Raw genomic sequence first — 65,666 nt, forward strand, 5'->3', positions numbered from 1 at the left:
CACAATTTCGTCCACCAAGTTTTTGGCGCCGTTGCCGGGGATTGTTCGAGTATGGACAACTGACGGTTCATCTTGTTGCTCAGATTAGGTAATTTTCTTTTCAAAAATCTTTTTCAAAATTTTTCTTTGATTTTTCGTGTTTTTAAACTTTATTTTCGAAAAATAATAATAAAAATTCAAAAAAATTAGAAAATCATAAAAATCAAAAGTATTTTGTGTTTCTTGTTTGAGTCTTGTGTTAAATTTTAAGTTTGGTGTCAATTGCATGCTTTTAAAAATTTTTCTTGCATTTTTCGAAAATCTCATGCATTCATAGTGTTCTTCATGATCTTCAAGTTGTTCTTGACAAGTCTTCTTGTTTGATCTTGATGATTTCTTGTTTTGTGTCTTTTGTTGTTTTTCTTGTGCATTTTTGCATTCATATTTTCCATGCATTAAAGATTTCTAAGTTTGGTGTCTTGCATATTTTCTTTGCATCAAAAATTTTTTCAAAATTGTGTTCTTGATGTTCATCATGATCTTCAAAGTGTTCTTGGTGTTCATCTTGACATTCATAGCATTCTTGCATGCATTCATTGTTTTGATCTAAAAATTTCATGCATTGAATATTTTTGTTGTTTTTCTCTTTCATAATTAAAAATTCAAAAATCAAAAAAATATCTTTTCCTAGTTTCCCTCCAATTTTTCGAAATTTTGGGTTGACTTGGTCAAAAATTTTCAAAATTAGTTGTTTCTTACAAGTCAAGTCAAAATTTCAATTTTAAAAAATCTTATCTTTTCAAAATCTTTTTCAAAATCATATCCTTCTCAAAATTTTTTATTTATTTTCAAAAATTTCAAAAATATTTTTCAAAATATTTTCAAAATCTTTTTCTTATCTTTATATGTAATTTTCGAAAATTCACTAATAATTAATGTGATTGGTTCAAAAATTTGAAGTTTGTTACTTTCTTGTTAAGAAAGGTTCAATCTTTAAGTTCTAGAATCTTATCTTGTAGTTTCTTGTTAGTGAAGCAAGTAAATTCAAAATTTTTAAATTAAATCTTTTTATCTTTTATTTTATCTTTTCCAAAAAAAAAAATTTTTTATCTTTTTCAAAATTTGATTTTAAAATATCTTATCTAACTTGCTATCTTCTTATCTTTTTCAATTTTGATTTCAAATCTTTTTCAATTGACTAACTAACTTTTTGTTTGTTTCTTATCTTTTTCAAAACCACCTGACTACTTTTCCCTCTTCTATTTTCGAAAATATCTCTTTCTTTTTCAAAAATTCTTTTTAATTAATTAATTGTTTCATGTTTTAATTTTAATTACATTTTATCTCTAATTTTCGAAAATCACTAACCCTTTTTCAAAAATTATTTTCGAATTTTCTTTTTTCTTTTCTTATTCTATTTAATTGTTTAATTACTAACACTTCTCTCCACCTCTCTTCCTCCAAAAATCCGAATCCCCCTCTTTATTCTTCTACCCCCTTCTTTTTCTACTAACATAAAGGAATCTCTATACTGTGACATAGAGGACTCCTCTTTCTTTTCTTGTTTTCTTCTCTTTCATATGAGCAGGAACAAGGATAAAGGCACTCTTGTTGAAATTGATCCAGAACCTGAAAGGACTCTGAAGAGAAAATTAAGAGAAGCTAAAATACAACAATCCAGAAACAACCTTTCAGAAACATTAGCACAAGAGGTGATGGCCGAAAATAATAATAATGATGCAAGGAGAATGCTTGGTGACTTCACTAAGCCAACGTCCAAATTTGATGGAAGAAGCATCTCCATTCCTGCCATTGGAGCCAATAACTTTGAGCTTAAGCCTCAACTAGTTGCTTTAATGCAACAAAACTGCAAGTTTTATGGACTTCCATCTGAAGATCCCTATCAGTTTTTAACTGAATTCTTGCAGATCTGTGAGACTGTAAAGACGAATGGAGTTGATCCTGAAGTCTACAGACTCATGCTTTTCCCTTTTGCTGTAAGAGACAGAGCTAGAGTGTGGTTGGATTCTCAACCCAAGGATAGCCTGGACTCATGGGATAAGCTTGTCACTGCATTTTTAGATAAGTTCTTTCCTCCTCAAAAGCTGAGCAAGCTGAGAGTGGATGTTCAAACCTTCAAACAAAAGATGGTGAATCCCTCTATGAAGCTTGGGAAAGATACAAGCAGCTGACTAAAAGATGTCCATCTGACATGTTTTCAGAATGGACCATATTAGATATATTCTATTATGGTCTCTCTGAATTTTCGAAAATGTCATTGGACCATTCTGCAGGTGGATCTATTCACCTGAAGAAAACGCCTGAAGAGGCTCAAGAACTCATTGACATGGTTGCAAACAACCAGTTTATGTACACCTCTGAGAGGAATTCCGTGAGTAATGGGGTACCTCAGAAGAAAGGAGTTCTTGAAATTGATGCTCTGAATGCCATATTGGCTCAGAACAAAGTGTTGACTCAACAGGTCAACATGATCTCTCAGAATCTGAATGGATTGCAACATGCATCCAACAGTAATAGAGAGGCAGCTTCTGAAGAAGCTTATGATCCTGAAAACCCTGCCATGGCAGAGGTTAATTACTTAGGTGAACCTTATGGAAACACCTATAACTCATCATGGAGAAATCATCCAAATTTCTCATGGAAGGATCAACAAAAACCTCAACAAGGTTTTAACAATGGTGGACGTACTAGGCTGAATAATAGTAAGCCATATCCATCATCTTCTCAGCAACAGACAGAGAATTCTGAACAAAATACTTCTAATTTAGCCAATATAGTCTCTGATCTGTCAAAGGCCACTTTCAGTTTCATGAATGAAACCAGATCCTCCATTAGAAATTTGGAGGCACAAGTGGGCCAGCTGAGTAAGAAAGTTATTGAAACTCCTCCCAGTACTCTCCCAAGCAATACTGAAGAAAATCCAAAAGGAGAGTGCAAGGCCATTGATGTGATCAAAATGGCCAAATGCACAAAGGAGGAGGAGGACGAAAATCCTAGTGAGGAAGACCTCCTGGGACGTCCCTCAAGCATGAAGGAGTTTCCTATTAAGGATCCAGAGGAATCTGAGGCTCATCTAGAGACCATAGAGATCCCATTAAATCTCCTTCTGCCATTCATGATCCCTGAAGAATATTCATCCTCTGAAGAGGATGAAGATGTGACTGGAGAGCAAGCTGCTCTATATTTGGGAGCTATCATGAAGCTGAATGCCAAGCTGTTTGGTAATGAGACTTGGGAAAGTAAACCTCCCTTGCTCATTAGTGAACTAGATACTTGGATTCAGAAAACTCTACCTCAAAAGAAACAAGATCCTGGCAAGTTCTTAATACCTTGTACCATTGGCACCATGAGCTTTGAAAAAGCTCTATGTGACCTGGGGTCAGGGATAAATCTTATGCCACTCTCTGTAATGGAGAAGATGGGGATCATTGAGGTACAACCTGCCTTGTTCTCATTACAATTGGCAGATAAGTCAGTGAGGCAAGCATATGGATTAGTAGAGGACGTACTAGTGAAGGTTGAAGGCCTTTACATCCCTACTGACTTCATAATCCTAGATACTAGGAAGGAAGGTGATGAATGCATCATCCTAGGAAGACCTTTCCTAGCCACAGCAGGAGCTGTGATAGATGTCAACAGAGGTGAATTAGTCCTTCAATTGAATGGAGAATACCTTGTGTTTCAGGCACATGGCAATCCCTCTGTGACAAAAGAGAGTAAGCAAGAAGAGCTTCTCTCAGTTCAAGGTCAAGAAGAACCCACACAGTCAAACTCTAAGTTTGGTGTTGTGAGGCCACAACCAAACTCTAAGTTTGGTGTCCAAACCCCATATCCAAACTCTAAGTTTGGTGTTGGGAATACCACACTTAAGTTGACCTGATCATCTTGTGGCTCCATGAGAGCCACTGTCAAGCTATTGACATTAAAGAAGCGCTTGTTGGGAGGCAACCCAATTTTATTTATCTAATTTTATTTTATTTTGTTTCTTTGCTATTTTTATGTTTTATTAGGTACATGATCATGAGGAGTCACGAAAAAAATCAAAAAAATTAAAAACAGAGTCAAAAACAGAAGAAAAAATTTTTCACCCTGGAGGACGCACGGGCTGGCGTTCAACGCCCAGAAGGAGCATCTTTCTGGCGTTCAACGCCAGAACAGAGCACCATTCTGGCGCTGAACGCCCAAAACAAGCAACAACCTGGCGTTTAACGCCAGGATGCGCACACAGAGGACAATCTGGCGCTGAACGCCAGAAACAAGCATGAAACTGGCGTTCAACGCCAGAAACATGCATAACATGGGCGTTTAACGCCCAGAACGTGCATCAAGGGGCGTTTGAACGCCAGAATGATGCATGAAGGCATGTTACATGCCTATAGGGTGAAGGAATGGTATTTCTTTTCACCTCAGGATCTGTGGACCCCACAGGATCCCCACCTAACATATTCACACCTTACCTTCTAATCCAAATCTCATTCCCAATGTCACCCTTCCCAAAAACATTCATCAATCACCTCAATTCTTCTTCCCAATTATCTCATTCACCATTCACATCAACCTCCTCTTCCCATACACCCCACCTACCTCCATAAAAATTCAAATTCAATTTCCCACCCTTTCCCACCCAAAATGGCCGAACCTATACCCTCCCCCCTCCCTATAAATACCCTTCCATTCTTCATCATTTTCACACAACACAAACACCTTCTTCTCTCATATAGCCGAACCCTCTCTTCTCCCTCTCTACCATCTTTTCTTCTTCTTCTTCTACTCTTCTTTTCTTTTTGCTTGGGGACAAGCAAATTTTAAGTTTGGTGTGGTAAAAAGCCTAAGCTTTTTTATTTTTCATTCACCATCAATGGCACCTAAGACCGGAGTTTCCTCAAAGAAAGAAAAAGGGAAAGCAAAAGCTTCTTCCTCCGAGTCATGGGAGAAGGAGAGATTCATCTCCAAGAGCCATCAAGACCACTTCTATGATGTTGTGGCAAAGAAGAAAGTGATCCCTGAGGTCCCTTTCAAGCTCAAGAAAAATGAGTATCCGGAGATCCGACATGAAATTCAAAGAAGAGGTTGGGAAGTCTTAGCCAACCCCATGCAACAAGTCGGAATTCTCATGGTTCAAGAGTTCTATGCCAATGCATGGATTACTAGGAACCATGACCAAAGTATGAACCCAAGCCCAAAGAATTATCTCACAATGGTTAGGGGGAAATACTTGGATTTTAGTCCGGAGAATGTGAGGTTGGCGTTTCATTTGCCTATGATGCAAGGTGATGAACACCCCTACACAAGAAGGGTCAACTTTAACCAAAGGTTGGACCAAGTCCTAATGGATATTTGTGTGGAAGGCGCCCAATGGAGAGTAGACTCCAAAGGCAAGCCAGTCCAACTAAGAAGACTGGACCTCAAGCCTGTAGCTAGAGGATGGTTGGAGTTCATTCAAAGATCCATCATCTCTACAAGCAACCGATCTGAAGTTACTGTGGATCGGGCCATCATGGTTCATAGCATCATGATTGGTGAAGAAGTAGAGGTTCATGAAGTCATCTCCAATGAACTCTACAAAATAGCTGACAAGCCTTCATACATGGCACGGTTAGCCTTCCCCCACCTTATATGCCATCTATGTTACTCAGCTGGAGTTATCATAGAAGGAGATGTCTCCATTGAAGAAGACAAGCCCATTACCAAGAAAAAGATGGAGCAAACAAGGGAAGCTCCTCACGGCCTCCAAGAAGAACATGAGGAAGTGCATCATCAGCAAATGCCTCAAGGAATGCACTTTCCTACCAACAACTATTGGGAGCAACTCAACACCTCCTTAGAGGATTTGAGTCATAATGTTGAACAACTAAGGGTGGAACATCATGAGCACTCCATCATTCTCCAAGAAATAAGAGAAGATCAAAGAGCAATGAGGGAGGAGCAACAAAGGCAAGGAAGGGACATAGAAGAGTTGAAGAACATCATTGGTCCTTCAAGAAGAAGACGCCACTAAGGTGGATTCATTCCTTGTTCTTTATTTCTTTCTGTTTTCGGTTTTTAATTATTGTGTTTATCTATGTTTTGTGTCTTTATTTCATGATCATTAGTATGTAACCATGCCTTAAAGCTATGAATAAAATCCATTAGTCCTTCACCTCTCTTAAAAGAAAAATGTTTTAATTCAAAAGAACAAGAAGTACATAATTTTCGAAATTATTATTGAATTTAGTTTAATTATTTTGATGTGGTGACAATGCTTTTGTTTTCTGAATGAATGAATGAACAGTGCATATGTCTTTGGATCTTGTTGTTTATGAGTGTTAAAATTGTTGGTTCTTGAAAGAATGATGAACAAAGAGAAATGTTATTGATGATCTGAAAAATTCATGGAATTGATTCTTGAAGCAAGAAAAAGCAGTGAAAAAGAAAGCTTGCGAAAAAAAAAAGAAAGAAAAAAATGGCGAAAAAAAAAAAAAGAAGGAGCAGTAGAAAAAGCCAATAGCCCTTAAAACCAAAAGGCAAGGGTAAAAAGGATCCAAGGCTTTGAGCATCAATGGATAGGAGGGCCCAAGGAAATTAAATCCAGGCCCAAGGAAATTAAATCCAGGCCTAAGCGGCTAAACCAAGCTGTCCCTAACCATGTGCTTGTGTCATGAAGGTCCAAGTGAAAAGCTTGAGACTGAGTGGTTAAAGTCGTGATCCAAGGCAAAAGAGTGTGCTTAAGAGCTCTGGACACCACTAACTGGGGACTTTAGCAAAGCTAAGTCACAATCTGAAAAGGTTCACCCAGTTATGTGTCTGTGGCATTTGTGTATCCGGTGGTAATACTGGAAGACAAAGTGCTTAGGGCCACAGCCAAGACTCATAAGTAGCTGTGTTCAAGAATCAACATGCTTAACTAGGAAAGTCAATAACACTATCCGAAATTCTAAGCTCCTAGAGAAGCCAATCATTCATAAACTTCAAAGGAAAAAGTGAGATGCCAAAACTGTTCAGAAGCAAAAAGCTACAAGTCCCGCTCATGCAATTAAATTAATATTCATTGATATTTTGGACTTTATAGTATATTCTCTTCTTTTTATCCTATTTGATTTTCAGTTGCTTGGGGACAAGCAACAATTTAAGTTTGGTGTTGTGATGAGCGGATAATTTATACGCTTTTTGGCATTGTTTTTATATAGTTTTTAGTAAGTTTGAGCTACTTTTAGGGATGTTTTCATTAGTTTTTATGTTAAATTCACATTTCTGGACTTTACTATGAGTTTGTGTGTTTTTCTGTGATTTCAGGTAAATTCTGACTGAAATTGAGGGATTTGAGCAAAACTCTGAAAAAGGCTGACAAAAGGACTGCTGATGCTGTTGGAATCTGACCTCCCTGCACTCGAAATGGATTTTCTGGAGCTACAGACCTCCAATTGGCACGCTCTCAACGGCGTTGGAAAGTAGACATCCAGGGCTTTCCAGCAATATATAATAGTCCATACTTTATTCGAAGAATGACGACGTAACTTGGCGTTAAACGCCAAGTTCATGCTGCTGTCTGGAGTTAAACGCCAGAAAAACGTCATGATCCGGAGTTGAACGCCCAAAACACGTCATAACTCAAAGTTCAACGCCAAGAAATGCCTTAGCTCGTGGATTGATCAAAGCTCAGCCCAAGCACACACCAAGTGGGCCCCGGAAGTGGATTTATGCATCAATTACTTACTCATGTAAACCCTAGTAGCTAGTCTAGTATATATAGGACCTCTTACTATTGTATTAGACATCTTTGGTCTCAGTTTTGTTTTATTCTTCATCTTAGGAGATCATTGATCACGTTTAGGGGGCTGGCCATTCGGCCATGCCTGGACCTCTTTTACTTATGTATTTTCAACGGTGGAGTTTCTGCACACCATAGATTAAGGGTGTGGAGCTCTGCTGTACCTCAAAGATTAATGAAGTTCTATTTTCTTTTATTCAATTCCTCTCTTATTCTTATTCCAAGATATTCATTCGTACCCAAGAACATGATGAATGTGATGAGCTAATAACTCTCATCATCATTCTCACTTATGAGCGCGCGTGATTGACAACCACTTCCGTTCTACATGCAACAAAGCTTGAATGTGTATCTCTGAGATTCCCCAACAGAATCTTCGTGGTATAAGCTAGATGGATGGCGGCATTCATCTGGATCCGGAAAGTCCAACCTTGTCTGTGGTGTTCCGAGTAGGATCCTGAGAATCCGGAAAGTCTCACCTTATCTGTGGTATTCCGAGTAGGATCCCGTTCATGAATGACTGTGACGTGCTTCAAACTTTAACCTGCTGGGCGTTAGTGACAAACGCAAAAGAGGGATTCTATTCCAGTAGGAGCGGGAACCAACCGGTGATTGGCCGTACTGTGACAGAGTGCGTGCATTAGCTTTCACTGCGAGGATGGGATGTAGCTATCAACCATGGGTGATGCCTCCAGACTGGTTAGCTGTGCGAGTGACAGCCGTACAGGTTATTTCCCCGAGAGGAATGAAAGTAGCCACAGCTGATAGTGAACCCCTATACAAAGCTTGCCATGGAGAGGAGTAAGAAGGATTGAGTAGAAGCAATGGGATAGCAGGCGTCCGAGAGCTCTACAGCATCTCCATTCCGCTTATCTGAAATTCCTACCAATGAATCTGCATAAGTATCTCTATCCCTTTTATTATTCCTTTTTATTAGAACAATCCAATTATCACTATTACAAATGTTCAATCCGCCTAACTGAGATTTGCAAGGTGACCATAGCTTGCTTCATACCAACAATCTCTGTGGATTCGACCCTTACTCACGTAAGGTTATTACTTGGACGACCCAGTACACTTGCTGGTTAGTTGAACGGAGTTGTGAAGAAAATAAACAGTGCCATAAGAGTATACATCCTTTATAAACAAATAACAAGTGATCACAATTTCATCCACCAATATAACATGCCGCTAGCATTAGAGGTGGATATACGAGTAGTCTGGTCCATTTAGTTCAGATCACTGAGGGTTAAATATTAATAGATTGAGTCGGATTAGTTCGATATATATATATATATATATATATATATATATATATATATATATATATATATATTAGATTGTTTTGAAAATGTTATGAAAAAAGTATAAGATATTTATTTATCAGTAAGTGATGATGGATTCAGCAACAATGATGATGCGATTTATGAGATTTTTTGTAAAGAAGTCGAAAAGAAGAAGATTTTGGGTGAGGATGAATGAGTTTCTCTTACATAGCTATAGAGTATGAATTGAAGCTGTGAATCACTGATTCTGTGATGTGAGGCAAATTTTAATTCTTAAAAAGTGTTTATATGTATATATTCGGAGCGGGTACACCCTAAACTCGACCATGTATTGTTTTAAGCAAAATCTGCTCTGATTCGGATCAAGTTATTATCCTCCCTAATCGAGTATAGACGGGTCGGGTACCCGCGTATTCGGGTACTGCCAAGTCTAACAATGTATTGACGCTTCATTTATTAAGGGTTTACCGTTAGCCAATAGATTGCTACACACAAGACAAATTTTAAACTCCTAATAATCGTTTAAATAAACGAGTGAGATGATCACTCAACAAATTCAAATTGATTAAGACAAATACTAATTATTTTTAATATTTTAATATTAAAAATCTTAAGAGTTTAATTTTAATTATAATTTTATAAAATATTTATAATAATTATTATTATATATATTTTATTTAATCTTTTAATAAAATTTTTATAGAATTTTATATATTATGTCGTACCTGTACGGGAATATATATTAATTATATATACTTAAAGTAGGCTAATGGATTGCCCATTAAACCGTGAATTCAATATGTTTAACCTATGAGTTAAATTGTGCCAATTAAAAAATTCATTAAAACTAAAGATAAAAAAAAATTATAGATTTAAGTGGTATCAATCGCAGATTAAATGAATTGACCTATAATCTGTGTACCAGGCCTACACATTGACTGTTTTAATAACACAAAATGTAAAACTGGTCAGAGTTTAGGAATGAATTTTTTGGATTCGCCTCCTCTAAAATTATATTGTCACTTTAAAAAAAAATACATTGTTAATTACTTTTAGATTAATAGTAGAGTTAATAAATAATAAATGTTACAAATTTAAAAATAATTAAAATATCACTTCAATATTTTACTAATATTGTCATTTTAAATTTTTTTTTTATTTTTTATATAAAATCATAAATCAATTGGAGAAAATATGAAACATGTCTTATTATAAAAGTGTGGATATCTTGTAAACACATCTTTTATGAGTTGAGTAGTTTTGTCAATTCATTAATTCATTAACAACAACAGTAATGCTATGGTGCTGAAGAAAAAAAGTTTCAGCAGGTACTGAAACTAGATGGCATAATAAAAAAGCTTACGCGTGTATCTATTGCCTCCAAGGCCCCAACAAATCCTACAATGTACCCAGAGATTGATGAAAGAAGATAATTAATTAGATGTTATTTGATTTTGTTAATGATGATGATTAAGTTGTTGGATTTTTTTGGAAATCCAATAAATATTTGGTATGTAATGTATTGCAGGTCCAAGAAAAATTGGATGTTGTAATAAAAAAATTGTACAGCCTGATAAAATAAATAACAATAATAATAACACAATAGTTATAAATAATTTATTGGTACCAAATACGATTCCTACATTTACTCTTATTATTGGGTTTGATAAAAAATCATCCACAGCTATCTCAAAATGTAAGAGTTTACCACCTTACAAAGAACAATAATAATGCGTGGCGAGGCTTTGTACCGATGGCCTATTTGTTGGCCTCCTATAACCACATTCCAATTTCGATTTTCAGCTGTAGTTGGGTGTGATAGAACCTAAATTGTGTGTGTAAGTGTGGTGTGCGTGAGTGGATAATGCTTAGAATTGGGAGTTATCCAATTCATCGACAAAAAAAAAAAAACAATAATAATGCATCTTCGTTATTTATACAATATTTAGGGTTAATTGCATGTGATACAAGTTAAATATTTTAGATCATGTATGTAGCCTTTAGATTTTAAAAAATATGCAAAATTATTTTTTTGTTTATTTTTTTAAATTTGAAAATAGCTAGACCTTTTAATTAATTTTTTAAAACGTTTATTTTAATTAAAAGAGTAAAGTATCATTTATGTCCCCAACGTTTGGGATAAGTCTCAAATCTATCCCTAACGTTTTAAACGTCCTATTTGTATCCCAAACGTTTCTAAATGTAGTCAATGTTGTCCTACCGTTAAAATGGCAAATATTTCGTTAACGGCGTAGCCTACGTGGACGTTATGTGACATGATGTCAGAGCATATGTTGTTACCGTTATTGAATTAAAAAAATAATAAATGTGAAGCAGAGGGTCCTCTTCGAAACCCTAATCCCCAAATCTTTGCTTCTTGTTGCTGTTGCGCTGCCTCTGAAGGGCGATTCCGTATCAGATTTTGAAATATCAAAACTATATTTTTTTTCCGCTTTTCAGTATTGAATCATTCAACTTTTCATTACTAGGAAGCTTTTTAAGTAAAGAACAAACATATGGAGGACACTTTTTAAGTTCGGCCAAATCGATCTCTGCCTTGAAATCGAGTTCTTCTTCTAAAGACTCCATAGTCACATAAGAAACTTTCTCTTTTCGAGTAAAATGTTTACTCTTTAATTTCAGCTCATTCCTATGTTTATCCTTTTCTTTTTTCATAAGTTCGACCTGACGAACCTTTTCAGCCCAATGGGCTAAATCAAGAATATGCACATTAAGCAACTTTCGACGCATATAAAATCCTAGTGCCATAACTGCTATTTTCACCACTTCACTCTCAGGTAACAAAACATAGTATCTACTTCTAGAATTTTTGAAACGTATCATATAATCATCAATGGTTTCACCATCCTCACGTTTCAAAGCAACTAGATCAGTAACTGTCACATTCAATTTTCCTCGATAAAATTAGGCGTGAAAAGCAGTTTCTAACTGATTCCATGTCCTTATCGAATTTGGTCTAAGATTCAAAAACCAAATAAACGCATTCTTCGTTAACGAAGAAGGAAAAAACTTCATTTTCAAAATTTCATAATTGGCTAAATTTCCAATCTCAGCCAAATATCGAGCAACATGTTCAGTGGTCGATTCTCCCACTTCTCCTGCAAATTTTGTGATTATCTTTGGATTTTTCACCCCTCTTAGCACTTCAACCATTTGAACAACTTGAGGGAAAGCAGACAAAAAATGAGGTCGATTCATAAAACCGACATTTAAACCAACTCGATTGAGTACTTCTTCCACAATTCTGGTGACTTGATAACGTTCACCACCATGATTAGCACGTAACCTCGCTAGAAATTCATCAGCATCTTGACCACGGGGAACTACATGAAGATTTTCTCTATTTAAAATATTATTTTCATTTTGAAACATATTTTTAAATCCTTCATTATTTCCCCTGGCATTATGCCTTTCACCTTCCTCATAATCCACTATTCAAGCAATACGTTCGACTTGTCTAGCAAGACGTTCGAATTTCGATTCGTAATCAGCTATCATAAGATTTAGAATTGTGGTCATTTGTTGAGTTAACAAATTGACTAAGTCATGATGACTTTTCTCTACAAGTTGTCGATATGCCGCCATAGAATTAGCAACATTCGAAGTAGAGCCCACATTATAATAACGAGAATACTCGGAATGTTATTGATGGTTTTGAGAATTATTCCCTCCATTTACACTCCCAAATCGAACAGGAGGAACAAAATTACCCACCGGTGGAGTGTAACCGGAAGGAAGGCCATAAGGAGGCCAACCGGTAGTTATTGGAGGTGGTGGCAAATTACCACGTGGACGAATATTACGTCCAACATTTTCAGTTTGCACAGTGGTAACTGCTATGCTTTCACTTTCAATCACACCTTCCGAACGTGAAGTCACGTCTGCTCGTTGCACAATTTCTGGTATGCTATCATTGGTGGATGAACCACCATTCACATTTGACAACTCATCATCCATGTGAATGATCTTTCTAGTTCTCAATCGCATACACCAAATGATATAAAATTTTTTTGACACACTTCAATTTAAAACTGTCCCACTGGACGTGCCAATTTATTTTGTCGATTTTTAGCAAATCGATGGTGGTTCGATATCTAATATTCTGGGAGCGAAACCTACTCCTCTTTTGCAGGTACCAGTTTTCTATAAGTGCATCAAAGTGTCTTCGATTAGACGAGTATTGAAATAACAAGTAAATAAAAATTCGTAAAAAGATAAAAGAAGTTAAAAACAATATATTCGAAAAAGAAATTGGTTGAAATCGAAAAAGTTGCGTTGAAATTTAAAGAAAGCAATAAAAGTGCCTTTAATTGGGTCAAAGGGCTTTTGGCATGAAAATTAAAAGACATTGAAATGTAAATTGGATTCGAAATTTAAGCATTGCTTGAAACATAAACTAGCTTGAAAGATAAAGTTTACAAGAAATTTAAATGAAAAATAAAAACATGTAGAAGGAACCCTACAGATAATTGACTCGAGGTAGACTCAGAAAGTCTTTGGGATGTGAGAGTGCGTGAGTTATTTCTGAAGCAAAATTCCAACCCTTATTCCCTAAAACTTTTTAGTATTTATAGTCTATTTCTGTAACCGATTATTAATTACATAGCACTATCTTGTATGCGTACTCTCAGGTAACCGTTCCCGCTCTTTTGCCAATAAACGTTACCTATAAATTCCTCACATGATGAAAGCCTTCAACTTCTCCACTTACGTAACCGCTCGATCCACTATTTGAATAACTATTCGATTTCTCATTCGAATACCTGTTCGACTAGACTCGTTCGATTTAATAAGGCGTCCAAAATCAAGTCTGTGTCGAGTAACTCCCAACTAATGCCTACATGTGTATCTTTTCGACATCTGCTTCCATCTGAATCGACTTTGTTACTACTTCAAATTAACTCACTTTTAATCGAAAATATTTTTCGACTAACAGAAGTAAAATAGTGATAAGAGTCTTTTCTATAACATATAAATAAGTCAAATAATATAAATTTGAGTATTTGTAAATTAAAATTTGCTATCATTAATATTATTATTATGACACTTCATAAATGTTAATTGTTTTAATTAGTGTTTTATATTTTTATTGAATAATAAAATTGTTTTAATTAGTGTTTTATATTTTTATTGAATAATAATAATTAATAAATTTATTAATTATGGAGGTAATAATTTTAATTATTTTCTATATAATTTGTGAGATAACAAAGATAATAATAAATAAATTTTTTATTTTATAGTTAGGTCTATAATAATCTATATAAGTCTTCAAATAAAAAATTATATCATAAAAGATTTTATAGAATAATATAATGATATAATATAATATAATTAAACCTAATTCTAACAATGTATTATATATATATATATATATATATATATATATATATAGAGGTAGAATTTTTGATTAAATATAGAAAACAGAATCAATTTTTTGTCGATTTAATTCTGAGAAATGACATTCAAACAAAAAAATTAACATATAAATACAAAAGTAGTACATTGACACTTAAACAAAGTTTAACTCATATAATTTCTATTTCAAAAAATATTTCTTTTCGTGCAATAAAATTTTACATTCTTTTATATAAGTTAAAAAAATAAAATTATAAAAAATTAGAATAAATTCAAATATTTGTAATAATTCTTTTTAATATTATTAAATATTAATTGACTTCGCAACTTATAATTTAATTTCTAAAATTAAAAAATCTACCAAAAGATATAATATATACGTTATTTGTTTTATAACATATATAAAATATATTAAAGTATAATAATTTTTTAATAAACATAGTTAATGATAAAGAAATAACAGGATATTTTTTCTTATAAAATAATTTAGTAATCATACTAAATTTATTAATTAAAGGATAATATCAATAGAGGTTATTAATCAAATTTATTATTAATATTAATTAGAAGATAATATTAGTAAATACTTTTAAATGAATAGAGACGACTAAAAATAATTTTTAAATTAGAAAAATTACAACATACAAAAAAGACTATGTGGCAATCGAATAATAGATGATATGTTAATTTCTATTTACAGAAAAAATTATGTATCAACGAATAATAATAAAAAAGAAGGAAATACTGTCTAATATAGGATATAATAAAAATAAACATTAATAAATTAAAAACATAACGAAAAAATGACTTAATTTTTTAAATATAAAATCTGAAAAAAAAATTCATAGAAATCAACCGTTTTTGGTTTATAATTTTTTATATTTTTTAAATTAAATACGATTGAAAAAATAAATAAAAATAATAACATTTATCCATAACTAATTCGTAAATTTTCATCTTTATTTTATCGCACACAACAAAAACAACGTATTAATTTTTTTTTCTTTTTAGATATAACAATGTATTCATTTTTAATTATATTTAAGGGTTTATCCATAAACCCATTTTTTTTAGAACTAATAAAAACAGATTGTTGATCCATCTTTCGAACAATTGATGGCCCGTTATAGTTTTTGCAGCAACAATTGCCCAATCAACCAAATTATATGCCCAATAAAAGTGGTGACCCACACAAAACATAAGCCCATATTCATCCCTTCAAGCCAACAAGGAAGCCTCAAGGCTTACAACTAAAGATGGAAAAAAGTAAGACAGTCTGTCAAGTCTTGCAGTTTAATCTGTATTTGATCTGATTTAGCCTAACATATTATAAAATAGGGACAAATTTAAGTTTTTGTAAAAATTTTAATATGTTAATAGGCTAAATTCAAATTCACTAATTAATCTTATTAGCCTATCAAATTTGTTTGAACCTGTTAAAATAGAATTAAATATATAAATAATTTTTTATTATTAATAAAATTATAGAATATTTTAAATTTATTATATTTTATTATAAATATTTTTGTATATTTTAAATACTTTAAAAGATTAAAAATTCTTATAAATATTAAATATGATATATTACATATAAATATTTTTATAAAAAAATAAATTTTTAAATAATATTTTAATTTTTATAAAAAAAGATTATCAGGCTTTTTAATAGATTCCAAATCAGCTTGAATAATAGGTAAAGTCTAGTACTTTATAAAGAGCCTATAGTAGACTACAAGGCTACAAACCATGTTCATGCCAATTAACTATATGACAGGTCTAGTCTATTAAGAGTAAAGTCTGACTTGGCCTGTTTCTATCCCTACTTACAACAAACGAACCAGTCGTCGGCAAGTTACTGTCTTCCACGAAAGGTAGAAAAAATCGAAATTTTATGTGAAATCAAAAAAAGTAAATTAAGTACGTAAAATGTAAACCCTTAACAAGATTTAAATCGTGAAATCGTCAGACCTAGTAAAAATTTTATAAAATCGATTGATTCACTAAAAATAGTAATATTTAATAATTTTAAGAGTTAAATTGAGATTCAAGATTAAAACAAAATAATTATTTAACTTAATTTAATGAACATACAGATTATTGCCCTATTATGGACAAAATCTAACAATAAAATTACAGAAGAAATAATTTTCAATAAATTATGAGCTTCTTTAAGCCCACACAAGAACCTAATTTCGGAGTAGGTAGCTAGTTCATTAATTTGTGACATACACCTAATTAACCATATAAACTAAACTTTTCCCACAAACCAATTATAAATTATTTAACAACAGATCATGAATTGAATGTTGTACAGTCTCTTCTAATCTCTCCATCATTACCAGTCTTGACACCCACCCTTCCAAGCTTCCTCATGGCCGCAACAAAGGCCACAAAGAACTCATTCTGGTTATTCGCAAACTCAACAACTGTAGCCTGCGACGCCGGGTCCGTAAACAGAGTCTGGTCTGATTCCAACAGCCCTTGGCCGGAAACCAAGTTTTTGTAATACAAGTTGTCGAAAGTGAAGGATGTTTGGGGATCCAGAGCTATGACCACGCTTGGGTTAACGCTTTGTTGAGGGCAATCTGATTTAAGTTGTTGTGCATAGTTTGGATCAAGGGTGGGGTCCACGTGGGACGAGGATTGGAACGAGTACAAACGGTTTGAGAATTGGTTGCAGTGTGAGAAGCCAACGGTGTGTGCTCCTGAGAGCGCAATCATGTCGGTTTGGGTGAGGTTGTGTTTTGAGAACATTTTGTTTAGTTGGTTAAGGTTGAAACTTGCTTTCGGAAGGTTAGAGTCCACACTTGATGCCTTGGAAACAAGTCCATCTCTGCGTCCAAGTTCTACTCTGTATGAAGGCCCACCAAGCTGCAACAATTTCATGCATAAGAAATCTAAGATCTCTAATAAATAATAATTTTGACCTGGTAAAAATTTAGGTTCAATTATTTTTTGTGTGAATTTGATAATTAAAATATTTTTAGATAATTTGATATATTTAATTAAATTATTATTTAATAATTTTAGACTAATTTTATAATACTTATCATTTGATAATTAATTTTTTTTGACTTATTTTTTAGGAGAATACTCACTAGAATTATTTTTATGTGAAATTATTAATTAAAAATTATTAGATAATTAAATATTTTTAATTAAATTATTATTTAATTATTAATTTTATATAAAAATAATGGTACCTAAGTTTTCACTTATCTTTTGTACTAAATTTTAAATATTTAAAATTTATTGAATTTTATATTTTTAAAAGTGAAAATTCAGTTGCAGTTAATTTTACGTGAAGTTGATAGTTAAACGTCGTTATATAATTTAACTGATTTAAATTAAATTTTCATCTAACGACACTCAATTATCAACTTCATGTAAAGTTGACTGCACATGAATTTTTACCTAATTTTCAACTATGAACTTTGTAAGATAGTGAGTTTTGATTACCAAGCCTATAACATCTCTGGTAGCGAGTGCCAAAATATCTGCGCAAGAAACAACGCCGGGACATGAGGCTTCAACGGCGGCTTTAGCCTTAATAACTGTATCAAAGCCATCTCCTGCCAGTGAGAGATTTTCTGAGGCATCCTTTTCTGCATCCCCATTTGGCGACGCTATCATCACTGACGCATCACAACCCTGTCCATAAATAATCAATTCAATTTTGCCACCAATTGAGAGAGATTCACTCAAATTAAGTACTTCAATTTTTTTCGATTATCTAGTTACTTATATAATTCAATGGCAGTATAGTATAGAGCATGTTTGAAAGAAAATAAAATTAGAAAAATAAAAGACCTTTCTTTAAGATTAAAATGAGAAAGAATAAGGTAAATTCAGAATATAAAAATTAATTTGGATTTCATGGGAAAACTAAAATATGTATAGTTGAAATGTTAGTAACAAAAAATAAAACAAATTAAATATTAATAATATTTTAAAATAAAACCAAATCTATCTCTAACTTATTATTTTATTAGACATATTAATTTTATAAAAGATTAAACGAATTAGTGTATGTTATTATTTAACATATAACATAATAGTCTCTAAGAATTTATAAATTTATCAAATCAGTTTTTTTTATATTTACGAATAATTTAATGTGAAAATTGATTTATCTAATAAAATAAAAAATTTAAAGACTAATTTAGTAATTAAAATTTATTAGGAACTAAAATATCTAATTGAAAATTTATTAAGAATTGATTTGAGGTATTATTATATATTCACTATACAAATTAAATAAACGATTATTGGATTGGTTTCTTTTTTTTTTTTCTTCACGTTTCCAAAAACAACCTCATAGTTGGCCAAAAGTTAATAACACGTATTTCTACTTTTTTTAATACCTCTTATAGTCAACGAGTTTTAAATCTAGTAGTCTAGGTTGGAACCTGGGAAGTATCTATAGCATATCATTTAACATATGACAAGCTTAAATATTTAAACCTTTTGTGACTGCGGCTTAAATTATTTATAAAATTGTTGTGTAAATATACATTATAACTGATAATTAGTAATTACACATAAATAAGGGAATTAACTGTCTATTATATATTAGAGAAAGTGGATTTATTATTTATTAAAAAAAAGAAAAGTGAGAAGACACCAAATACGCTATTGCAACGATATATATAGAGGATAAGAATAAGGCAAGAGAAGAATAAATCTCCACCAACCATAGAAGTCAACAAAAACGAAACTATTTTAAATGTTCAACGTTAATAAATAAACAAAAAACAGAGCAAGCTAAGAAACTGCTGTTAATTTCATTTCATGATAAAAAATTATATGAGGGGATGGATAAAATGGTGGAAATTCAGCTATCAATTTTACGTGAAGTCGACTGCATCTGGTTTACATCTTATTATATATCCTTTTAGTGGCATATAAAGAGGGGAAAAAAGAATAAGGTACCTGAACAAAGCAGTCATGGAAGAACAAACGCAGAGTTGCTTGTCCTGTTGTGATAGTTTGATGAAACTTAGTGGTAACTGCCTGTGTCACAATTGATTCAACGTTTGGACAAGTTTGACCATAAAAATACTCCACTAATTTCCCTTCTCCTTTAGACACACTAATCATGAACATAGCCACTAACACAACCCATATCTTCTTCATCTTCTCAGTCTCTCTCTGGAATAATTAGTAATGTTAATAATTATAATTAATGCGTATATGTTGTGTACTTGTGTTATTATGTATTCACAACACTCCTATTTATATCTATGGAGTATAGCAATAAGCTAAGGTAGATAATTGATGTCACTTGTATTAAAAAAAAAAAAAGAAAGTAACATTAAAAAAAGGAGACTAGCTTAGGACAAATTTGATTAATACTCGGTTATTACATTCAAACCATGTGTGCCACACACACAGATCAGAGAACTTAGCTGGAAGCTACCCTAGTACAAGCCTAAGGTCATTATAACTTGCAAAATTAAAATAAAATGTTGCTCTTCAAAGTTTACACACTCTAACATAGTTTTATTATCTATAGGGTAAGTTTCAAGTTTGTACATATTAATGGGTCACAAAATTGGAAGTTGAGAGAGGGATTATTCAGATTCATGGCATTGGATGCTGCTTGGAAAATGCACTCACATTTAGAAATACATCCTATTTTAAATTATATATTTTGGTATGGAGAGAAGGAAAATAATGTTAATATAAGATACTAAGATTCTCTTTGTCTAAAATAGGAAATAGTATTTCAAATTTTGAATAAACATTTTTAATGATTTAAAAGTTTTTTTTATTAGGTTAATAAGTCAAATTAATTATTCTTGATTCTTGAAAGACGAGATTTTTTAAAATTTGTTAAAAGAATTTATCAATCAAATTGGTCTTTTAAATAATATAAATTAATTATGTTTGTCTTTCATTTACTCTATTAACGATTTCTATCAACGATTCATGTGTAAAATGTTAATTGATAACATACATAACATCTAACATGTCTAATTAGACAATAATTTAATATGTTTATGAAAATCTATCCATTTAGATGTTAGGTTATATTGGGAATAAGGTTTATGTAATTGGAATAAAAAATTAAATTAATATATTTTCATAAATATATTTTGTTAATATTTAATTAGACATGTCAGGTATCATGTATGTTGTCAATAACATTTTACAATATTAATTGTTGACGAAAATTGTTAATAAATTAATTAAAGGATAAATATGGTTAATTTTTTAATTTTGATAGACTAATTTAATTGAAAAAATTTTTTAAAAACGAATTTAAAAAATATCTTTTATTTCAAAGATTAATTTAACTATATATTAATATTTTTTTTTTCAATCTGATCTACCGTAAATTTTAATTGAATGGAAATATTGATTTTTTTTCTCATTCTTATTTGGTCTTCTAATAATCTTGCAATTATGTATTTGAGCAGTAGACTTTCTATTTTTACTAAAAGTATTGGCCCTCTTACCATTTCCAATTTTATATATCTTCTCAATAAAAGTTTATCATTTATGTTACTTAGCTTGTATAGCTAAGTTTACGTTACATAAGCCTGATGGTTATGTTAAATTGTTCCTTCTTTAATAATTATTATCAATATAGATAGAGTACAGGTTTTATATACGACCAATAAATTTTAATCAGGTCATCAAATATATAATATTCGTTTTAAAAATATTTTGAATATATATTAGAAGTTGGATACAATATTTATTTGTTAATAAATTTTTGGATACAATAATGACCATTGAGCCTTTTCCTATTAGTAGAGGAGAAGTGATTTTAAGTTTTTCAAAAAAGAGGCCAGGATCCGGGTTCAAGCTAGTTTAATTTGGGAGGAGCAAGCTCCTTGACTCTTAGGATGAATCAAAACACAACAAAGTGACAAAATTAAAATTCATCCATCACCTCATCACTCGTTCGATTAAATAAGTGTTGGGAGTTCGAATACTACTTTGTATATGTAATAATTTAATGACCAATAATAAACTTTTAAATGAATTTTCAATATGCGATAGATTAATTATAAATTTGTCGAGTTAGTAGAAAAAAGAAAAGTATAAGTAGACAATAAAAATGCTAAACAATGTGAACAATGGATATATGGGATGTTCATTTCACTATGTGGATAAGTATTCTAATATTAAAATTTAAGTAAGTAAGTGTAATATGTTTTTATTTTATTAATGGTTGCTCATGTTAAAAAAGATTATTAATTACCTAGCATAACCAAAAAAAATGTAATAATAATGATGAGAGATGGTTAAGATCTACGCTTGTTTACATAAGAAGTCCCTGTGACAAAATTTTGACTTTCTTTGTTAATTTGTTTTGGAAGTAGTTTAGAATATGATAGCATTAGCATGCACATACAACAATGTTGATTGTTGAGTGCCGCTAGTCAAATTGATTCTCTTGTCTTGCATTCAATTTTCCAATTTGGCCAAAAGATGCTGCTAATGCGTGCTGGCAATAAGATAACAATTGGACCCAATAGGAATGTTCAAAAGCGTGGAAGTAATAGAGATGGCTGCTTCAAATTGTTAATAAGCGTAAAAAATAACCACAATAATCCATTTATCTTGACTGAATCAACGTGAAGATTGTTTGACAGAGATTGGTATATCTTACAAGTTACAAGGTAGATGTGTGTAAATACTTGTAAAAGAAATGTAAAATATAATCATTTATAGGATTAAGTATTATTTTAATTTTTATGATTGTGAGTGAAAATCAAAATTATTGTTAACGTTATGTACATAAGTGGATATACTATGTATAATATGAGTATATAAATTTTACTAATTTATGTATGTACATGTGTGTGTGCCGAACTTTTGATAGAATATATCAAAATTTTGGCGAATTGATCAATTGTTAGGTTTGGCGAAAAGTTGTTTTGGCCCGTTGAAATTTCTATTACTTTTTTAATTATACTTCACAATGATATGTGATTATAAACTTATAAAACGAAATGACAAGTGTGGTGTTATTTTTAAATTGGTAAAACTTTTTCAAAGCTTAGCTAATATATCCATTTTTCACCACTTCAAGGAACGAAATATGATTATTATAACTTAAAACAAAAAAAAAAAAGATGACAAATAGAATGCCATTTTTAAATTGGTTAAACGTTTTCAAATGTTAACTAAAGTATCATTCTCTTAATTATTAACTAATTAAATCATACTACTTAACACCAGATAATTAATATTACTCTACTTATTAGATATGTATGTGTATTATTAAAATATCATGCATACTTAATTAACTTCATTGACCAATAGTGGAGTTTAAATTGAAATGGCTAGTTGTGAAAAAAAAAAAGATTGAGTCGTGCTTAAGTATAATTTAATTTGAATAGACTTAAAATAGCTTATCAAAATTTTTAAATTTGTGAACAACGGGAATAGTTATTAGTTCAAAAAATATTATTATATACTTAGATCACAACTGATCTAAGAACTATTAGATATTATTATTTTAAGTTTTTCATGTTAAACTAGACTCATATCATAACACAGTAATATAAAAATATTAGATATTCTTAACACTTCTCATATAATGACTCAGATCAACTAAAATGATCTAAAACCCTCAGATATTCTTACATTAATTCTTTTTAGGTTAAATTTGATTTAATAGATGATATTACAAAGAATAAGAGTTGTGTGCAAATACACTTTACAAATTAAATTATGAGATTTTGAATCAAGTATACAAACTCAAATTGTGCTTAGGCAGATCTGATTTATAATTAATTACTTAATTAATGAAATATTCTTGGACTTTAGGCAATCAACAAACCATTAGTAGTGAAATAATAAAATTTTAAGATTATATTATATATGATTTGTTAATCATCAAAATTTTCTCCTAAATATAAAAGCTACCATAAAAAGTCTAGAGAAAATTAGTGCCAAGGATCATTAAGAGGCTTTAATTAACAAAAAGGACTAATTATATTAAGATTATTAAAAAAAATTAAATAAAAATTATTTTAAAGACTAATAAATAAAATTTAAAATGATAAAATTATCCTATTATTTTCTTCTCCTCTTACTATTTTTTACTCGTATTTTCTTCTCTTTCATCGTCACTGTTATCGATGTACATTCTCTTCCTTTTTTTCAGCATATTTTTTTTGTTTTTGTAGACTTCATCTTTTTGTACACAGATACCTTTGCCACACAGATATCTTTGTCATTGTTGGACACTTTCGACGAGTTCTTTTCCGTTCCTTAATTCTATAAATCCATTTTCTCAGATAAATCATATAACTTTTGCCAAAATTACTAATTTCTTCTTTATGTTATGAATTTGATGGATTCTGAATTTTATCACTTGTTTGAATTTAATAGAGGTAACTAGGTTTACTAGTTTGTCTATAATGAATAGAGATAATTTCACCAAAGACTCGTATATGTTCCATTTTAATTTTATTTTGTTATTGTAAAAAATAACTAATTTGCTTTGTTGAATACATTATCTGTTCATTTTGGTTACTAATTGAAACAGACACTTGACTCGAAGCCAAAGCAGAATTCAGCAAAAAGTGTTGCAAAAGATCCTTATGTCCAGTGTTATGTTAAAAAAATTTAACTTTCAATTTCATATTCTGTATTTTACCTTTTTTGTCGATAATTTCTTACCCAAATTAAAAAATAGCGTTGACTCATGAAGTTTGCATAGCTTTTTACTTTGTTTGATATGAATAGTGAATTGTAACTCATACTTTTGTTTTCAAAATTCAAGAAATGGAAAACCTTTTAACATAAGAAAATTTTCAAATTATTTTATGCAGTCTAACAGATATTTTCATGCACTAGATAATCATAGCTACTTCAACTACAATTCAAGTTTAATTTATAATTAATAAAAATTTTTGGATAATATTAGGAATAATAAGTATTCAAACCAAGATTTAAGGTCAGTAATATTATTTGTGAAACTTAGTAATAGATTATGTTTTGATGGTATAAAAGTTGCATTATTGGTGATAACATTCTCTTTTATATTTTTAGATGTAATCTCACTATGAGCAAAATATATACTAACTACATAACTAGCTCAAGAATTTAAAGCAAAGCTCTTGGTCTTAAATGTGAATGAATTAGTGGCTATGATTTAAAGTTAACTACTTAACAAAAAATGCTATTAACTTTGGTCGTAGGTAGTGTTTTCTTTAATTTTAATTAATGAAATTCTAAAATTTAATTGCTATGGGTATTTTATTAATAATGATATGATTAGTTTACTTTTCAAATTATGCATATCTATATGTAGTGTCAAGATATGCCAATAACAACATCAATGCCATATTTTTTGTAATGAATTTCAAAACTTTTTAAGTAGCTGAGTTTGAGCAAGATGATACTAAGCCAAAAAAAAAAAATGATATTGAACATGAAAAATCTGAGTCTGACCAAGGTGATGTCAATGCCATATCCTTATTTTTCACATTTCATTTGATGAGCAATTACAATCAATAGCCTATATATAGTATTTTGCATCACAACTATATCTACAGACATGAAAAAACCTAGTTTACGGGTGTTATAGTGTTTGACACTATATCATAAATACAAAAAAATCAAGAAATTGATTGCTTCGGTTGAATTAAGTAACTTCGGTCGCTTCTTGGACATTAACTTTTAGTTGTTTTAACCATGTGTAGAGTATGTAATATTTGACAGTATACATATATCATTAGTTAAAATAAACAATCCTATAAATTAAAAAGATATTGAACAACTTTTTGTGATAAACCAATAATTGATGTTACATACAAAGAATAAAAGAAGCAATTTTTTTGCGGAAAATAAACAAATAAAAAATATGAGTAAGAAGATTTACTAATGGTGAATTAAATATTAGGAGATTCACTAACAACAAATTATTGTTACAAACGAAAGTGTGTAAATAAGAATTTGAATATAATAGAAAATCAAAGAAAATATGTTTACAAGAAATAAATAAATAAATAAATAAATCACTTAAAAATATATTTGACTTCCTAAACAAAGATTTGGTCTTTCTCTCTAAATATTATAAAAATAATTTTTTTAATAATTTTGGAATTAATAATTTTTTTAATAATTAAATCTCCGATCCCAGATGGACTTTTAACTTATAATAAAATTTTCTAAAATCTATATAATAATGGATGTAGTACGTTATCTATGTCCACATATCTATATTAGGAGTTTATTTTTCTGCATGAGATTATTATTCACACATGAAATTTGTTTTTTCCATCCTTCATTGTGACTATTTTTTTCAAGAAGAATTTCAACCTACCAAAAGTATGATGGAAGTTCAGAACATAACATTCAAACAAATTAAAACAAAATAAATAATAAATTTTATACAAAACTCCTTTCTGGCCACCAATATAGCTTTAAGTCTGAATATCCATAATCATTTATGTGATCAGCACATGCATGTAAATCACTCTCTCACCAACAGAATAGTAATTAATAAGGTTTATAGCAAAAAAAAAGGAATATAAAGGCTATATATTCTATTGCTCATCATCAAATGATTGAATTATCATATATATATATATATATATATATATATATATATATATATATATATATATATATATATATATATATTATATAACAGAATGCATAGCTCATTAAATCTAATAGATCCTAAAAGAATAAAAAATAACTAACAAAAAAAATCATCATGTTCTAAAAGGATCCTAATAACTAATATTAACAAACAATGAAATTTTCGATAAGTGGATTCTTGATTCAGGAGCATCTCACTATATGTGCCCAAATAAAAAGTGGTTTACTACCTATCAAAACATAAATGATGACGCAGTTTTAATGGACAATGATCATATATGTAAAACTGTGGGATTAGGTACTATGAGAATCAAGATGCATGATGGAATAGTAAGAATCTTAAAGGATGTAAGACATATTCTAGATTTGCCAAAAAAATCTTATTTCCACAGGTTTGTTAGAGAAAAATAGTTGTAAAATAGTTACGAAAAATTGGGTACTAAAAGTTATTTGTGGTTCTTTGGTAGTGATGAAGGGAGTTCATCACAGTAATCTTTAGGGTTAAGTATTGTTTTCCTCCCTAATGTCTTGGGTCAAAATCAAAATCGTCCCCAACCTTTTTTCGTTATTAAAATCATCCTCAACGTTCAAAAAGACTTTAAAATCATTCTTTCTCGAATTTTTGGACCAAAATATCCTCATCGCTTTCTGCTTTTGCATCTTGCTTCTGCTTTTTTGCTTTCCTGCTTTCTTGCTTCTGCTTTCTTGCTTTCTGTTTCTGCTTTTTGGTTTGGTGTTGTTTAGTGTTGTTGCTGTTGTTTGGTATTCTTGGTGTTGGTATTGGTGTTGGTACTGGTGGTGGTACTAGTGGTAATGTTGGTGGCAGTGGAGGTGGTGGCCGTGAGGAAGGTGAAGAGGAGAATGATGATGATGAGGGTATTTTGGTCCAAAAATTCGGAAAAGGATGATTTTAAAGCATTTTTGAACGTTAAGGATGATTTTAATAACGAAAAAAGGTCGGAAACAATTTTGATTTTGACCCAAGATGTTAGGGATGAAAACAATACTTAACCCTAATCTTTATTATCTTTTAGAGACAACAGTCACAGGTGAGTTAGCAGTTGAAATCGGTGGAAGTAGAAATCAAACAAATTGCACAAGAATATGGCACATGCGGCTTGGACATATGTCAGAGAAAGGTCTATCATTGCTTTGTGGACAAGGTTTGCTGAAGAATATGAAGAAACCACAAATAAAATTTTGTGAGCATTACGTGTATGGAAAGGTACACAGGGTGAAATTTTCTACAAGCAAGCACAAAAACAGAGGGTTGTTAGACTACGTGCATACTGATGTTTGGGGCCTGTCTAAAATTACTTCCAAGGATGGTTCCAGGTATTTTGTTACTTTTGTTGATGATTATTCCAGGTATGTTTGGGTTTACTTCCTCAAGCATAAGAATGAGGTATTCGACACTTTTAAGTGATGAAGAGCAATGGTTGAAAATTGAACAGGTAGAAAGCTGAAAACTCTACGATCAGATAATGGCACAGAGTACATAGATGGGGGCTTTCAAATATTTCTATGATCGAAAAGGCATTGTGAGACACTGGACAGTTAGAGAAATACCACAACAGAATGGAGTTGCTGAATGACTGAATCGTACGCTACTTGAGAAGGCACGGTGTATGCGCTCTAATTATAGGTTAGGCAGAGAGTGGTGGGCGGAGTCGGTTGCTACAGCTTGCTACATAGTGAACCGATCCCCACATTCTTCTCTAGATGGAGACACACCTTATAAGGTGTGGTTAGGAGAACATGCAAATTACGAGAAACTCAGAGTTTTGGATGCACAACCTATTATCATGTCAATGATAATAAGCTTAATGATAGAGCTAAAAAGGCAATCTTTTTGGGGTATCCAAGAGGGGTTCAAAGGGTATTGTCTTTGGAGTGTAAATAATTCTAAGTTTGTAATTAGCAGGGATATCACCTTTGATGAACGATCTATGGTAGCTTTGTCTAAAGATATGATGCCAGATGATGGTGATGTTGGAAAAACTTCAAATACTCAAGTGGTGGAGATAGAGTCTAAATACTAACAAATAGATCCTAATAATCTTCAGGTGGAGCATCTTAATGCTACTCGAGATGATGCAGAGGATGAACTTGATCATGAGGAGATTCAGCAAAAAAATGCACATGCATTACAACAGCAGCAGCAGGATTCTTTGGCATCCACTAGGCCAAAGAGGAATTATAAATTCGTTTAGAAGTTCGGGTTAGACAAGCCTCTAAGACATTATGGGCAATTAAACTTGGTAGATTATGCACTCTCGGTGGAGGATGATGAGCCGGTCACCTTCAAACTTGCTATCAAAGACAAAGATAGAGAAAGTTGGTTGTCGCCATGGAAGAAGAGATGCAATATCTCCATAAGAACAAGACATGGGAGGTGGTCCCGTTGTCCGTGGAAAAGACTGCAATTAGTTGTAAATGGATGTATAAAAGAAAAGAAGATCATATTAAGTCAGATGGTACAAGATTCAAAGCTAGGTTAGCAGCAAAGGGATTTACACAAAAAGAAGGTGTTGATTACAACGAGATATTTTCTCCTGTGGTGAAGCACACTTCCATAAGGGTACTTTTGAGTCTTGTTGCTCAAGATGATCTTGAGTTGGAACAGCTAGATATAAAGACAGCTTTCTTGCATGGTTACTTAGAGAAAGAAATTTACATGTATCAACGTGAGGGTTTCAAGGTTGAGGGTAAAGAAAATCAGGTATGTTGCTTAAAGAAATCGCTATATGGATTGACACAATCTCCTCGAGAGTGGTATAAGCGATTTGACTCCTTTATGTTAAAACAAGGTTTTTCTAGAAGTAATTATGATTGTTGTGTATACATTCATAACCTTTCTGGAAGTGATTATATCTATCTTCTATTGTATGTGAATGACATACTTATTGCTTCTAAGAGTAAGGTGGAGATAGATAGGTTAAAGGTTCAACTTAGTAAAGAATTTGAAACAAAAGATTTGGGTGTTGCACGAAAAATATTAGGCATGAAAATTAAAAGAGAGATATCAAGCCGAAAATTTTTCTTGAGCCAGAGAGGGTACGTTGTGCGTGTTATTGAAAGGTTCAAAATGAAAAATGCTAAGCCAGTAGTAACACCGTTGGCTCCATATTTCAAGCTCTCTGGTAAATAATCTCCCACAACAGCAGAAGATAAGGCTTACATGGAAAATGTACCTTATGCTAGTGTAGTCGGTAGCCTAATGTATGCTATGGTGTGTACATGCCCAGATATTTCATAGGCAGTCAGTATTGTTTGTAGGTTCATGGCAAATCCAGGTAAGGCACACTGGAAAGCAGTCAAGTGAATATTAAAGTACTTGAAGGGTACCATTGACATAGGTTTATGCTTTAGTGAAAAATCATGTCAAATCAGCGGCTTTGTTGATTCTGATAATGTTGGTGATCTAGACAGAAGATGTTCTACAACCGGTTATGTATATAAAATACAAGGTGCTCCAGTTAGTTGGCGATCGATGTTATAAACTACAGTGGTACTATCTACTACAGAGGTTGAGTACATGGCAATAGCATTAGGGGTGAAAGAAGCATTGTGGTTAAGGGGTCTTCTAGATGATTTGGGATTTTAGCAAGATTATGTGAATCTGAGTTGTGATAGTCAAAGTGCAATTCATTTGGCTAAAAATTAGGTTCATCATGCTCGTACCAAGCATATTGATGTAAGATATCATTTCGTGCGTGATGTTATAGAGAAAGGCAACATTTCTCTTGTAAAAGTACACACAAATAAAAATTTTGCAGACATGATGACTAAAGTAGTGTCAGGAAGCAAGTTCCAACACTGTTTGAAATTGCTCAATGTTGTTCCATGTTAGGCATGGGGATACGAATTTCATACTTTGATCGTCTAAAATTTGAGTAGATTTCAAATTGTGACCGAGGTGGAGAATTGTGAGAATAAAAGAAGGATAAGAATAATTTTAGGAAGTAAAATAAATGAGTTTTAATAGGAGAGAACTCAAAATGTTTAGTAAGGAATTTTTTGTCGGAGAATTTTATTCTTATTCGTTGAAGTTATAGCATAGAGATACTATATATACGTCTCTAGAATTGTAATTGAAGTCAATAACAATAACAATATCCTTATTCACATCATCTTATAGAGTTAGAAGAAATCTTTCATATTGTTTTTTTTTCTTTACAAAATATATAGCGAGTAGTAGTGTTCAATTTCATATTACTTTGTATCTATTAGAAGTTAAAATTCTGTTGTAAACTCAACATACAGTACTCATGCAAGGACTGTAATACTTAAGTTAACATGGATCACAAGAGAAACTAAGTTAGACAGGGACAGAGTTAGACTAATTATTTAAGAAGGCTATGTTTAATGATTTACTAAAAATATTTTATATTATCATTTCTAATGATAAAATTTTAAAAAAATTAAATATATAATCTCAATAAAATATTTATACAAAAATATAAATATATGTATTTAATATTCAATTAAATAAAAGACATCCTACTAACCTTGTTTTTGTTGACATGTATAAACAATACTCATTTATTACACATTTTTTTCTACAAAATAACAAAATAATTTTATAAGTAAAAAGAATACATATTATGAATGAAGTAAGGCAATAATATATAAAAAATTTAATTACTCTATTAGTCCCTATAATTTTCGAAAAATATTTTTTATCCTTTTTATCCTTTTTTTATCCTTTTTATTTTAAACCAAACCACATTCATTCTTGAACGCGTAAAGGTATAATTTATTTTAATTAAAATTTTAAAAATATTTTAGAGTATATTATTATTTAAAAAATAATATGAAATTTTGTGGTAGAAATAAAGAAATAATCTCTTAATAATTGTGTATTGAAAAAAATTATTATTCAACTAATCTAAATTAGAAAAATCCATCTTTCAATTGTCTCAATAATTGTTTTAGATTGAAAAAAAATTTATTTAGATATATTACACTTAAATAAAAAAATTTATCAAGCAATTGTTTTAAAAAAAATAAATTCTTTATTTTAAACTTAACATTTTTATGATTGAGTTACTATTTTATGCATAGTAAATTTAATAATTATTAATTTTGACAATTTGAATTTATTTTGATATGTCTTCATCAGAGTTGTAACACCTTAACTATCAAAACTCACACTTCCGGCTGCGCGACTCTGATAGATCGGACATTACGACGACTCTTATACTATTTAATACTAAAATATGAGCCTGTTTAAAATTTTAAACCGCAATACCGCTCCAAAATACTCTTGTTATGTAACGTACATCCATACATACAATACAACTTACAAAAACCCACAAACAGTACCCCCCCCCCCCCACACACACATATAATTTTATAAGCATTAATCAATACAATTCCTATCCCTCTTACAGAATGTATAAAGATAAAGGTGAGGGAACCACACGCACACATATATATAATTTTACAAGCATTAACCAATACAATTCCCATCCCTCTTATAGAATGTATAAAGATAAAGGCGATGGAGCAATAAGCAATAAACTAAAGCAATACAAAACATCACGACAATAATTAGATAAACTCTTCGTGATGTCTGCGTCTATATCCTGAAAAGAAAAATTTGTAGGGGAGTGCATTAACCAATACAATTCCTATCCCTCTTACAGAATGTATAAAGATAAAGGCGAGGGAGCAATAAGCAATAAACTAAAGCAATACAAAACATCACGACAATAATTAGATAAACTCTTCGTGATGTCTGCGTCCATATCCTGAAAAGAAAAATTTGTAGGAGAGTGAGAACATCATCCACGAAAGGATTCTCACTATAGTGTTGCAGAATTACTATAATAGAATACGCGAGATAAAATTGTTACAGTGATTGATAACCACCTTATGTATCTTTTCAAAAGCAACGATTTACTATAAAAGAGAAATCTGAAATCTTTTCTGAAAGAGGAACTGTTCAATTCTTAAAAACTCAAAAGCCTTTCAAAAAATTTAGCTATACTGAACCATATTAGTTTTTCATACTTCCCTAAACCAGAAACACCAACCAACATGGCCTTCGGCCCATCTCATGATCAACCACGGCTCTAGGCCCAAACAACCCAAACAACAACCAATCACCACAGTCTAACAGAGTCTCAGTCACAAACACAAATAGGAAAGTTCAAGCACAAATAAACAGTTACTGCAAGTAGAACAATTAGCAGTTAATCACAAGTAATCACAAAGGCAAACCAAGTACAATATGCACACCCAAACAATGTCACATAGATGCATATGATGCATGCCTGTCCTAGTGGTTGATGATATCATCTGTCGGTTATATAGCCAACCCGATAAGTCCTAGTAGCTAACCATTGGACTGTCCCTCTATCGTGCATCCCCAACTCGAGTTATTCACAAGAGATAATCATAATTCACATCCAACACCCTCATTGGTGTATATTCACGGGGGAGAGCTCATCCGGAAATTTCACAGTGTCCGGCCACACTTACGACATAGGGTTAGCAGAGTATCAAGTCTCAACTTGAAACACGTGGTGGCTAGCCACTGCTTCTACCTAGGGAAACTCGTATTTTAGATAGTTGGAAGTGCAAAATCACAATATTAATAACTCAGCATATATGCATTTATTCTCAACCATAAATCAACATTCATTTCAGCCATCCGACTTAAATTCATGACTCATAGTCAGCTATCTGGCTCATAACATATTCCGTAATCAGCCATAATTCATTATCATACACAACCATTCCGACTCATAACAAAATAGCACTTCCACCATCCAACATCATCAATTTCATAAAAATCATTATTCAAAGCCATAAATCACTTTTTCTCAATTCACTTCACTTTGAAATCAAATTTCAACTCTTTTCAGCATTGGCTTTAAAGTTCTCATTTCTCAAATCATCTCAGGTTCATAAGCCACTCTTACTCAAAGTAAGTTCCCTTTTTAAAAACAAAGCCACCATCGACATCCTCTTTCCAAAACTTCCAAAATCATGGCAATTTAAAAGATTTATTTTGAAATATTCAAAATCATCCATCCAACAATGGGATTTTATAATAAAGTCCCTCGGCAGAATCTCAAGTCTTTAAGGAAGGACAACCTATCTCAAATCTTTAAAAAGTCATTGAAACTCTTAAAATAATAGATTCTTGGTTCAAGTAAATAAAAACTGAATTTATTATGAAACTGAGTCATACAAAATCACAAGTTCCAACCCAATCTAAAATCAATTCACTTGAAACGGAACCAGTCCACTTGAATCAAACCACTTTCAGATTTTTTTCTTGAAACCAATTCTCTAACCTCTTCCAAAATGTCTCAAACGTAGTTGTTCAATCAAAAGTCTAATTTCCTTTAAAATCACTAAAAGCTCCTTTGAATGAAATCTTTAAGTCCAACCAAGAGCAAAAGTCCTTTTTATATTAAAATCAATATTAGAACATAATTCTTTCCTTCAGTGTTTCAAATGGTAAAATAATTCATTTCTAAATAAGTCGAACTCAAGACATATATTTTTCTTAAATAAATTACGCTTGAAAACATAACTATTTTCTTAGTAATTCAAATAATACAATTTCTCAAATCCAAACCTTTCTAAATAACTTTTCAAACAAATTCTAGGATTTTTATAGAAATTTCGGCAGCTCCTCCCCTAAAACTTGGACTTTGCCATCCGGTTCGGGTCCCAACTAAACCGCTCCACAATTCTTTTCAACGGTCCAAATCCAAAATCAGTTCAAGAGCAAGCTAAATCCAACAGTCACCTCATTTTCATATCTCAAGGAAACCATTTCAAAATCAAATTATTATCAACCGATTAAACTCATTTCCAAAACCTTAAAGAAATAGTTTAGCAACAATTCATTTATCAAAACCAAATCAATTAAAGCAAACCAGGCTAAATCCAAAAGAGTATTCTATTTTTCACATTATCAAAAAAATCAACTCAACTCAAATCAATTTTCAACGGATTAAACTTGATCTCAAATCTTTAAAAGAATAAACTTCAAAAACATTCCGTTTCACAAAGTCGCACAACAATCCAGTCAAACAAACATTCATAATCATTCAAGAAAACCAAATAATACATAAGACTGATACAATTACCAAATATACATTGTCTCACATCAGTATCCATATGTAATAATTTTAATATATAAAACATAGTTTTCGAAAAAAGTCCCTACCTCAAAACGCAAAATCAGAACCCATACGCGTAACAGAAACCTTCTCTCTCAATCCGAAATCACCAACAACCGCGACCTCAGCTCTAAGCCACTTTCGCGGTAACCACAGCAACACTAATCGCGACATATAACAACCGAAACTCAATCTTATAGCAATTAACGCCGTAAAACCTCAGCGTGAGATAACAGAACAGTAACTAAAGGACTTTCGCAATGAAAATGCTTACCAAAACTAAGAAAAAATTGCTGAATCAAGTAGCGGTAGCCCCAGCGGTGATTCCGGCAACAACCGTGCTACACCCGATGACCAGAACGACAGCAATCAGAACTCGAACCTATGTTACCAAACTTCAGAGTCTTTAACCAAGCATAACAAAATACTGAATAAAAGGGCTTTTCAAAATAAACATGCTTACCGCAATAAGGGAAGAACAACTACACCGAGTAGTGGCAGCAGTAAGGATGATTATGGCAGCAGCGGGGAAGTTGGCCTTCTCCTCCACCTTGGTCCGTGATTCCAGCGGCGACAGCGACAAGAAAATTTACAATAATCACCTTATCCCATATAAACAATTTCAGTGACAAGCTCCAAGGTAGAAACAAATTGGTAGAACAAGAAAGCAGAAACAGGGGAGAGCTTACCCAAAACAGCAGTGGTTCTAATGGTGGTTCCTTGGGCAACTCAAATGACAGCATCAGAACAGCCGGTGCTAACCAGGGATGCGGTGAACACCGCGACAGCCATGGTAGCAGCGGCGTCGCAGCAGCTGACTCCTCTTCACAGCAACCCAGCTGTGGTAGCTCAGAAGTAACGACGACGGTATTGCGACGGCGCTGGCCATGGAAGCTCGGTGCCAAGCTGACGGCGACGATTCCTCCTGCGGCGGTGAGGACGCAGCTGGATGCGCGACTGCTCTCCCTCTTCGCGTCTCTCTCTGCGCCCGATCTCTCTCGCTGCTCCTCTGGTGTGGGTGACTGGTGCGATAGCAAGCTGGGCGGCGGTGAGGTGCAGTTCACGGCGAGGCGTGGCATGGTGGCGGCGGCGGCGTAGTATGGCTCATCTCCTCTTCTACCATAGCTCTCTACCTCCCTTTCTCTCTATTTTACTGCATATTAATTTGGGAAAAGGGGAAAACATGCGTGTTGCTGCTGTTAGGTGGAGGGAGAAACAGGTAACTGGGTTAGAATTTCGGCGGTGCCAAGCTTTCATTCCACTATCCGTGGGTGTGTGTGTGTTGCACAGGGAAGAGGGTGAAGAGGAGGCTGGGGCTGCGCAGTGCAGCGCAGCGTGAGAGAAAAAGATGAAAGGGGGATGGGTGTGGCAAAACAAATTAGGGTTAGGGGCAATTTGGTAATTTTAACAAAATTAGGGTAATAGGGTTAGTTTTGTAATTTCAAATAAAAGTAGGGATAGTATAGTAATTAGAAGTAAATTTTAATCCAATAATAATAATGTATAAAAAATATTATTTGTTCATCAATTTTACAAATTACTTTCAATAAAATGTTTAAATCCAAAAACTATAAATAATATAATTAATTTCTCTATTTTCCAAAACAACAGTATTAATATTTTAGAAATAACTACTAACGTTATAATTTAAATATAGGAAATAACTCGATAAATTATGAAATTAAGTAAAATCTTCATTTCAATTATCAAAACTTGATTTAATCATTCTCAATGAAATAATTTCTAAGAGTAAAAATCTCTAATAATAAGTCAATTTAAAATCATCTCATAATAAGGTTCTTCAAAAATTCTGAGTCTTACAGGAATCTTGAAAACTCGGACGTTCGAGTCTACAAGCTACGAGTTAGGGATACCCACCACGGGAAGTCCATGAAACTGAATAAAAAATAAAAAAATCATTTCAGCATTCAAGGAATAAAAACATTGGCTCTTGATTCTAAAATCACAATATGCAAATTTTGATTAAAAAAATCTAACTCCAAAACTCATGAATCAAGGTAGTAACTTACGACTGATAGAAGTTATGGTTAAAGTTCAGACTTTATAAAAAAAAGTAAGTAAAATAAAAAGCTGCTCCACCTTAAAGGATGAGACATTTGAGTTGAAATTTAAAACTCAAAAAATCTTTTTCGAAAGAAAGACATATCGAATTTGGGGATCTTCTAAAATATTTTTTTAGGCTCAATACTAAAAACTGGGTTTAAGAGTATAACAAATTCTAAAAAACCGGTTTGATAATTAAGTATTATCTCGAATTCCAAAGAATATGTTACAAAGAGGACACTAACTCTTCATAACTCATTCTAATGCCTAATAACTCAATTTTATGAGGTTAATTGTTACATTGTAACCATCATTTTACTATTAAAAGAGAATGTTACAATATTGACTATATAAAGGCCTAAGAGCATCATATAAAGGGAGACCACAATAAGACATCAAGCATTTTATGAGTACAGTAGCTCATGAAAAGAGCAACCCACATAAGAGAATCTCATAACATCATAACCTTGTAATATATGCACTATTTCAAATACGTATACTAAGGTATGATCTCTAACTTAGTTTCTCTTATGACCCATGCTAATTTGAGCGTTAGAATCCTTCTAGAAACACCTTCCACTATTAGGACATTAGAAACTCGAAATAGGAGGATGGTGGCAACATCGTGTCTCCAACCCACTTTCTACAATTTTATACCTATTAAATACATTTATTAAGAACTTCTTATCAATACTAGTGTTACATGGATTTTTTCAAATAAATAATTTAATTATTTTATTTACCACAATATATAATTTATAGCGTATTTATCCATTTGTATCACATGGCTTATCTATAGACGAGATAAGTCAAATTTTGTTTTGGACGTATCTCGTTTGCAAACTAGATATTTGGAGTTAAAAAAAATACATATCTCGTTTACAGTGTAAAGAAGATACATTCATAATTATCTCATTTACAGTGTAAAAGAGATGTGTATTATTATAAAAAAATTATGATTGAAATAATATCAAGAATCTAAATTTTTAGCGTGTAATTAATACTTAAAAAGATTGGTAGAAGAGATTAAAACGAAGGATATGTTTGAATAATTAGTATTCAAAAAAAAATACATTAAAATTTTATAGATTAAATTATAGATCCAATTGTATTGATTTAAATTTGAAATAAATTTTTTTTACGTATTCAAGTTATATTATGAGAATAAATACGATAATTATGCCAACTCATACAAATTAAAATATGGGAAACCCACACGATTATCTCCCACTCTTTCTCTATTTTACTTATGCTCATCAACCTCTCCTAACAATTGGCACATAATTGAAACGACTATCTTCCCACTCTTTTTCTATTTTATTTATCTCCATAACTTCACGTTTCTCATTCTTTAATTTGTAGGAGTTAGCACAATTACTATATTTATTCTCATCATGAAATTTAAATATGTAATTTTTTTTAAAAAAAATTAAATCAATCTAATTCAATCTATAATTAAATCTAAAATTTTTTATATACTCTTTTTTATATTGTACAAATACTCCATTGATTCCCTAGTAAAATTCTTATTCAAATATCTTTTTCGTTTTAATTTTTTTTACCCAATTTTTTTAAGTACACACGCTAAAAATTTAGATTATTAATATTATTTTAATTATAATTTTTTGATACGATAAACAATTTTTAAATGTTAAATATTTCGTTTACAAACAAAATATGTGCCAAATAAAACTTCACTTATTTTATTTAGAGTATAAACAAATACACAAAAATTCATCTTATTTATACAGATAAATCATATGATACAAAATAATAAATACACTATAAATTATTTATTTGAAAAAAAAAATCCCGTGTTACATAATTGGTTCATTTCTTTCTATGGTAATAATTGAAACCTTCGTGTCAAACTTCGCAACCGGATATGCTCAGCTTGTGTCCATCATGTATAATTATTAATTAATTGACGTAATTGTATGTGGAATTATTAGCTGTCACTTGCTCATTTTAGTTGAATTTTAAAGGATCAAAAGATTGCAGAGTGCAGCGTCACACCAATGGAATGTATTCAATATAATAATGTTTACAAGTTACTCGTTGGATGGTGATTTTGATTGTGACGCCTTAACCGATCTCATCAGATGTAAAATGGCTTTTGACTCGTGACTTGTGCATCCTTGGCACGGCGTCTTCGATCAACTTTAGTTCTACTTCTAGTAATAATGATAATACAAAAATACAAGGATTTATCTAAGATGTGAGATAAGATTATCAATAGTATAAAGTTTTAAATCCATAATACAATAATATCCTCAGAGCTATGTGATTATTATTAATCTCAGATTAATTAGGTGGGAAAGTTATTTCCATTTAACTTTCGGCCTGTTTTATATTTATGTAGCATGTAAGCTTCCAAAGCTCATTAACGCGTGTTCATGCATGATCTCATTATGTAACAACCATTTTTGGCACTAACATTACCAATATCACGATGACGAGTTGATGATACCTTTCATCAATGCTGCCTGGGAAATGGGAATGTTTCATTTGAATCACTTTCCAAATCTCTCTCTCTCCCCCCTTCAAAAGACGTTAAAAAAAATGAATATTTTCATACATTGCACTTCAATAATTCCAATAACAACACACATCTAAAATCACTGTAAAATCATTTTAGAAATTTTAAAATTTTTTAAAAAATTCAAAATCATCTTACAAATTTTAAAACCTAAAAAAATGAGACATAAAAAAATTGAAAAAAAATGTAAAAACTAAAAAAAACATCTAAAATTATTAAAAAAATTAATCCAAAACAACGAAACATCCAAAACATAGAAAAAAGAAACATCCGAAACTTAACGAAACTTAGCAAAAAAATGAGATATTCAAAAAATTTTTAATTTGTTTTGAGAGAGAACGTCAATTCAAATTATTATGAGAGATATTTAAAACCTAATAAATTTTTTTTAAATCAAATAATAACAAACCTCCAAGTTCATTGTAAATTCATTTTAAAAATTTTAAAAATATTTAAAAAATTTCTTATAAAAAGAAACATCTAAAATATAACAAAATAAAGTTCAAAACCTAACAAAAACGAGATATTTAAAATTATTTTAAAAATTCTAAAACTTAATAAAACAAAACAAAACAAATTGAAAAAAAATATCTGAAAACTAAACAAGAAACATATAAAATTATTAAAAAATAATAAAAAACCCAAAAACATCCATAACATAAGAAAAAAATATCTGAAAAATATGAGAAAAATATCCAAATAAAAATAGTTCGAGAGGTGATTGACGAGACTGCGCGACACAAAAAAGGAGCTGCGGTGGTCAAAAGCACTGCGTGTTGTGACGAAGGAAGCGGCAGTGGTCAACAAAAGGAAGTTGTGGTGCGACGTTATTTCGTTCACAATAAGCATGCGGACGACAGAAAGAGATTGTAATGCGACTTTGTGTGTGTGGCAGAGGGTGAATTTAGCGAAGAAGAAAAAAAAGAGGAAGAAAAAGAAAAAAAGAAAAAGAGAAAGAAGAAGACGAACGTGTTCAACATAAATATTGGGTGCATATTTTTTGAAATATTTTTTTTAAATTAAAAAGGTTGATTTAAGTTGGCTACCCCTATTTGCTATTGGCCTTGTAGTAACTTGATTCAAAATATTAGTAAAAGGAATTTTGACTAATGACTATAAATAAGTTGGTGGGACAATGTAGTTTATTTTTTAGGGTAAAACACTAAAATAAGCCATTGGGAGATTGAATTTACCTGAATCAGCTAAAAGGAAATTCGATTCATCAATCAATCAATTGACATATTTATATAATTTGAATCAATAAGATTCGATTTACATTCCTTAGTAATTCGAATGAACATGTTTCGAATTATGGCTAATCAAGTTTCAACGTAATTCGAAACAACATGAATCGAATTAGCAAAGTATAATTCGAATTGAATCAATTCGAATTAGTAGGGAAAGGTGACACGGAAGGAGTTCGAATAATATTGATTCGAATTACTAATGTTTGGAGACTTTGGTAATTCGAAATAAGTTGATTCGAATTACTTGTGACTTGCCTATATAAGGAGTTCGAACCAAGTTCATTTGAACCATTTTTCCATCCTCATACCCCACCAAATCTCAAAGAAAACGACCCAGAATCTGTACGATAAAGACTCGAGCGGCATATTGAGGCGATGGAGGACGATCCAGGAAGGCTGTATCATTTGGATGGAGTCGCTCATATCGCCGGGGTGATCAACGACGAGGTTAGTGGTTTTTGATAGTGGTATATGTTTAGTGGTTTTTGTTAGTGGTTTAGGAAAGTGGTATTGCAAGTGGTTTATTTAAGAGGTTTTGCAAGCGGTTTTATTGGCGGTGTATTGAATGGGTTTTGCATGCGGTTTTATTGGCGGTTTATGTTAGTGGTTTGGGTTAGTGGTATTGCATGCGGTTTTTTCTAGTTATTTTGTATGCGGTTTTTTGATGGTTTATGTTAGCGGTTTACGTTGGTGGTATTGGTAGCTGTTAAGTTGAGTCGTTTTGGCTGGTGGTTTTTGTAAGTGGAGTTGCACTTGGTTTATGCTAGTGATTTTTTGGATGCGGTTTTACTATGCAGTTTTGGTAGTGGTTTAATATATCTCCTTTTGCATGTGGTATTTGTTAGTTTTTTATGTCGTGATTTGTATTTGTAACTGGTATTGTAATTCGTTCTAATCATGCGGCGGCAGCAGGGAATACGACTCGATGAGAGGTACGTTCCGTACTTGCAGATGGCCGGATTATACCATCTTGCGAGACTGAACGATAGATGGTTCAGATTAGACGAGCCCCTTGTGAGTGCATTCCTCGAGAAGTGGCGTCCGGAGACGCACACGTTCCACATGCTGTTCGGAGAGTGCACGATCACACTTCAGGACGTGGCGTACCAGTTGGGTTTGTCAGTGGACGGACATTACGTCAGTGGTTGCCTGACAGATTTCCACGTATACATACAGGGTGCCTGGCCAGCTTGGTAGTGGTTCCAGGAGTTGCTCGGTGTGTTACCTCCCCCGAGCCAAATTCAGAAGTTCGCAGTGAATTGCACCTGGTTCCAGGAGACTTTTGGAGAGTGCCCTGATGGGGCCGATGAGGAGACAGTTAGGCGCTTTTCCCGTGCCTATATCATGATGTTGTTGGGCACCCAGCTGTTTGCCGATAAGTCCGACAATCGTATTCACATCAGATGGCTACCGTACGTGGCTAGGCTTGAGGAGATGAGTGGCTACAGTTGGGGGTCGGCTGCACTCGTATGGTTGTACCGGTGCATGTGCCGAGTGGCCAATAGATATGTCGTGAAGTTAGCTGGGCCATTACAGTTACTTCAGTTCTGGATCTTTTGGCGGTTTCCTGGATTTAGGCCTGCTAGGTATGATGCGTTTAGCTGGCCCCTAGCATCGAGGTACGACTATCGCATTATATCATGTTTAATTATTTTATTTATTTAAGTTCCCGCCTGTATTGTTATACTAATTCGTCACATTCATGAATGACTTCGATTTTGATGGCCTTTGCAGGTGGTCAGGTTACAATCCTTCTGTTAGCGAGAAGGGACCTCGGGTGCAGATGACTCGGCTGAGGATCGACGTGTTACAGGCTAGGGATGTGAGTATGTAAACCTCCTTTGTATAGTTAACGTACATTTAGTTAAAGCTAACTTTATCTCCTAACGTATTTGAGATGCTTTTTTCAGTTTATATGGATGCCCAATAGCACACCCGAGGTCGTTCAAGTTGTCCATCCGGAGGTGTTGGAGTCGCGTCATACGACCTTATGGCGGTGTGTCACATCGCTGATATATTTTGCGGTGGTTGAGTGGCACCAGGTTGATAGGGTGTTATCGCAGTTCGGGGGGCTGTACAGGCTTGCCCGCGTCCCGCCCTGAACATCGACTTCCTAATGTCGAAGGACGGTAGAGGGGGTGATCGTTGGTTCCCGCACCATTTGCAGTACTGGCATCTTCACTGGGAGACACGTGCAGATCACGTGCTTCGGTTTGACGTGGTTGCGACCCGAGTCCGTCACATGACTACTTGGACTGGTGGCATCAGCACGGAAAGAGGTTCTTGTCACCAGAGATGTACTTGGGGGGTCCTAGAGCCATTCCTATTCCAGTAGAGGTGACACAGAGGGGTGCCGGTAGAGTTCCCGACATGGATCGAGTTGATGACGTTCCTGATAGGCGTCGGGTTGAGAGGAGAGCTCGTGTCGGGACACGACGGAGCAACCGGGAGTGGAAGTGGCTGGACCAGGCTATCGAGGAGGGTGACGAGGCAGGTAGGGGTCGTGGTCGACGACGTGGTCATGGAGGCAGACGGAGAGCGCCTGCAGCGCACCACGACGGGGGTGATCACGGTGACGATGCCGCTGCAGGAGGGGCTTCCGAGGGGGGTGTTATACCCGATCATGGCGGAGCTGGTGGAGAGTGGTATGGGTCTGGTATGGGAGATCCTACGGGCCATGTTGACGCTGGACTTGGAGAAGGGCCGCTCGGAGATTACTTTGTTGGTGTTCTCGGTCACGACCAGACACTTCAGGAGAGTACACCATGGGTGAGTCTGGGTACCATGTTTTCAGACTTTGTTGCCGGTGATGGTCTTGACGCAGACTACGCTGGAGAACACTTCCTAGATGAGATCACTGCCATCATGCAGGAGGATGAGGCTGCCCGTCGAGGGGGTCAGACGACGGGGACACAAGCACATTTAGATGTAGATCTGAATGAGCCTTTATCTGTACCTCGTGCTGATTATTTTGCCTTGGGTGGTACGACACCTTCCGCACATACTACTGGGTCACATTCAGTTGCCGGACCGTCTTCATCCCGACCGTTACATGTGCAGCCTATGAGGCTTGCACAGCCACCCCCAGAGGACGAGGAGGATGAGATCGAGGACGAGGAGCCGCTTATCCGGAGAGGTCATAGGACACGGGTACCACGTCGTTGTTTCACGGGATCACACCTCTTTAGATGATTTGTGTATCGTGATGTTTGTTACTTCATGATCGTTGTCATGCTACCTATCTATCTTTATGTATTTCGGTTATCATTGTTGTATCGTTGGGTCCTTTAGTTTATCAGTTGATGTGTGTCTGCGTTTGTTAGTGCTTATCTTGTATCAGTCACTATGAGAACTATGTTACTTTGCTTATTTATGTTATTTCCATAATTTACCTTGCATTTTTCGTTTAATTTGAAAGTTCATTTTACTGCCTTAACTACGTACTTCGTCAGTTACTATTCATGTATGAAACGTATCACATGAGATTAATTAATAAGACATACAATGCACTTGAAACTAGAACATTGGTTTTCTTAAAAAAAAAAAAAGAACAAAGTTTGGACACTATGACATCTAACAACACAGCACCAACCCTACTCATCTCTGACTGTATGCCTGGGACCTCCGACCTGTGGGCAGCTCCGACGAGTGTGTCCGGGTTGCCGACAGAGGCCGCATCTCTTTGGCCGGTTCGGATCTGACTTGTCCATATTGGTCCATATCCGAGTGGACCTGGGACGACCCTCTCTTGCATGCCTTTTATTTGGATCCGGTATAACTGTCGGCCCATCATATGGTGGCCAGAAATCTTCTGGGATGGGAGGTGTGAATCCCATCTAATACACACTAAAAATGGAACTGAGACGATACACAGGGTGGACGTAAGAGTGCCAAGTGACTCGTGAGTAGGCACAGCATGCCAGTGCGTGCGGACACGGGAAATGAAGTGACTGGAAGTATCCGCAGTCACATGTCTGAGCTCCAAGTGAGACCTTGTAGCTAACCAGGGAGAAAGAACCAGTCGGAGTCGTCTCTGCCACGGTGTACTCCGAGTTGTCCCTGTCATACAGAGTAACGGTGAAGCACCTTACCGTCTTCAAATTGGCCTCGATAGACTTCACTAGGTGTTGACTGAATTGTTGTCCGGTACCCTGCTGGGCCTTGGCCTCTCTCCCCTTGCGTACAAATAGTTCGGCCAACCTTCCATACGTTGCCTTCACCAACGAGTAGACAGGAAGGTTCCTCACACCCTTGAGGATTGAGTTCACACACTCAGAAATATTCGTCGTCATATGCCCGAATCTCTGGCCCTCATCACAATACTGTGTCCACAATGAATACTCAATCGGGTTCGCCCAATCACACATCGCCGGGTCTTCCGAGCGTAGAATATCAAACCAGTATTCGAACTCGACCTCGGTCTAAGCATAGACAGCGTTCACAAGAAGCCTCCTTGCGTCTTTGCCCTTGAACGTGAGGGCAAAATTTGCTGCTACGTGTCAAATGCAGAATGTCCGGTATGCAGCTGGAGGTAGCCAGCCCTCGTCGGGAGCCTCAAGCGCGACCTTGATGCCGTTATGCCTGTCAGAAATAACAAGCAGACCCGGCTGTGGTGTCACGTGCTGACGGAGGTGGGAGAGAAAGAATGACCACGACTCAGTATTCTCACCCTCGACTAGTGCGAATGCAACAGGGAGTATGTTGGAGTTCCCGTCCTGTGCAATCGCTACAAGCAACGTACCCCCATACTTTCCATATAGGTGGGTGCCGTCAATACTCACCAATGGCTTGCAATGACGAAATGCCTCGATACATGGTGGAAAAGTCCAGAATAGTCTGTGAAAATAAGCCTGAGACTCGTCTAGCTGTCCCCCAACTCGAACAGGGCTAGTCCTAAGCACTGCAACAGCACCAGGCATGGTCACCTGCACTCCTAACACCCACCTTGGGAGCTCGTTGTACGACTCTTCCAGTCACCATAAATGACGGCAAAAGCCTTCTGCTTCGCCAACCAGACCCTCCTGTACGTCGGCCTGAACCCATAGTGTGAGGTCGTCGCATTTAGGAGCACCTTGATGCTGACGGATGCATCAGCCCTAACCATTGGCATAATGAAGGCCGATATCACATGATAATCCAAACTCCTGTGATCGCTGGAGATGGAGCTGGCCAGACAAGTATGCGGTCTATTGTACCGTTTGACCTCCCAAATGCCCTTGCGCTGCCGGAGACTCAGCCTAATCAACCATGTGCACCCATTCCCGAACTCAGAACACTTGCCCACATACCGGCGATAATCAGACTCCACTACCTTGTACTGTACCCCTCGGCGGATGCTGTAAGTCTTCACACTTAAAAGGGCCTCATCTTTATCCTGAAATTGCTGACCAACCTGGAACTCTGTCATACCAGCAGACCCTTCTGCATCTCTAGCGCCAAATCCAGCATGCTTCCCAGGTACCCCGTCAGGTCTCATGGCATCCAGGTCCAAAGATGAAAAATATAGAGGGTACTGCTGTGTGCCAGAACTAGAACCACCTCCCACCCCTGCAGGCTGACTCGCTCCAATATCATCGCCACTGTCATCAGCAATCATATCCGGCTCGACATCATCGTCTTCTGGATCATCAAACAATCCATCTCCAACCTCAACCGGTGCAGCACACTGTATAGAGGTCGGTATAAATTCTCCTGTTCCAACTTCGTCGCCAACACTACCGTTGAGATCAACAGCGAACGAAGAGGAGGCGACAGGCTGGACGGGTGGCTCGTACGCAGGGACGGAGGAAGAAGCAACGGCAGGTCTAGAGTTAGAACTGACAACCGTGGCTAAAGTGTTGGTATTCCGGTTCGAACCCCCCGAGCTGGATACCACATCAACCAACTTTGCCAACAGCTCTGGTGTCCTCACTTCGGAAAACAGCCGGCGACAATGAAACATGACCTGCAAGTCCTCATCACTCCTGATCGTGAAATAATCATACTTCACGGTATCCTGGAGCACCGTGATTGGAATGCGATAGAAAAACTTTTTAACCCTTTTCACACCTTCCAGACCAAGTTTCATCAGTACAGAGTTAACAAGGTCATCAAAGCTCGTCGTAGAACTCACGATAATACAGAGAGGATCCTTATCGGTGAACTTCACACCGGAACGAGTTTTTTTTTAATCGATCCTCTGTGGTGAACCAATACTAGAAAGCTGTCCTCACTAGCCATCTGACCCCTCTCTAATGAGGGCAACTCACGTTCATCTCATATATATAGAGCTCTGGTACACACTAATTCGAATCATCCTCATTCGCACTATATATAAGTAATTCGAATCAGGTCATTTCGAATTATGCCTTTCTTCACATTTCCTACTAATTCGAATCACTAAAGTTCGAATTATGGTTACTACACTATTCCTAGTAATTCGAATTGACTACATTCGAATTAAGCTTTCATAATTAGACCCAAGTAGCTTCGAATTACATGCAATCTTCCTTGTGCATAATTCGATCCATATTGATATGAATTACGTACAATTGTAATTCGAATTTTGTTGCTTCGAATTACATTAAAATGCCCATTGATTGATTGCTGAAACAATTTTCGTTTTGGCTGATATGCGTAATATTTTCCTCAGCCTAGCTTAAATACGTTTTTTACTCTATTTTTTATTTTTTTATAGTAATTTTTAGTCGGACAAATTATTGTACAAGATAGAATTTAAACATTTAATACTTGTTTAAATAGACTAGGAGCTAATTACTATATCAACCCAATTTTGATTAGAATTTATTTTTGTTCGGTACCAAGTAGTGAAGTACCACTGGGTTTTCTTTTATATTTTTGGTGGTTTCTCAATGCCCAACAAGCAGGAAAAATAACGTTTTTTTTTCCAAAAACGTTACCTCCAGAAAACTCAGAATCGGTTTTATTTAGACTTTTAGTATTTTGTATTTTTGAAATTTTATGAAATAAAATAATAAAAAAGGAAGCGAACACATCTATAGTTCGTAATACCTTTTTGTCTTTTTGATATATTCAGGCTTAACAGGTCATGACAAAAAAGGCTTAACGGGTCTTACTCAAAGAAATGAAACGGAGGCTCAACCCGAAATTAACTGGTGCACCCGTAACCCGGGATTTGCCCCATCTTCGCCCCTTTCTGTAAGACTGAAACCCTGGATGACGGGGTTCTCTCTGCCTCTGGTCCTCTCTTCGCTCTCGCCGAGTTGCCGGAGTTCTTCGTCGTCGCTTTTCTCGAGTGTCGCCTTCGTCGAGACTCTTCTCTCTTTCTCTCTGTCTCCCCGGCGTCATCGCCGGCACGCCGCTGTCTTGGTGCTTCCGTTGCGTCAGTTCAGGTAGGCATCCTCGATGAGTCCAGAATGATTGAATCCCTGATTCTGCTCTCCGATTTCTTCTCATATACATGTGATATATTGAATTATTGAATTGATTTTTGTTGTTAGTGAAGAAGGAAAGGAAGAAACGCAGTGATGGCCATGGAAGTTGACCCTAATCTTGAGTCAACATCCTTCTCCTTCTGGAAACCCCTTCGTCGTAGGTTCAACCCTGACTCTCCTTTCTTCGCTTCTGGCAACCTCCAACGTGAACTGCTAGCCAAACAGGTTCTCTCTCTCATCTCCCTTATTTTTCATTTTCGGAAATTTGAACTTTTAATTTTAAAAACGCACAATGTATTTGCCAGATAATCTCAATATAATTTTCTCTAAACAATAACATAACAATGTACTAGGAAGAGGGACAACTATAAAAATACATATCTCTAGTTTCTATTAATTCTCTCAATTGGAGAGGAAGTGAAGAGACTTAATCTAAACCCATATCAATTTATGAACTTTACTTATCAAACCATGAATCTTCAAATCCTTTATATATGGATTGGCGATCAAGTCAAATGGTGGTGCATCACTTGATTCGGTTTTCTTGACTTTCAAACACGAGCTGTTATTTGATAGGGTTAATCCAACTTCTTTGACGTGTCACATGCTTGCCGTTAATCATGTGTATGTAGTAACATTGGAACTTCTATAATCTTCCAGCACCTTGCTCTCATCAATGGTGGTGACTTTCAAGTGGGAATTGAACTTGCTCTTCACTTGGACAATTAGATATGAGTTGTAATTGTAGTAGCTACATGTAAGGCAGTGATGATCTTGCATCAAGCCTTCTTTAATTGCTAACAGAATTTCATTGCCCAATGTTATCTGCTTCCATTTCATCAGCATTTTTGTGTTCGCCATTGACAATGATCATATAAGATTATGAGGGATATGAAAGAAGAAATAGTTATTATTGTAAAATAACAATTTTGGAATTTATTTAACAGTGCTCTAGGTTTTTTGTCCATGATTTATGATTGTGAACTTGAGTTCCAAGTTTTGAACTGTAATTCTTATTTCCTTTTCTTCCTTTCTTTCTTTCTTTCGTTTTTTGTCTTTAATTCAAAAGGTTGCGTTGGAATTAACGGAAGAGAATGAACAACTTGAGGATTGCATCCAAGATGGAAGGTATTGATCCTTTAAGTGCTTATACTTGTTTTTCCTTCCCTATGTTTCACAATATGTGGCATCATGTACCAATTTTAATTAAAGCATCCATTTGCTAAACAATAAAAATAAAAGGTAGTGAAAAAAAAAGGAAAAAAAAGAAAGAAGAACAATGTGCATGACATATGTGATTAGAAGCAGCTGAAACTAGTCATTTTTTTTAGCAGCAAGTGAAGTATTTTGTGTTCTTTGTGGCTCTTTACTTGCTTCTCAGTGTTAAATATTGTTCCTTGCCTTTTAATTCTAACTTTTTCTCCTCCCGTTTTTATTTGTATTAAACTCAATACCTTACTTTTATTAAAGAACATGCATTTTTCAATAAGGTTGCAGTTAAATGTCTAGAAATAAATGTTTGCCCGCATGCCCGATGTTGAAGCTGTCATTTTTGTGTAGGGAAGTCTTTTGCCCAATTGTTGGTTGTGGAACACGCCTGACTTCAATCGAGGATTTTGAAAATCACTATAATGTAAGGCATACTGCATCCTGTTCAGTTTGCTCCAGAGTCTACCCAACTTCTCGTCTGCTCAGCATACACTTATCTGAAGTTCATGATTCTTTCTTCCAGGCGAAACTTGCACGCGGCTATGATGTGGTATAGGCATCTGTCACTCGTTATGGTAGCATGAAATGATTCCTTGCAGTTTGCAACTATCTGACACTATGATTCTCTGTTTATCAACTGACTACTTATTACAATTATGTTCTCTTCATCATCATGAGATATTCATTTTGTTTATGTTTCTTTTAACAATGACATGTAACTTCTTTAAGAATGCATCGCATTGCACCTCGTTGTTCTTACATAAATTTATAAACTCAAATGTCAACAAGGAAGCCTCATGTACTATTTGGTTGTATACAATAGATCATGATTAAATCTTCTTTGGGCTTTGCACGTGAACTTTCTGGCTTGTTTATGTCTCTTATTTCTTTTCTAGAGCTCATAGTTAGCTTGTTATGATGATCTATTTTATTTTCTTTTATAGGATCATCTCATTACTATCTAATACTCTTTTCCCCCCTTAACAGTATGAATGCTTAGTGGAAGGCTGTGGTTTGAAATTCAAAACCTACAGTAGCAGGCAGCAGCATCTGGTTGACAAGCACAAATTCCCAACCTCATTCGAATTTTTCAAGAAGTCTCGACCATCAAAGAAACAGAGGTTAAAGTCTCAGCGCAAGCAATCTATTCAGAAGGAGGATGCATCAGAAACAATGGAAGTCGAAAATGCAGCCATAGATGACCTCACTTCAGCAGTCTCTAGAATGAGCACTTCTGACTCCACTCCTTCCTCTATCAGCTTTGGTCGCCGCAACAAAGGGTTGACCTTTGCTCCTCGAGTTGTTCAGCAAAAAACCCAGCAAAGAGATAATTAGCTTTTTTTTTAAACCAATTTGAATTAACAATTGCTAAATGTTCAATCTTTAATTCTTGATATGTTGCCCCTTTATAAAATCCGTGGTTTTCTTCGGCTAAAAGGTTGAAAAAGCTGATTAAGTTGAAGTTCACGTTGGGCACCCATGAGATAATGACATTTCTACATCAAATCTGGGTACATATGGACAACTTACATTTCATTATCTTTTGGAGTTTGATGTAGTTTCCCTTCTAACTCAAATTTGCACTTTTAGATTGCGTTTTATGTTCATAAACACATTTTGCCTAATTTGTGCCATGCGCTTATGCAACTACCTATATGTTTCATAAGATGATGATGTCTTAGGTTTTCAATTAAACCAATATTTAATTGAGAAGAATTTTACAACACCTTTACACCTTTTGATGACCATTATATTTCCCAAATATAGTGATTGCCACTATAAAACAACTAAAACTATTTTTACATAGAAACGTGACTTACTTTTTTGGGTTTTCCCCAAAATTTCTTCCATAAACAGTGAGTTAATATGGACTGATTAGCAAAATATAAAATTTATGAGAAATTGTTGGTGTTCCTAAATCCTACTTCCTAGAGCACTATGTGGATTCAAAGAGAATAATATAAATATATTTTAAATAAGAATTTTAGTGATGAATCCTATCTTAAAAACATTATTAGTTGTATATCTACCGAGACGTTGCATGAACCAAGCGTTTCTGATTATTGAGGTGAATGAAACACATCTCAGCCACATTGACATTTTGGATACATGATCCAATGTTGTACATTAAAATTTTGAAGTTGGAACAATGATCTCTCTCTTACTGGGAGCAGGTAAAACGTTTCTAAAAGACATGTGCCTATAAGCAAGGCAACATTCGATGATTTTGTAGTTTTTTTAATTTTGAAAGAAGATGCAGCAATATCTAACATTGATTCACATTTTATTTTTAACACAGAGGTGGATGACAAATGTCTCTGTAGATTAAGCTAATTATAGAAAACAATGGGTCAAGCCAATCAACCAAGGAGTGCCACGTCAAACTTGAATAAGTACAACATCGTACTTCATCATCTCCATGAACCTTTCTCCACGACACATCCATTCAAGATCAATCACACCAGACTTGAGTCCCACGACATAGTGGAGAGAAATGTATTATTTGTACTCATTAATTAATTAGGTTTCTCCCTTGCAAAAAAAACAATAGCACAACAATCATGCAACCTTTGTTTTTCAATTTATACCAACCTTACAACAGAAGGGACGCCAGGAAGAGACACCCAAATTCCGGCAACCCGCACGTCCTTCCCATCCTTGCCTGCGCCTTCGTCGCCGTCGCCATCATCCTCCTGTTCTTCTTCCATCGGACCCTTCTCAAATCCAAAAACACCACTACTTGTCCTGAAAACCGAGAGCCCACCTTCGTGCCACTCACGAAAAACGAGGTAATAATCGCCGAGGAGTTCAGCTCCACGGCGAGCCTCCTCGTTAGCATCCTCCACTTCGCGACGGCGCGTACGATTCCCCCACAATCCCCTAACGAGATCCAAAAGCTGGTCGACGTCATACAATATCTCACTCCATGCAACTTCCTCATCTTTGGCGTTGGTCATGACTCGCTGATGTGGGACGCTTTAAATCCACGTGGCAACACGCTATTCATCGAGGAGAATCCAAGGTGGACTCTTTCGGCGATGAAGCGGTTTCCAATCCTAAACATCCACACGGTGCGTTACTCCACGCGCATCTCCGAAGCAGACACGCTCTTGTCCACGTACAAGGCGCAATGCATGGGGAATCAGCTAACGCTCAAGGGCAACCAGCATTGTCCGCTTGCCCTGAGCCGGTTGCCGGAAGAGGCGTACGATCGTGATTGGGATATGATCATGATCGACGCGCCTAGAGGGACAGAGGATCCGTCGCCGGGGAAGATGGCGGTGATATATTCGGTGGCGGTGATGGCGCGTGAGAGGAAGAGGCCGGGCGTGACGCACGTGTTCCTCCATGACGTGGATGGGAGGGTTGAGCAGCAATACGCGCAGGAGTTTCTGTGCATGAAATACAGAGTTAGCGTTGTTAATAAGCTTTGGCACTTTGTTATCCCACCTTCTTTTAGTTCTGATGATACTACTGCTGGATTCTGCTAATATTGCATAGCACAACTTTCAATTTGCTTCTTTTTGAAGGAATTTTCAGAATATTGTATTATATATTATTTTCATTTAATCCTGCCTCATAGCTGACACAACAAAAGGTCAAGAGCTCACAGTATTGAAACATTCAGCATTTGCTTGTTGGTTGGTTGTGAGTTTATTTGTCCGTTGCGGTGCGCTTAGATATTTGATTTTGGTAGACCTGGATTACTTTAAGTACAATTAAACAATATTTTGAGAATTAAATATCAGTTTTTATACGAGAAAAGAAGAGTATAAAAAGTAGTTGATTAAATTCTTTTTTTTTTTTGTTTTTTAAAATACTTAGTTAAAATAAAAAGACATTTTAATATAAAACACTAAATATAGCGAATTATTGATAAGTCATTTAAGAATTATAAAAAGTGAAATTTAGTTGTTGATAATAATATAAAAAATGACAAAGAAATAAGTTTTAATTTTCTTATTGTTCTTTATCTTCTTAGTTTTATCCCAAAGTGTTGTGTTGAGCTTCTTTTATTTAAAAAAACTCACATTATAGGTGAAGATCATCATTACATGTCAAATTGACGGTAATATATATTATGGGGACTTAGAGTTCGCCATGCAAGGGAGTTAAACCAGCGGCTTACATGATGAAAATTAGGTGGGGTTTAATTGAGAAGAATAATAGTCTTTGGGACAAGGTGCTTAGGTCCAATACAAGTGCGAAAACGATATTTTTCCTGTTGTTCGAAGAAGGAGCAATGGTTCGAATTTATGGAAGGGAGTTTGCTTGTCTTGGGATAAAGTAAAAAGCAACATGATTTGGAGGATTTGAAATGGTTCAAAAATTGATTTTTTTTGGAATCACCAATAGGTTCCGGGCAACTCAAACATCATGCTATTCAGGTAGGTTATGATTTTAATTTCAATTTATCTTTTAACGACTTTCTCTCCGTTTCAGGTGCGTGGGATGAAAGGAAGCTAAGTGATTAGTTGCCGGAAGACACCGTGAAGATGATTATTGTTTATGCTACGTATTTGTAAAATATTTTAGAATTTTCATAATTTTATTTCATAAAAATAAATATGTAGATATTATGATAGAAAAGTCTAGAAATTAAGTAAATAAATCAAGTACTAAAAATATTTAAATTAATATCTAAAAATATTTAAGACCTAAAAATATCTAAAAATTATAATAAACTAACTTGTAATAAACATATTAAATTTTATTAGTTTTTGTACTCTCTTCTTAATCCATCAATAATATAACTATTAAATTTTTCAAACTATTCATCCAACTCCTTCATTAAAACTATCCTTAATATTCTTATTACATAATTCAAGTCCATTATATACTAAACTAATTTCAAACTATTTCATAAAACTAACAGTGGTATCAGAGCTACGTTCAATCATCTATTGAGTGTAGAATCTTTCTTCTTAACCTATCAACTATACAAATTCACCACATTATAACTCACTTAAATAAATTTCTCCATAACCATAACTATCTCAACTATAAATATTTTCATGTCCATATTGTCAGAAGACAATTATGACAACTGACATCCTCAAATGAAAATCTTTCTACGAGCTCAAAATTTGTGCGATGGTGTCCATGAAGGGTTCATCATGCCAGAGAATCAAACAACACTTTTCACTGCATAAAAGAAGAAATTGATAGAAGAGCAACAAAGAAATTATATTGCTCTATGCTTCTTCCACCAAGCTATAACAAAGACAATTTTTTTAAGGATAAGAGGAATATTGTCAACTAAAGAAGTGTGGAAAAACTTGGAACAAGAGTTCAGAGACGACACAAAGATACACACAATCCTCCTCCAATTTCTAAGAAAGCAATAACAAATATGAAAATAAAAGATTTTAAAAAAATAAAAATTTACTATACAAGATTAATGAGTTTAGTAAATGAAATGAAAGCTTACGAGGAGGACTACTTGTCCGATAAAAAGATAGTAAAAAAAATACTTATTAGTTTACCTTCCAAATTTGATCCTAAAGTGTCTACAATTGAAGAAACTAAGAATTTATCAATGTTAACACTAATAGAGTTAATAAGTTCATTACATGCTTTTGAACAAAGATTGACAAGTCCATATGATGAAGATTTAGTAAAAAATACATTTAGATCTAATCTCAATATAAAATCTCATAATCTAATAAAAGAGGAGGAAAAAGACGAAAAAATTCTAGAAGTTCAGACACTTCTTGAAAAATAAAAAATAAAACTGAATATAGAAAAAAATATTTTTCATGTGGCATATGCAAGAAGACTAACCACTTAGAAAAAGATTATTGGCATCGTGAAAAATCACAAATGCTGCAATTGTAAAAGGTTTGGACATATAAAAAAAGACTGTAGGATGAAGATCAATCATCCCGCAAACTTCTCTGAAAAAAAGCTGGGAGAAGAGTGCCTCTTCTATGCATTATCACAAAAAAAGTGCAAGAAAAAAGATGACATATAATATCTCAATAGTGGCTGCAGTAATCACATGATAGGTGATCAAAGCCTATTTAGTGACGTCAATAAATCTGTTCGATTTGACATTAGACTTGGAGACAGAACGATTGTACAAGTGAACGGTAAAGATACAATCACCATCACCACCAAGATAGTAACTAAGAATATTCATGATGTTTTGTTAGTTCCTAAATTAGTTCAAAATCTACTTAGTATTGGCCAAATAATAGAAAAAGACTACGTATTATACTTTGAAGAAGACTCATGCACTATAACTAAAAAAAAAATTAGAAGGCTTCTAGAAATAGTCAAAATGAAGAATAGAAGCTTTCTACTAAAATGGAGTTATATCATAAAAACTACATTAAAGGCACAAGAAGATAATGCATGGCTGTGGTATCAAAGATTTGGCCATTTTCACTTTCATGGATTAAAACTGCTACATCAAAAATAACTAATGAGAGATCTACCAAGTATCATAGAAATTAATAAATCTTATGAAAGATGCTTACTTCGCAAGCAACATTGTCAACTATTTTTTTGGAAGAGTTTGGCGAGTCAAAGAGATGCCTGAATTAGTTCACACTAATGTTTGTAGTCTAATAAAGACTCCATCACTCAATAACAAGTACTTTATTCTCTTCATCGATGATTATACTAGAATGATGTGGATATATTTCCTACGTAAAAGATCAGAAATTTTTGGCATTCTCAAGAAATTCAAGCAACATGTAGAGAAATAAAGAGAGGAACTGAATACATTTCCAAAAAATTAATAAATTTTGCAAAGAATAGGGTGTCGAGCATCAACTCATAGTGAGATATGCTCCTAAGTAAAATGGAGTATTTGAGAAGAAAAATAGAACTGTGATAGAGATGGCATGCTCAATCCTCAAGGAGAAAAATCTACCAAACAACTTCTGGGCAGAAGCTGTTTACACAACAATATACCTACTAAATCGTTGTTCCATTAAGACAGTAGAAAATAAAACTCCAATTGAAGTACAGAGTGGATGAAAGCCTTTCGCAAAGCATCTAAGAGTCTTTGGATATATATGCTATGCTCACATTACCACACAAGAAAGAAGCAAGCTCGATGAGAAGATAGAAAAATGAATCTTCCTTGGGTATAGTACACAATCAAAAGGATATCATGTGTATAATTTGCAAATGAAGAAACTCATAATCGGTAGAGACGTGGAGTTCGAAAAAAATGCTTCATTAAATTGGGAAGATGAATTGAAAAAGTCGAGAAAAGAAGCATTGAAGTATCACAACAATCACCTATAAGACTAGAAGAACAAGAACGTGAAGAAGTAAACATAACTACTCCAACAGTAGAAACAACCACTAATTCTCTTCCAAGAAAAACTAAGCCTCAACAAGACGTATATGAAATATGTGATTTTGTCAAGATCGAGCCTACAAGCTTTGAAGAAGCAAAAAAGTAAGAAGAATGGAGGAATGTTATGGAAGAAGAAATCAAGATGATTGGGAAACTGGTAGATTGCCCTTCAAATAAAGATATCATTGGAGTCAAATGGGTATACAATACTAAGCTATATCCCAATGGATCTATTCAGAAACATAAGGCAAGACTTGTAGCTAAAGGATATGCACATATTTTTGGGATAGATTATACAGAGACATTTGTACCCGTAGCTCGCCTAAATATAATAAGGACGCTCATTGCACTAGCTGCACAAAAGCAATGGAAGATCTATCAACTGGATGTGAAATTTATCTTTCTAAATGGAGAACTGGTGGAAGAAGTATATGTTGATCAACCACAAGGGTTCACTGTAGAAGGACATGAAGACAAGGTGCTAAGACTAAAGAAAACGTTCTATGGACTCAAGCAAGCTCTGCGAGTATGGTGCAATCGATTTGACAAATATTTCATTGATCATAAATTCAGGAGGAGTAAAAGTGAGCCTACACTCTACATCAAGAACAACGTAATTCAAACACTATGATAGTTTCCTTGTACATGGACGATCTTTTCTACATAGGAAACAATGAGATCATGATCAAAGAATTCAAAGAAGAAATAAAGCAGACATTTGAGATGACTGATTTAGGATTGATGCACTATTTTCATGGCATTGAGATTTTTATCTCGTAAAAAGAAATATATTCAAAATTTGCTACAAAGGTTCAAGATGAATAATTACAAAGTAGTATCTACTCCTCTAGTGCATAATGAGAAATTACAAAAAAAAGATAGATTTGGAGAGGCAGATGCTTCACAATACAGAAGTCTCATTGGAAGTCTCTTTTATCTAACTACTACAAGACTCAACATCGTGTATGCAACAAGTCTACTATCAAGATTCATGCAAAAGCCAAGTCAGAAGTACTATGAGGATGCAAGAAGAATCTTAAGATATCTACAACGTACAAAGGATTATAACATTCACTATACTGAAGATCCACAACTACTTGGATATACCGATAGTGATTGGGCAGGAGCAATTGACAACATGAAAAAGCACTTCTGGATATGCATTTACACTAGGATCAGGAGTATTATCTTAGACATAAAAAAATTATGGCTTAATCATCTGCTAAAACTGAGTATGTTGCAGTCGCAAATGCTACTAGTCAAGCAATATGGCTAAGGAAAATATTCGAAGACATAGGAGAGCAACAAGAAGAATCAACATCTATGTTGTGCGACAACAAGTCAATAATAGCAATGGCAAACAATCCAGTCCATCATAGTAGGACCAAGCATATAGCTATCAAGTATCATTTTTTACAAGAAGCCATATTGGAGAAGAAGATAAAGATCGAGTATTGCAACACAGAAGAGCAACTGGATGATATCTTTACCAAGGCACTACCAAGATCAAAGTTTGAACTATTTTGAGAGATGCTTGGAGTTACACAAATGTGCATCAAGGAGGAGTATTGATTATGCTACACATTTGTGAAAATTTCTAGAATTTTCATGATCTTTTTTCATAAAAATAAATATGTAGATATTATGATAGAAAAGTCTAAAAGTTAAGTAAATAAATCAAGTACTAGAAATATCTAAGATTAATATCTAGAAATATCTAGGTTAATATCTAAAAATATCTAAGACCTAGAAATATCTAGAAATTATAATGAACCAACTTGTGAGGCCTATAAATAAGTCATCATGGAGCTCATTATAATAAATTAACAAACCTATCAAATTCCACTAGTTTTTGTAATCTCTCCTTAATCCATCAATAATATAACTGTCAAATTTCTCAAACCATTCATTCAAATCACTCCTTCATTAAAACTATCCTTAGTATTTTTACTACACAATTCAAGTCCATCATATACTAAACCAACTTCAAACTATTTCATAAAACTAATAAGGATAATGGTTATGGCTCCTCCTTCTCCTTGGAGAGATGATGATCAGATCGTGTGGGGTCTGTCGAACGATGGGTCTTTTAACCTAAAATCAGCATATAATGCATTATGCGAAGACTCCTCCCTTCCTAACCCTCTGTTCAACCTTTTTGAAGATGGAGAGGGCCAAAAAGAGTGTGATACGTCCTGTGGCTTATGACAAATGATGCTATTTTAACAAATAATAATAGAAGAAGAAGACATATGACTATAGACTCTACTTGTCTGAGATGTAATGTTGAAGACAAAACCACTCTGCATGTGCTTCCAAACTATTTTTTCGCTAAAGGGATCTGGAAATGACTCATCCCACACGAGCACAGGAATATTTCTTTACCCTTAATCTTTATGCTTGGTTATCTTCTAATTTATCCAATAATTATGCAGTTTGGGAGAGGATTTTTGGTATTATTTTTTCGTCCCTTTGGTACGCAAGAAATATGTTGATTTTTTATGGGAAATACACCTTGCATGATGTGGTTATTCACTCCATCCAGGCTCGATCAAAGGAGATAGAAGCACCTCGTTTAAGTTGCTCAAGCCCAGGAGCTCAAAAACCAGTCAAAGTGTTTGATTGGTTGGGAATTGCCTCAAGAAATGTTCATTAAGATTAACGTTGATGGGTCCTTCTATACTCACAACAATGTGACTTTTGGTGGTATTTTTAGAGATTCCTTAGAAAGATTTGTGAAAGAATTCTCCTGTAACCTGAGAAGTTGTTCTATAATGCATGCAGAATTATGGGCAATGATAAAAGGGCTACAATTGGCTGTGGCAAATAAGTTAAATCACATTATTATAGAATTGAAATCTCATATGGCTATCAACATGATTAAGAATGGGTGCTCTTCAAATCATCCATGCTCTCCCCTCTCATCTAGGATATCCTTGTTCTGTCTCGTCGCATTCAGGAGATTATTTGGCATCATAACCTTCGGGAAGCAAATTTGGTGGCAGATTGTCTTGCTAAGCAAGGTCAGGTTCTGCTTATGAAAATTCATATATATTATACCCATCCTTCTGCTATAATTTATCTCTAATTTCATATTGCATTGGTGTTGTTAGGACAAAGAGTTTTGTCTAAGTCTCCTTTTAGAGTTAAATCCCAAAATGGTCCATGAGATTGGCATCGTGCACTAAAATCATCCCTGAGATTCTAATTGCACCAATTATGTCCCAGAGAGACAAAAGTGCACCACATTAGTCCTTGACCCATTTTTCATTAGCGACGTGATGATATGGCTTGACGACGTGGGATGTTAGTGACATGTTACTCCATAGTTTCGCCACGTGTAATAGTATGATAATGTGTTGACTGGTGAGACGTGGCATGCTGATGTGTCTGTTTGTGCCACGTGTCACAATGCTATTTGGCCACATGTTTGTTTGTGCCACGTGTCGCAACAGTATTCATCCACGTGTCATCCGCTATGTCATCATTGTAGATGCACCAAATTAGTCCCTCACTTTGTATTAAGTAACTCATTTTAGTCCCTGAAATTAAATGTCGTGCATCAAACTAGTCCCTTCACTAGTTTTTCTCATTTTTTAAAAATATAAAATTTAAGTATTTTAATTTGGATGTACTAATTTTAATTCTATCTTTTCATATATCATTTAAATACAAGTGCTTTTACAAAAATTTTTAAGATTTTAGCTTTAATTATATAATTTTTTTATAATAATTTAATATTGGTAAATTTTTAATATATAAGTATATTATTATAAAAAAGAATTATATGATTGATTAGACATATTTTTTAATTAAAAAAGCGTGTTTTTAACAAGCAATCAAGAATTAAAATACACTTTTTTCGATTCTTATAGAATACACTTTGTTGTGTGTAAATGGGTTAGACTAAAGGTACTTCAAGCACCCTCACTACCATCTCCGACCTCTTCAGTCTATACGAAAGAGGTCAGAGATGGTAGTGGAGATACTTGAAATATCTTCACGTCAACTCCAAGACGACGATTAGGAGTACCCGCAAGAAAAAATATTTTATAAAAGCACTTGTATTTAAATAACATGTGAAAAAATAGAATTGAAATTAATGCATTCAAAGATATTGAAAATTTTGAATTTATAGAAAAAAATGAGAAAAAACTAGTGAAGGGACTAGTTTGGTGCACGACATTCAATTTCAGAGACAAAAATGAGTCACTTAATATAAAGTGAGGGACTAATTTGGTGCATCTACAATGATGACAAAACGGATGACTCGTGGACAAATACTATTGCGACACGTGGCAAAAGCGGACACATGGCCAATTAGCATTGTGACACGTGGCACAACCATCCACATCAGCATGCCACGTGTCACCGGTTAACAGATCATCATATCATTACACATAGTCAAATCATAGAGTGACACGTGTTACTAACAGTCCATGTTATCAAGCCATGTTCTCACGTTGTTAATAAAAAATGGGCCATGGAATAATGTGGTGTACTTTTGTCAATCTCAGAAACATAATTGGTGTCATTTGAATCTCAGAGATGATTTTAGTGCACGACGCCAATCTCAGAGACCATTTTAAAGTTTAATCCCCTTTTATTTTCTCTTATGCTGTTTGGGGTCTTGACCTCTCCCCCTCTAATAATACCTAATAATATGCATGAATTATATATCACTATATACCTAATAATTAGTTTTTACAAAAGAGGCTACTTTGATAGTTTAATGTTCAACTAATTTATTCTAAAACCAAATTTTATGAAATATATGAGTATAATAATCCAAATTATTACTAATTTTCTTATGTAACAAAATCAAATGCTTATATAGCACAAAAGTAATAAAACAATCACATAATATTGTGTGACCTCCTTAGTTATGCATTGCATATGAAAAATGCAAATTTTTTTGTTTAATCCAAAATTGAATCCACCAAAGATTCAAATAATAAAGAAGACACAAAAAATTCTCAATGACTCAATTATGGATGGCTCTGATACCACTTGTTGAAATTTTTTTGTTTCTTCAATTTTAAGACCATCCATGTTAAATCATTAAGAAATATAGTTGAGAGTGCGAAAGCATACCTCAATTCATGGGCGTGATTGAGAGAGTTTGGTTCTTTGATATCCCTCAACCAAAACTTTCTGTATCCTAATAAGGTTGAATCGCAACTCCTCTGATGGAAAAAGAGTGGAAGCGGCTTTGATGTGTTGGGGACCAAAATCCTAAAGTCACTATTTATATTTGAGTGTGGCACCTATTAAACCCTGAAACTCAAATAAAATAGTATCCTTGGTTTTATTCTCATTGAATTCTAAATAAAAAATAATAATGACTTATTTAATTTAATATTTATGACAATAAATGAGATCACCATTATATAAGTCATTTAATATGAAATAGTATAATTTGAGATTATAATTATATATATATATATATATATATATATATATATATATATATATAGCATATAATAATTTTCTAACAGGTTTATTTTATAAAATGTGTTATTATCTCAAAATCTTGTATGATTTTACATGCTTGTATATATCTCAATTTATTTATTCAGTAAATTCATTCAATATACATGGCTCTAATTGAATTGTAGTTGAAAATAAACTTTATTATAATGCAGGATTTTCTAGTAACTACCAAATATATTATATATGAATAATTTTTTAAAAAATATGAAGCAAGCAAGAGAGAATTATCAAAATATAGTGTTTTGAGAATTTTTAATATCTCTTAAAATTTTTTATATTTGTTTTTTTTATCTTTTGATTTTTTTGTTGGAAATGGTTAATAAATATATGGTTTGAGAAAAAATAAATTACAAAATGAGATTTTTTTAATGATGTTCATTGCAAAACGAATTACAACATAGTTAATTAGTTGGGTTATCAAAACTTAGATTAAATAAAAGGTTAAATTCAACCATGATAAATTAACCTATTTTAACCAATAATATTGTGCCATATAGCAAGAGGTACTTACTCTTTAAAATTGGGAGAATTTGGTAAAATTCACCTTATATTTATTTTAATTTATGTTATGTATGTGATAATGGTTATATAAATTTTGAAATTTAATTTTATTTATTATATTTTAATAATTATAGGAGCAGGACGGGTTAGAATTCAACTTTTTACTACCCGCGAATATGAGCGGAGCAAATTCTATGTAGGTTATTGTAGCACGAAAGGGGATCGAGTAGGGCAAAAACATGCCCTTACCTACCCCATTACCACCCCTGATCTTAGCGCATTACTAGAAATTTATAATCAAAGGTAACTAGAGGATCACCATTTCATTGTTCCAAATTGAAGTAGAATTTGAATCAAATCGGTTGTGAGTAGTTCTTATTCTATTTTCTTAAATCGAAATTGGCATTCGATGTTTCCTTTCTTAAATCATACCTGGGTTTTGTTTCTTTTCTATTTTAATCACATTGGCTTGGGTGATTCTTGTTTGGAATTTGTTAGTTTTATGAAATAGTTTGAAGTTAGTTTAGTGTTTATGAACTTAAATGTTGTAGCAAGAATAACAAGAATAATTTTGATGAAGAAGTAGTTATGATGAATGGTTTGAGAAAATTATTAGCACAACAGTGTGTCTACGCACAGAACGTTGTTTTTGCAAAATTTTAAGACTCTAAAGTCACAAACATGATATTCAACATGGTTTTTAACCCCCAAACCTATCCTACCAGAAAAACTCATTATTAAAACTAAAATTCTACCAAACTAAGATAACCAAGGAAAACAAAAATTCAACAAACAAATGCTAAAAGAGGAGAAGAGTTAGAAGAATGTTACTATGGTGGAGTGTCCCCCACATAGCACTTTTATTTAAAGTCCTTAAGTTGTATATTTTGGTGAGATCTTATCAAGGAGGCTTGTGCTTGAACTCATCTTTAAGCCTCCACCAATGCTTGGACTTCCAATGATCTTCAAGATTCCCAAGTAAATGCACCAGGCATTGATGAAAGTTAAACCAAGCTCTGAGTTCCCAAAATTAATCCACATGATGTATACCGGGATCCCAAATCTTGTTTCTACACCCGCTTTCTTGTTGACTCATAAGATTCCATCTGGGTGAAAAACATTCAGAACTCTCACTTAAGCACCCAAATATCCTCCGAGATCTATTCAATTCGGTATTCTGCCAACTATGAAAACCAAACCTTAGGGGTTTAACCTTAATGAGTCTTACATTATCTTTCTAACCACTACCTAACTCCCTCTTACTTTCCAATCCACAAAGAGTCCTAAGTTGACTATCTGTTTCAAGAAAACCACATTCAAGTGGGATAATAAAGCTTAAGGTTAAGAGTTTTACCCATTTGAATGAAGGAATGGATAGTGACTTAGGAGGAGAGACTTCCAATGGCCTTGAAAATGTGAGTTCCACTCCCTTTTGTTTCTCTTGTAAGATCTCCAACTCTTGACAAGCTTTCTCAAGCTTGTTTCCTTGTGCAACTTCTCCAAACTCTTCAACCACTTATAATTCCTTGGTCTCAACTTTCTCCTCTTGTTGCAATTCATGCTCCAACTCTTCTTCTCTACCTTAAAGTTCCAAGCTTTCTCCCACTTCACATGCTTTAATTAAAGTTGGTTCTTCACTTTTATCCGTGAAAGTGCTTGAATTATTGGAAAAGTATATTGAGGCTAAGTGAGATAGAGCTGCGACTAAGGCAGCCATGATATTTTCTTGCCTCTTTTAGTACTCTTCTTGCTCTTGAAGGAATAATTGGAGTGATTCCTCCGTTGAGGGTTGTGGAGAGAAAGAATGTTAATCAATTCGAAGAAAATCTTCATATGTAGAAGGTGGTTGATATTGGTAAGAGTTTTAAGGTGGTAAGTATAGACGTATGTGTCTAAAAGGGTTTTGAGGGTATTGGTGTTGGAAGGGTGGTGGTTCTAAGGGTGGCTCATATGGTTGTTCATGAGATACATAAGGTTAGTGACATGGTGGATATGGGTTACGCTCATATGGAGGTGTTTGATGGTAGAATGAAGCTTGAAAATGTTGTGGTTAAAGGCTATGTTGAGGGTATGGTTTATAGGCATATGGTGGTGGTTGATAACCATGAGAGGATCTACCATATCCATTGAATTGGTGCGCACGATAGGAAGGATTGTACTCATAGTGAAGTGGAGGAGGTTGTTGCCATGAAGGTTATGCATAAGCATGCAGCTCCTCCCTTAATTGATTTTCTATCCCATAATGCAAACTGGCATTGAAGTTACCATTCCCTTAAAATGCAATCAAGTGATCAATTATTGGATATGAGAAAATCATAGATTTTGGTTGAAATAAACAAGAAATGTAAATAACAAGAAATTAAAGAAGCAAAAAATAACTAAATATCAAAAGCAATTAAACTAAGGCAATTAAAGAAATCAAAATACTAAAAGACCTCTTGGCAAGGGATGAGAGTCAAGGTTTTCTATCGTAGCCATTGACCACAAATATGACAATTATGAAGAGTTAATCCCAATTAGTCAACCCTAACATCGAGGATAAGTCAAATAGGCATAATTGATCTCAATCCACAAATCCTAGCCAACTCATTATTTAACTTAGTGAAAGACTAGCGTTAGTGAAAACCAAATCAACTAACAATCCTAAGACCAATTAATATTAGACATCAATGACTCAAGGTCACCTAAGTCTTCAATCTCAAGTCAAGAGTGTGAAAAACTACACTAAAATTAAAAGAGATATTTTATCAAACACTTGGCATGCATAAAATAAAAAATATGGTAAATTACTTGAATAATAAAATCTAAACTACTAATTGTAAGAAAATAATAATAATAATAATAATAATAATAATAATAATAATAACTCAATTAAGCAACAATAAATATAAAGACATCAAATTGCATTAAATAGAATCAAAATTAACAAGAGTTCATGAACATAAAAACAACAAATTAGATGAAATTAACAAATAAACTAAGAGAATTAAGATGCTAAAACAAGAAATTATAAATGAAACTAGATCAAAGCAAGTTTAAAACCTAAATCTATGGAGAGAAATAAACCTAAAGTCCTAAATTCTAGAGAGAAGAGAGAGCTTCTCTTTCTAGAAATCTAACCTAAAACATAACAAAAACCTATCCTAATTGCTCTTCCCTTCATCCTCCTTGAGTTTGGCTTGAAATACTTCAGAAATGAGTAGGATTATGCCCAAGAAAACATGAAATTGCGACCCACATGTTCACTTAAGTGAACTCACGTGCTGGCAATCGTGCGTACGCATGAGGCATGTGTACGCAAGAATTTGCGAATTTCCAAAACATGCGTACTCATGACCCTGAAATGCTCCAAACTTCATTTCTTTATGAATTCTCCACTTTTACATGCTTTTTTCTTCGCTTCTACAATCCATCCTTGCCTTAACAAGCACATCAAGACATCGAATGGGATTAAAGTGGATTAAATTTAGCAAATTAAGAGTCTAAAAGATATGTTTTTAATCTTAAACACAATTTTAGGAGGAATTCACAAAACCATGATATTTCAATAAATAAATGTAGGATAAGTTGATAAAATCCACTCATTTCAATACAAAATAAACTATCAAATTGTGGTTTATCAGGAGGCGAGAAGGACACTGTGTGAAGAGAAAGCTTAGGGTTAGGGTTGAAAAGTGATGGATTTTTTAATTTATTTTGAAATCTAGTTTTTTAAAATAGTGAGCAATTTAGCACTAATTAATTTATAACTTTTAGTACCCGAGGGATTAG

At 33.9% G+C, this 65,666-nt stretch overlaps 6 protein-coding genes across 8 annotated transcripts; 3 read left to right on the forward strand and 3 right to left on the reverse strand.

Moving 5' to 3' along the window:
• Window positions 1-11,958: 11,958 nt before the first annotated feature.
• On the reverse strand, window positions 11,959-12,639 carry LOC130934580 (uncharacterized). Its single transcript, XM_057864138.1, has 2 exons — window positions 12,501-12,639; window positions 11,959-12,377 (listed from the first exon to the last, which is right to left on the reverse strand). Exons 1-2 carry the CDS (start codon window positions 12,637-12,639, stop codon window positions 11,959-11,961), a joined length of 558 nt encoding a protein of 185 aa, XP_057720121.1.
• A 3,823-nt stretch (window positions 12,640-16,462) lies between these two features.
• LOC130935194 (peroxidase 55-like) lies at window positions 16,463-19,644 on the reverse strand. Its single transcript, XM_057864799.1, has 3 exons — window positions 19,345-19,644; window positions 17,872-18,063; window positions 16,463-17,283 (listed from the first exon to the last, which is right to left on the reverse strand). Exons 1-3 carry the CDS (start codon window positions 19,546-19,548, stop codon window positions 16,705-16,707), a joined length of 975 nt encoding a protein of 324 aa, XP_057720782.1. The 5' UTR covers window positions 19,549-19,644; the 3' UTR covers window positions 16,463-16,704.
• Window positions 19,645-40,358: 20,714 nt separating this feature from the next.
• On the forward strand, window positions 40,359-42,085 carry LOC130934581 (serine/threonine-protein phosphatase 7 long form homolog). Its single transcript, XM_057864140.1, has 5 exons — window positions 40,359-40,430; window positions 40,893-41,147; window positions 41,259-41,602; window positions 41,718-41,805; window positions 41,894-42,085. The coding sequence occupies exons 1-5, from the start codon at window positions 40,359-40,361 to the stop codon at window positions 42,083-42,085; spliced, it is 951 nt and encodes a 316-aa protein (XP_057720123.1).
• Window positions 42,086-44,916: 2,831 nt separating this feature from the next.
• LOC130934582 (uncharacterized) lies at window positions 44,917-46,050 on the reverse strand. Its single transcript, XM_057864141.1, has one exon. It carries the CDS (start codon window positions 46,048-46,050, stop codon window positions 44,917-44,919), a length of 1,134 nt encoding a protein of 377 aa, XP_057720124.1.
• A 965-nt stretch (window positions 46,051-47,015) lies between these two features.
• On the forward strand, window positions 47,016-50,127 carry LOC130933004 (uncharacterized). 3 transcript variants are annotated; one of them, XM_057862489.1, is made up of 6 exons: window positions 47,016-47,335; window positions 47,449-47,602; window positions 48,447-48,505; window positions 48,938-49,010; window positions 49,110-49,136; window positions 49,574-50,127. In XM_057862489.1, exons 1-6 carry the CDS (start codon window positions 47,160-47,162, stop codon window positions 49,919-49,921), a joined length of 837 nt encoding a protein of 278 aa, XP_057718472.1. In that variant the 5' UTR covers window positions 47,016-47,159; the 3' UTR covers window positions 49,922-50,127. The 3 variants fall into 3 exon arrangements, with proteins under 3 accessions (XP_057718472.1, XP_057718471.1, XP_057718473.1); XM_057862488.1 differs by having other exon boundaries at window positions 47,055-47,335; window positions 48,938-49,136; XM_057862490.1 differs by having other exon boundaries at window positions 47,111-47,335; window positions 47,444-47,602; window positions 48,938-49,136.
• A 1,425-nt stretch (window positions 50,128-51,552) lies between these two features.
• LOC130934583 (probable methyltransferase At1g27930) lies at window positions 51,553-52,077 on the forward strand. Its single transcript, XM_057864142.1, has one exon. It carries the CDS (start codon window positions 51,553-51,555, stop codon window positions 52,075-52,077), a length of 525 nt encoding a protein of 174 aa, XP_057720125.1.
• Window positions 52,078-65,666: the final 13,589 nt, after the last annotated feature.

Source organism: Arachis stenosperma, chromosome 6 (genome assembly GCF_014773155.1).
Source record: "Arachis stenosperma cultivar V10309 chromosome 6, arast.V10309.gnm1.PFL2, whole genome shotgun sequence".
Lineage (NCBI taxonomy): Eukaryota > Viridiplantae > Streptophyta > Magnoliopsida > Fabales > Fabaceae > Arachis > Arachis stenosperma.

Coding starts and splice junctions, on each gene's coding strand:
- LOC130934582 (XM_057864141.1), bottom strand. CDS start 46,050: ATGAAACTTGGTCTGGAAGGTGTGAAAAGGGTTAAAAAGTTTTTCTAT.
- LOC130934581 (XM_057864140.1), top strand. CDS start 40,359: ATGGAGGACGATCCAGGAAGGCTGTATCATTTGGATGGAGTCGCTCAT. Junction 41,603..41,717: donor AGCTGGCCCCTAGCATCGAG/GTACGACTATCG, acceptor TGGCCTTTGCAG/GTGGTCAGGTTACAATCCTT. Junction 41,806..41,893: donor ACGTGTTACAGGCTAGGGAT/GTGAGTATGTAA, acceptor TGCTTTTTTCAG/TTTATATGGATGCCCAATAG.
- LOC130934580 (XM_057864138.1), bottom strand. CDS start 12,639: ATGGCGGCATATCGACAACTTGTAGAGAAAAGTCATCATGACTTAGTC. Junction 12,378..12,500: donor TCTTGCTAGACAAGTCGAAC/GTATTGCTTGAA, acceptor ATCTTCATGTAG/TTCCCCGTGGTCAAGATGCT.
- LOC130934583 (XM_057864142.1), top strand. CDS start 51,553: ATGTGGGACGCTTTAAATCCACGTGGCAACACGCTATTCATCGAGGAG.
- LOC130935194 (XM_057864799.1), bottom strand. CDS start 19,548: ATGAAGAAGATATGGGTTGTGTTAGTGGCTATGTTCATGATTAGTGTG. Junction 18,064..19,344: donor TCCATGACTGCTTTGTTCAG/GTACCTTATTCT, acceptor ATTTATGGACAG/GGTTGTGATGCGTCAGTGAT. Junction 17,284..17,871: donor CCAGAGATGTTATAGGCTTG/GTAATCAAAACT, acceptor AAATTGTTGCAG/CTTGGTGGGCCTTCATACAG.
- LOC130933004 (XM_057862488.1), top strand. CDS start 47,160: ATGACGGGGTTCTCTCTGCCTCTGGTCCTCTCTTCGCTCTCGCCGAGT. Junction 48,506..48,937: donor GATTGCATCCAAGATGGAAG/GTATTGATCCTT, acceptor ATTTTTGTGTAG/GGAAGTCTTTTGCCCAATTG. Junction 49,137..49,573: donor TTGCACGCGGCTATGATGTG/GTATAGGCATCT, acceptor CCCCCTTAACAG/TATGAATGCTTAGTGGAAGG.